This window comes from Phyllostomus hastatus, unplaced genomic scaffold (genome assembly GCF_019186645.2).
Source record: "Phyllostomus hastatus isolate PE091 unplaced genomic scaffold, TTU_PhHast_1.1 phas_contig_40, whole genome shotgun sequence".
In the NCBI taxonomy this organism is placed as follows: domain Eukaryota; kingdom Metazoa; phylum Chordata; class Mammalia; order Chiroptera; family Phyllostomidae; genus Phyllostomus; species Phyllostomus hastatus.
The window spans coordinates 7,867,973-7,934,755 of record NW_025333872.1 but is presented as its reverse complement, the minus strand read 5'-3'; the positions used below and the strand labels follow the sequence as shown (position 1 = coordinate 7,934,755).

At 52.5% G+C, this 66,783-nt stretch overlaps 6 protein-coding genes and 1 pseudogene across 11 annotated transcripts in view; 4 read left to right on the top strand and 3 right to left on the bottom strand.

Moving 5' to 3' along the window:
* The window catches only part of AARS2 (alanyl-tRNA synthetase 2, mitochondrial), a 12,045-nt gene extending 2,025 nt beyond the window's left edge, over window positions 1-10,020 (top strand). The window contains exons 4-22 of one of the 2 annotated variants that reach the window (XM_045844146.1): window positions 129-296; window positions 1,141-1,285; window positions 2,716-2,861; window positions 3,080-3,188; window positions 3,568-3,606; window positions 3,695-3,806; window positions 4,287-4,420; window positions 4,871-5,015; window positions 5,278-5,450; window positions 5,574-5,687; window positions 5,792-5,932; window positions 6,690-6,827; window positions 6,908-7,017; window positions 7,167-7,275; window positions 7,556-7,678; window positions 7,919-8,029; window positions 8,596-8,679; window positions 8,791-8,901; window positions 9,337-10,020. In XM_045844146.1, coding sequence (XP_045700102.1) covers window positions 129-296; window positions 1,141-1,285; window positions 2,716-2,861; window positions 3,080-3,188; window positions 3,568-3,606; window positions 3,695-3,806; window positions 4,287-4,420; window positions 4,871-5,015; window positions 5,278-5,450; window positions 5,574-5,687; window positions 5,792-5,932; window positions 6,690-6,827; window positions 6,908-7,017; window positions 7,167-7,275; window positions 7,556-7,678; window positions 7,919-8,029; window positions 8,596-8,679; window positions 8,791-8,901; window positions 9,337-9,501 — 2,377 coding nt within the window. In that variant the 3' untranslated portion in view covers window positions 9,502-10,020. Of the gene's footprint in view, window positions 1-128; window positions 297-1,140; window positions 1,286-2,715; window positions 2,862-3,079; window positions 3,189-3,567; window positions 3,607-3,694; window positions 3,807-4,286; window positions 4,421-4,870; window positions 5,016-5,277; window positions 5,451-5,573; window positions 5,688-5,791; window positions 5,933-6,689; window positions 6,828-6,907; window positions 7,018-7,166; window positions 7,276-7,555; window positions 7,679-7,918; window positions 8,030-8,595; window positions 8,680-8,790; window positions 8,902-9,336 lie in introns of those variants that run through there. The other variant, XM_045844145.1, reaches the window with a different exon arrangement.
* A 12,990-nt stretch (window positions 10,021-23,010) lies between these two features.
* TCTE1 (t-complex-associated-testis-expressed 1) lies at window positions 23,011-29,027 on the top strand. Its single transcript, XM_045842822.1, has 4 exons — window positions 23,011-23,302; window positions 24,294-24,862; window positions 26,941-27,390; window positions 28,818-29,027. Exons 1-4 carry the CDS (start codon window positions 23,011-23,013, stop codon window positions 29,025-29,027), a joined length of 1,521 nt encoding a protein of 506 aa, XP_045698778.1.
* A 685-nt stretch (window positions 29,028-29,712) lies between these two features.
* Window positions 29,713-37,622, bottom strand: TMEM151B (transmembrane protein 151B). Its single transcript, XM_045842533.1, has 3 exons — window positions 37,485-37,622; window positions 34,907-35,347; window positions 29,713-33,665 (listed from the first exon to the last, which is right to left on the bottom strand). The coding sequence occupies exons 1-3, from the start codon at window positions 37,605-37,607 to the stop codon at window positions 32,538-32,540; spliced, it is 1,692 nt and encodes a 563-aa protein (XP_045698489.1). The 5' UTR covers window positions 37,608-37,622; the 3' UTR covers window positions 29,713-32,537.
* A 4,784-nt stretch (window positions 37,623-42,406) lies between these two features.
* NFKBIE (NFKB inhibitor epsilon) lies at window positions 42,407-49,665 on the top strand. Its single transcript, XM_045843185.1, has 6 exons — window positions 42,407-43,033; window positions 45,317-45,419; window positions 46,141-46,363; window positions 47,366-47,454; window positions 47,587-47,853; window positions 48,619-49,665. Exons 1-6 carry the CDS (start codon window positions 42,663-42,665, stop codon window positions 48,682-48,684), a joined length of 1,119 nt encoding a protein of 372 aa, XP_045699141.1. The 5' UTR covers window positions 42,407-42,662; the 3' UTR covers window positions 48,685-49,665.
* Window positions 49,666-50,295: 630 nt separating this feature from the next.
* SLC35B2 (solute carrier family 35 member B2) lies at window positions 50,296-53,732 on the top strand. 5 transcript variants are annotated; one of them, XM_045842704.1, is made up of 4 exons: window positions 50,296-50,448; window positions 50,956-51,149; window positions 51,354-51,508; window positions 52,237-53,732. In XM_045842704.1, the coding sequence occupies exons 1-4, from the start codon at window positions 50,438-50,440 to the stop codon at window positions 53,173-53,175; spliced, it is 1,299 nt and encodes a 432-aa protein (XP_045698660.1). In that variant the 5' UTR covers window positions 50,296-50,437; the 3' UTR covers window positions 53,176-53,732. The 5 variants fall into 5 exon arrangements, with proteins under 5 accessions (XP_045698660.1, XP_045698663.1, XP_045698662.1 ...); XM_045842707.1 differs by having other exon boundaries at window positions 50,338-50,519; XM_045842706.1 differs by having other exon boundaries at window positions 50,338-50,528.
* Window positions 53,733-53,932: 200 nt separating this feature from the next.
* On the bottom strand, window positions 53,933-59,828 carry HSP90AB1 (heat shock protein 90 alpha family class B member 1). Its single transcript, XM_045842703.1, has 12 exons — window positions 59,682-59,828; window positions 58,143-58,289; window positions 57,656-57,862; window positions 57,398-57,557; window positions 57,095-57,228; window positions 56,655-56,963; window positions 56,075-56,240; window positions 55,673-55,863; window positions 55,381-55,528; window positions 54,986-55,254; window positions 54,380-54,713; window positions 53,933-54,272 (listed from the first exon to the last, which is right to left on the bottom strand). Exons 2-12 carry the CDS (start codon window positions 58,287-58,289, stop codon window positions 54,163-54,165), a joined length of 2,175 nt encoding a protein of 724 aa, XP_045698659.1. The 5' UTR covers window positions 59,682-59,828; the 3' UTR covers window positions 53,933-54,162.
* Window positions 59,829-64,433: 4,605 nt separating this feature from the next.
* Window positions 64,434-65,140, bottom strand: LOC123822045 (annotated as a pseudogene).
* Between the last annotated feature and the right edge of the window lie 1,643 nt (window positions 65,141-66,783).

The following is a 66,783-nucleotide window of genomic DNA, read 5'->3' as shown; positions in this document are numbered from 1 at the left end:
CATATCCCAGGAGACCGTGGGGCTAGTCCTGTTCCTCCTTTTGCTGAGCTTGATGGGGAGGCTCTCATAGCAGAGAGAGTCCAGCTTCTGGGTTTGTCTCCCCACGACCTGCCTTGCTTTCTTTCTAGGGTGCCTGCCAGTCATGTGCTTTCCTTCGGACCACAAGAGAACTTCTGGGAGATGGGGGATACTGGCCCTTGTGGGCCCTGTACGGAGATCCACTATGATCTGGCTGCTGGGGTAGGAGCCCCCCAGCTGGTGGAGCTTTGGAATCTGGTCTTCATGCAGTACAACAGGTAATGGGGTGCTGAATCAGGAGGAAAATGTCTGGCTGGAAATTAAAGAGGTAGCAGTCAGGAGACTTTAATCCATTTCTTAATAAAAACAAACAAGCCCTGACTGTTGTGGCTCAGTTGGTTGGGCATCGTCCCGCATAGTGAAAGGTCACCAGTTTGATTCCTAGTCATGGTACATGCCTGGGTTGCACATGCCTGGGTTGCACATGTCTGGGTTGCAGGTTCGGTCCTGGTTGGGGCACATTCAGGAGGCATCCAATTGATATTTCTTTCTCACATCGATGTTTCTCTGCTTTTCTTTCTCCTTCCCTTTCCCCCTCTCTAAAAATAAATAAAATCTTTAAAAAAAATAAACACTTAAATGGTACTTACTATGTGCCAGGCATATTTCTAAACACTTTTCAGATAATAACTGATTTCAGATAATAACTGATTTGATTTAACTGATCCTAGTCTTTGCCCATAACAGTTTAAACTAGTCACCACTGCTCCTTGGCCTCTGCTTTCTTATCAAATGATAGAGTTGAACTTGATGATCTCTTAAGATTTTCTTCCGGCCTTGACATGCCTCTTTCTAAGGGGAAAGAATTCTGTCCCAGAAAGGGGCTCTCTGGTTCCAAGCAAAGGCCCAAGGCAGGTGAGGGGAGATATCACCCTTTATGAGAAAGGACAGGACCCACGGCCATCACTGTCTGTTTGAGAGGAGGTGGGGGTTATACTGCCCTCTGGTTCCTCCCTCTGTCAGCCTCCTTGAACCCTTCCTCATTCCTCTACTCCATTTGAGCATCTGCCTCACACCTGTAATCCTGTGCGGGGCCTCACCTCGCACACCTTCCCTGGCCAGAGAGGCGGATGGAAGTCTGCAACCCCTGCCCCAGCGGCACGTGGACACGGGAATGGGCCTGGAAAGGCTGGTAGCTGTGCTGCAAGGCAGATGCTCCACCTACGACACTGACCTCTTTTCCCCGCTGCTCAACGCTATACACCAGGTGAGCCTGCCTCTTCCCTTCCGGAAGCCTCTCTGGCCTACTCATCACCAGTGCTTTTGGAATCTGGTCTTCATGCGACACAACACGTAATGGGGTGCCGAGGCAGGAGGAAAATCCCTGGCTGAAGGTGAAAAAAGGTAGCAGTCAGGAGAGTGGTGGCAGCTCTACTTCTAGGAGTTGGCTGGCTGTCATTTTGGGGCAGTGGGGGTGACCAGGCCATGTGTCTGTCATCCTCCAGAAGGCTAGCTTGGACTTCTTCACATCCCAGCTCAGCAAGGTTACAAGGAGAGCAGAAACACACAAGGCCTCCTGAGGCCTAAGCTCAGAACAGTGTCATTTCTACCGCATTCTGTTGACCAAAGCAAGTCACAGGCTAGCTGAGATTCAAAACATGCTTTCCTTGATGGAAAACAACTGTAAAGTCACACTGCAAAGTGGCATGTGCACAGAAAAGGGAAGGATTGTGGCCACTTTTGCAAACAATCTACCACAGAGAGGAAGGCTAGAGTCTAGTCTTGTGGGATCTAGAAGTCCCAAGTGGGGCTTTAAATTCTACGTGCAGTGAGTGGGGCTCTGAGTGGAGAGGAGCATGATCTGACTGACACTTTAAAAGGCCGCTCCTTTTGTTGTGTGGAACATGGTCTGGAGGGAGATGAGTAGAAGCCGAGAAACCAACTGGGTGGCTATTTCATAGTCCAGGGAAGAAACAGTAGGGTGTAGTTTAGGCTGGTAGTAGTGGAAGTAGAGAAAAGTAGATTGATTTGAGAGATCCCATGGGGGTAGAAGCAAAGGCTGCACTAGTGGATTGGATGGGGAGGGGAAGGAAAAGACTGGTTCCCAAGTGTCTGACTTGAGCAATGAGCTGAATGGCAGGACTGTTTATTGAGCGGGGGCAGCTTGAGGAAGAGACAGGTCTGGAGCTGCATGAATCTAGCACTCTGCAATGGAGATCACACACGTACACACAGCTTACATGAACCTCCCTGCCCCCATAAAGCCTGCAGAGGCAAGTGTGGGCAGCGAAGAGCACTGGAGTCGGACAAGCCTGGTTCAGATCTCAGATCCGCTCCTGAGTTATGTGTGGCCTTGCGGCACTTAGATCCTCTGAGCTTGTTTCCTCTTACAGTGAGGATAGTAATATCTCCCAGAAGACGATATCGTCCCAGAAGACGATATTTTAGGGGTTAGATGACATGTTGTCCAAACACCCACACAGTTCTATAGTAGAAGTCTAGTGAATGATCACACCTGTGATGATCGGTAGCAGGAATGTGGGTCCTTGAGGGCAGTGTCTGACTCCCATTCATCTCTGAAACTTCTCTAGCCAGGTCATTCCAGATGTGGTCAACTTTAAGGGTGCTGAATACCATCCCACCTAGGCCAGGTCAGGCAGGGCCAGCAGCTGTGTCTTTTTCTCTCCTGCTTTCCAGGGCTGCGGGGCACCCCCTTACTTGGGCCGGGTAGGGGCAGCCGACGAAGGCCGCACAGACATGGCATACCGCGTAGTGGCTGATCACATTCGCACACTCAGTGTCTGCATCGCTGATGGTGTCTCCACTGGAATGTCAGGCGCCCCGTGAGTCTGGAAGGACTACAGAGAGGGGAAGGTGCAGCTGGGGCTTGCAGGGGAGAGGGGGGAACAAATGAGAGGTGTGTTGGGTTGAGGTGGCATGAGGAGCCAGGGAATGGAGAGGGCTTTGGGGTAGGAGCATATATGGGACCTTGCCTCCCCAAGCCCCATGCTGCTGACCAGGGGCTACTGGAGAGTCATATCTGGGTTCTGAACCCCTCTAGGCTGGTTCTTCGTCGCATCCTCCGTCGAGCAGTGCGGTTCTCTACAGAGGTGTTGCGGGCACCACCTGGCTTCCTGGGCAGCCTTGTACCTGTAGTGGTGGAGACACTGGTAAGGGCAGAGCCTCCTCACTCCTCTGGGCCTCCCTGGGCAGTTGGGGCGTCTGCTGCTGAGCCCATGCCATGCCCCCAGCCTGGGCTCGCCACCCTAAATGTCCACCCCAGTCAGCAGGCTGAGAAAGCTGGCACTGCTTACAAAAAGCAGGGAGCCTTCAGGATGCCTCCTTGCCCAGCTGCTGAACCTTTGACCTTGGGACCCCCTCAGCCTGTGTCCCCACCCCACGTGGAAATTGATTTTCCATTTGGGTCCCTCCCCATGTCCATCAGCCCATCTGAGCCTCCAGGACAGCTGTCATCAGGGCAGCTCAGGGGGCAGAGGTAGAGGGCAGAGTGGTTGCCTTTCACACCTCAGCCCTCTCTGCCTCCTCCAGGGAGACGCTTATCCGGAACTACAGAAGAACTCAGCCCAGGTACTGGATTTGGATACGGGAGGGACGGGCTGACAAGAGAGTGGTAGAGAGAGGCTCTCCCTCCAGTCCTGTCCCGCCTCCGGTTCAGATAGCCAACCTGGTGTCGGAGGATGAGGCAGCCTTCCTGGCCTCCCTGCAGCGGGGTCGTCGGATCATTGACCGGACCCTGAGGCGTCTGGGACCTTCTGAAGTCTTCCCTGGTAAGTGGAGTGCCTCGTGGGGCATGAGAGCCTCACTTCAGCAAGCCAGGGCAGGCCAAGGAGGAAGCTCTGGGCCAGGGCTGTGCCTCATATCCACCCCCTCTTCCTCCTACGTCCTTCTTCCTATACTCTTTCCAACACCAGGACCTCTCTGTTGTGGGAACACCACCCTGCTTCTCCCCATTTCCCCACTTCCTCTCTGCCCAGCTGGCCCTGCCTCAGTCTCTGCTTTCCAGGGCTGGCTTTATGCCTAGAATGAGCCTCTCTCCTCCTCTGAAATGATGATTGCCACCTGTCAGCTCTGGCCTTTGAGCACGAAGCCTGAAGATGACCCCTGTCCTGGGCCAATCCAGTGTGGGGAGAGGGCACTTGTGTTTGGCATCTGGTGTGGTTAGAAAAGCCCTGGCCCTTCTCTCTTACACCTCCCCCCACCCACCCTGCTTCTCCCCACTCAAAACCCCTTGTCTTCCTTCCAAAAAGCCGAAGTGGCCTGGTCCTTGTCAATGTCTGGGGACCTGGGGCTCCCCCTGGACCTGGTAGAGCTGATGCTGGAGGAGAAGGGAGTGCAGCTGGACTCGGCTGGGCTGGCACGGCTGGCACAGGAGGAAGCCCAGGTATAAGCTGGGTGCCCCGCCAGGGTTCTGTTGGGACAATCAGCCCACTCCCCAGCCCTGAGTTCCTGGGGGAGGAGCTACAGCTATTGAGGGAAATAGGTCTGAGGTGGGTCCTGTCCTTCACACAGCCCGTAGAGAGGAACATTCATGCAGTGGGCTAAACAGAGGAGCAGAAGGGAAGGGGCCCGTACGGCATCCTAGGACACATCTCCAGGGGCAGAATTGGGTGAGGGAGGCCTGATCCTGAGACCCTTTGCGATGGGTGGCTCACCAGCCAACCCAGATCTCTAGCAGCCAGCCAAGCCCTGGGCACTTACTCCAGAGGGGATGCAGGGTCCACAGGGCAGTGTGTCAGGGACGGGGCTCTGCAGAGGCCTCAGTTCCGTTGCACTCTCCACGCACTCTTTCCATACACACGTGCACACACACATACATACGCCCATCCTGCAGCACCGGGCCCAGCAGGCTGAGGCAGTTGAGGAGCAGAGACTGAGGCTTGACATCCATGCATTGGGGGAGCTGCAGCGCCGAGGTGTGCCTCCAACCGATGACAGCCCCAAGTACAACTACCGCCTTCTCCCCAGCGGGGGTTACGGTGAGAGCCTGGACTGAGGCAGGTGGCCACAAGCTTGCCTGGCTGTGGTTGGAACAGTCAGATGGTTGCCCCATGCATTCCCCAGGGTAGCCACCAGGGGTCTCTGTGGCCCTCAGCTGGACTTGAGGGTGTGCACCGCCCCCCCCCCCCCCACACCCCTCTCACCACCAGGTGCCTTTTGGCTTCAAGTAAAGCATAGACCCACATGTATGTACATCTTTAACCCCTGCCTACCACTGATAGCCATTCTTCGCCCTGGCAGAGTTTGGCCCCTGCGAGGCCCAGGTGCTCCAGCTGTACACAGAAGACGGGAGAGCTGTGGCCTCCGTGGGGGAAGGCCAGCACTGTGGCCTCCTCTTAGACAAGACCAATTTCTACGCTGAACAAGGGGGTCAGGCTTCAGACCGAGGCTACCTGGTGCGGCTGGAGCAGCAGGTGAGTCCCTCTGCATACAGAGGCTAAGTTCTGCAGGAGGCAGACCTGAGCCAGAAAGGTAGCCAAGGGGAGGGAAAGACTACAGGCAGTCACTCCAGCACCTTGGCCCCTGACCTCCCCTAGGATGTGCTGTTCCCTGTGGCCCGGGCCCAGGTCTGTGGAGGCTTCATCCTCCATGAGGCTGTGGCCCCTGAGTGCTTGAAGGTGGGGGACCAGGTGCAGTTGCACGTGGATAAGGTAAGGAAGAATTCCCACCCCTGCTGTTCTTGACACCTCGTAGCCCTTTTACTCTCTCCATGCCCTACTGTCACCCAGGGCGCTTGGTGACACAAGCATTTCAGGCCTGGCGTCTGGGCTGCATGGAGAAGCACACGGCCACTCACCTGCTAAACTGGGCACTGCGGCGATCTCTGGGCCCTGGCACAGAGCAGCGAGGCTCCCATCTGAGTCCCGAGCGGCTGCGCTTTGACGTGGCCACCCAGGTGAGCACAGCACAGAAAGACAGGCTTCAAGTGAGGCAGCAGGCTCAGAGCGAGAGAGTCTGGTGGCGTGTGGAGTCCGGCCAGTCCAAGGGCCTGGTCTCACTGCTACTCAGTCCCGAGGGAACCTGGGTGGGTGTCTTCCCACCAGGAAGGCATTGGCTAGACAGTGCTGGAGCCCTCGCTTCACCTCCAGCCACCCATCTTCCTTGTTCCTGCTGTTACCCGAGCTGAGCCGTTGTTGCTCCAAGGGGGTTGTCCTCTCCCTTCCCTGCCACACCCTTTCCCTCCTCTTCTTGTTCATCTGCTCAGTACTCTCCCCAGGAAGCACTCACTGACTGAGCCCCATTCCACCTGACTACTTGTCCCCGCATCCCCCCTCCGTACTCTCTTCCCTTGGGCTGCCCTGTGGTAAGCCACCCGAGTACAGAGCCTCCATTTTTTATTTTTCTACCGACTTTTAATGCCTGACGAAAGTACTACAGCTTCCAGTAGGCCCACTTCCAGGTAGCTTTGTAAGGAAGAGAATTGTTTGCTCCACAAATATTCGTTGAGCACCTGTTTGTTATATGCTAGCCACTGTTGTAGAACCCTGGGGTAGTTCAGTGAACGGTGACTGCTTTTTTTTTTCTTTTTTTGTATTTTTTCCATTACCAATTATCCCCCTTATACCTTCTTCAGTGACTGCCTCTTTATGCATCATTTGCAGGCATGGGGCTGACTGCCTGTCGGTCTGTCCTTTTCCCTCCCACCCCATCAGGCTCCACTGACCCCAGAGCAGCTCCAGGCAGTGGAGAGTGCTGTGCAGGAGGCTGTGAGGCAGGATGAGGCCGTGTACACAGAGGAGGTAGCCCTGGCACACACCGCACATGTCCCTGGCCTGCGCTGTCTGGATGAGGTGAGTTGAGGGAGCCCCCTTCGTGGAGATCACCTTCCCCCCACAGGCCAGGTAACAGACTTGTGCCCTCTCACCCACAGGTCTACCCAGACCCGGTGCGGGTGGTGTCAGTGGGGGTGCCTGTGGCCCGTGCACTGGACCCAGCCTCTCAAGCTGCACTGCAGACTTCAGTGGAACTGTGCTGTGGGACGTGAGTCTCTCCTTCTGCCTGCCCTGGCCTGGGGCTGAACCCTCACCCTGCCTTGGTCTTTGGAGCCACCAGCACCTGGTATGGAGCTCAAGCTGCTCTTTCCCCTCCCATAACCCCCCGGACTTCCTACTCTCTCCCTGTGCCCACAGGCACCTGCTGCGCACGGGGGCTGTAGGGGACCTGGTCATCATCGGGGAGCGCCAACTCGCCAAGGGCACCACCCGCCTGCTGGCCGTCACTGGGGAGCAGGCCCAGCAGGTTGGCATGCCAGCAGGGCCCGGGAGGCTCTGAGTGGATGAGGGGCATGGGACGCACACAGCTGATACTCGGCTGTATGCTGAGTATCTCAGGCTGGGGGACGCCCGGCTGCAGAATCAGTGTTTCTACACGTGCACTGCAGGCAGCTGGCATTGTTGTGATTATTTGGTGCCTTCATGGGTCCTGATTGTTAATTATATCTAATTTGGCCCTGAGCAGCAATGGGTAAGAGCCTTGAAATAAGCCGAGCAGCCCTGACCATCCCGTTCCTTCCCTGCAGGCACGAGAAGTGGGCCAGAGCCTGGCCCAGGAGGTAGAAGCAGCCACAGAGCGGCTGAGTCGGGGCAGCCGGGATGTGGTGGAGGCTCAGCGGCTGTCCAAGGACATGGGACGACTCACTGATGTGAGGGCTGTGTACACACACACACACCCTTGTCCTTATACTGTGCCCTTCCCCATGCCTCCCTGGACCCTTCCAGTCTCTCCCAGCTTTCCTGTTGGGCTCCAGCTGGCCTAGACGTTTTGTTGTTTGTCTGCAGGGTGGGATGTGGTAGGTGTGGTCTCTTCTCTGGTCCTGCTGGACCCTGCCTCAGGGACTGTGGCTCAGGGAGGGGTGAGGATGATATACTGCTTTTGGCCGTAGGCTGTGGACACTGCTGTGATGCCCCAGTGGCAGCGGCGGGAGCTGCAGGCCGCACTGAAGGTGCTGCAACGGCGTGCCAACACTGCTGTCCGGAAGCTGGAAATGAGGCAGGTAGGAGGGGGTGGCCGCACCCAGGGGGGCAGATCCCAGGCACACCAGACAAGGGTCAGAGACGCTCTAGAGTGAGCACAGAGAAGCCTCAAGGCCTAGTGTGTGTGTGTTGGGGGGGTGGTATCAGCTCCCTCTCCTGCCAGCTGGGCACCGTCACCAGGCCCCCCCTTCTCTCTGCCAAACCACATCTCCCCAGCACCCAAGTTTGGTTCAGACTCTCCCTCCAGGAAGCTAACTGATCATTCCATTCAGTCCTAATTACTCCTTGACTTCATTCTCCTTCCTCCTGCCCCCTCTCCTCCATCTGTACTCCAGCCTTAGTCCTTCCACCTTCACTGACCTATTTGCCAGGGCCTGGAGCTAAGATGAAAGGGAGGAGGTGAGGGAGGGGAGGAAGGACCAGGTGGGACTCAAAAAAAAGGCCATTCTAGGTAGAGCCCCTGGCCCTTCTGCTCAAAGCTAAAGACTTTTGCTGGGGGAGGGGATTTCTGGACTGGGGTTCAGTTCAGAAGTGAGGGCCAGTTTTCTTCCATCTTGACCCCTGTGCTGTCCTTCCTGCCCCACAGGCTGCACAGAAAACGCAGGAGCTGCTGCAGCGGCACTCAGAGGGGCCCCTGATTGTGGACACAGTTTCCACTGAGTCCCTCTCAGTGAGTATCGGGGTTGGGGGTGGCCCCAGGGTCTGGGGAGGGGGAAGTCCGGATGGGAGGTACCTGGGAGTCTAGGGGCTCTGGGGCTACCATCTGCCCTCCCTTGCCCAGGTGCTGGTAAAGGTGGTCCGGCAGCTGTGTGAGCAAGTGCCCAGCACATCCGTGCTACTACTCAGCCCCCAGCCCCTGGGGCATGTGCTGTGTGCCTGTCAGGTGGCCCAGGTGAGAGAAGTGGGAGAGCAGCCCCCACAGCACCCATCTCCTAGTCCAGCCCTCTAATTCCACTCCCTGTATTCCTCCCAGACGAAGGAGCCAAGACTGGGTGGAGGTGATCTCTGAGGACACCCAGGACATATATAGGGTCATCTCCTTGCCCCTAACCACCACACAACCCCACCAGAGTATACCATGAGATCCCCTAATTACCAGCCTCCCCCTGCAGGCTGCACATCCCTTGCAAACAAGTAGCAGACATTCATCACCCTCTTTACGCATTCCCAGCCCAACCCTCACCTGTCTTCCCCCAACTCGCCCCACAATGTGCCTGGCTGGGCAGGGCATGCCAGTCACCATGACTCCACCCTTGAGGGTACTTTGAGTGGATGGTGGCAGGGAGGGGCAGCTCTGCATTGCTGTCCCTTCTCTTTCTATTCCCAGAGTCCCACACCAGCTTTCACAGCAGAGGCCTGGGCGCTGGCCGTGTGCAGCCACATGGGGGGCAAGGCCTGGGGCTCTCGAGTGGTTGCCCAGGGCACCGGAAACACTGCTGACCTGGAAGCTGCCCTCAGTACAGCCCGAGCCTATGCCCTCAATCAGCTCTGACCCAGGGACTCACATAGACTGAAGAGACAGGCCAGTGACAGATACAGGTCAGTTGCTGACTATGGCGAAAACCAATCAAACAAAACTTCCTGAAGGAACCAGCAGAACCCCCCTGGAGAATGAAGGGGAGGACTAGAGGCGGGAGGCCAAGCAGCTGAGCTGAAGAGAGCCAGCCTGGGTTGGGTCCTGCCTGGACACCAGAAGATGTGGGCCGGCCAAGCCAGAAGTGGGGCCAGAGACACCCGCACTAAGTGAATGTGAAAACATGGGCTGTCCTAGCTGAGACTGTTCGTTAAAAAGTATTCCCCCACCCTGCCTGGTGTGGCTCAGTGGATTGAGTGCCAGCCTGTAAACCAAAGGGTCATGGGTTCGATTCCCAATCAGGGCTCATTCCTGGGTTCCAGGCCGGGTCCCCATTTAGGGGCATGTGAGAAGCAACCACACATTGATGCTTCTCTCCCTCTCTTTCCCCTGCCTTCCCCCTCTCTAAAAATAAATAAAGTATTTTAAAAATAAAAAGTATTTCCCAGAGGAGGAAGTTCTGAAGGTTCTTTTGCTTAAAAAGATCAGGCTTTCCCCTCCCAGCAGCCTGGTATGGGTGCTCCATCACCGGTCTGACTCCTCACCCTGGGCTGAAAGGCCACCTAAGCATCCACAGCAGAACCATCCTCACAGCCACAAATGCTCTGTCAGGCTCTCTCTGCCAGCCTGCTCTGGGCACCCACAAAGGCCTCCCTGGGCCCCAAGGTTCAGAACTGTCGTGTGAAAGTCATTATAGCAGGGCAGATCCTCTGGTGTCACTTAGTTGTCTAACAGTGACTTGTCTTATTGAAGGCTCTGGTGATTGGTTGATAAAATGAGCAACAGGTACTTGTCAGTTGCTGGGAAGGTGGTGAGAACCAGACAGAACTTCCCGTCCTTGTGGAGCTTCTAGTGGGAAGGAGGCAATAAAGAGAAAGAAGGTGTCAGCTGGAGATGAGGTCTGTGAAGAAAAAGCAGACAGGACGGGGACAGTGGGGTGGTGGTATTTCTTCCCTGAGAGGCGGCCTCTGCGGGGAGAGCTGTCCAGGCTGAGGGAACAGCCAGTGCAGAGGCGCTGAGGGGGAGGAGGGCAGGCACAGTGAGCTGGGAGAGTGGCAGGTGATGGGGTCAAAGAGCAGGAACCAGAGCAACGCTGTTCTTTAAAAACAAGCTGCACAGCACCTGCCCCATTCCGAGCTGAAGTTGAAAACCGGCGGCTCGGAGAAGGAAGGAGCGGAGGGATAGAGGGCAGCCCTTCTTCCCCACCAGAACGAGTTTATCCAGGACGTAGTCAGATGCCGTAGCTCCGCCTCTGTTCCAAAATCCCTGTTGTTATAGGAAGGAAAGGACCTCAGGGGGCCCATCTTCAAGTCAAAGGCTCCCTGGCTACCAATTTCTGGGGCTGTTTAATTAAAATTATCAGAGCAGAGCAGGCCCTCCCAGCATTTTCCCTGCATGATTCTCATTCTTTGGGGGCACCCATGATTTGTTGGTAAATCACTGTTAAGGGTTTGAAAGGGACCTGAACCCTGGTGCCCAGCCCTGACCACTTGTTCAGCTCTGTGTAGGTGCAAAGTCTGACCTCAAAATCTTGGCAACTGCAGCAGCCGGAGGGGTTGGCGCTCTCCAGAGGTCCAGCTTTTTACACATGGACGCTGAGGTGAAGCATGGTAAACTCACTTTATTGATGAGTTAATTGAGCTTCTAAGATGTTAACTTATCCATAGTAACCAACTGGTACAGTTTTTCCTTGAGGAACACGGGGGCTAGGGGTGCCAACCACCCATGCAGTGGAAACCCACCCATAACATCTGCCCCCTGCGTGTGTGCATGCGCAGCCACACATCTGATATGCACAACCATCGGCACAGCCGAAATTAAAGCTCAACTCTGCCTCCCTGTGAAAAGTCCCACCACCCTGGTTGCCTCGTTCCTCCTGAAGGACAATTTCTTTTTCTTCCTAGTGAAGTTCACCCGTGCCCCTCAGGACAGCACATCCTGTCCCTTGGGGCTGGTGGGGTGCGGGGAGCTGTGCGGGGGAGGTTGACATCAGGCTTAGAGCTGTGTGAAGGAGTGCCGTGGAGGCTGGAACCTGCCTGCCTGCTGCCAGACATCAGCCTTGTTTACATCTTAGAGAAAGGTGGAAGGTGCTGCTCTGCAGGGATGCTGCAGCCCGCAGCTCTCCCGCAGAGCCTGCCCCAGAGGAGTCCCCAGAACACCTGCAGCTGCCCTTCCCCCTCCTCATCTTCCAGAAAAGACTGCTGATGCTTCTCCCGCACCGTCCTAACACTCGTCATCCCCCCACCCCCACTTGCACACAAAAGGGTCCAAGAAGGAACAGCACTCCAGTCCAGGGACCCTGCCCGGGGCCCCCACTGCTCACCTTCCCCCACAAAAGCCCACCCGTTCCTAAACATGTCCCCCAGAAGCACAAAGTGTGCCCCACGGTCACAGAGTTCCCCCTGCCTGTACAGCAGCCGAACACAGCACATTAGCCAGAAACTTCCTTGCGTCAACCCCGTGCCAAAGCACGTAATGACAGCCATCGAAGGACAGCCTTGCGCCAGCCAGGCATCCGGTAGAGACTTGGTGCGCAGGCGGGCCGACAGGCACTCGTGCACGCCCCCTGGAGACGTGGGGCGTCCCTAACAACCGGCGCGGACCTTCAGAGAGCCTGCTGAAAGGCGAGCCTGGGGACCAGGAACCGGTGAGGCAACCTCTGGGAGAGAGAACACAACTCCCGGTCTCCCCTGTGGGGCTGAACTCTCCCAGCCCCTCCCCCATTCCTGCCCTCAAGATGCCCTCAACCCACCCAGGCCCAAAGCCTGCAGGCAGCCCCAGCCTTGGCTCCCACTTTTTGAGTGGCGGGGAAGGGCTGGTCTGTAACTTCAGGAGACTCCCCCACCCCCACCCATTTGAGGTGGGACCCCTGCCTCCTCCCCCGCCACTGTCTGCAACCTGGCCTAAGGCTTAGGGTTTGCGGGCAAGGGAAGCGGGGGTACCATGAGAAGGAAGAAGCGGGCAGTGGGCACTGGATAGGTAGCAGATGAGAGCAGTTATACCAGGCCGGTCTTCTCAGAAAGGCTGACCCCCACCCCAGTTCCCGCGGGCTGCGATCCCTCCTGCGGGGCCAGAAGCCAACACACCTCGCTCCCACGGCAGGGCTGGTTTCCCTTGGTTACCTAGGAAAAGCAAGGGCCGCATCCCCCTAGGCAGTTGGGGGAGGGCCTGTCTGACCTTTGGCGCTGAGATTCCCCGCGGGGAGCGGGGAGTCTGAGCCGTGTTGGGAGGGATGAGCGGTAGGGAGTGAAGCCACTGGAGCCCTTTTTAAGGCTACAGGCCTAAGGAGGCAGGAGTGGCAGCAGGGTCAGGCCCAGGGGCATGGGAAGTGCAGTGTTTCACTCACCATGGACCAAGTGGGCTGGGCCTGGGCTCTGTCAGACAAACTTTTTTGCCTCTCTTTTGTGATTCCACTAATTAGATTTTGGGAGTGAGCTGGCCTGAGGCAAGGTGTGATGTAGTGGTGTTTGGTGTGAAAAAGTTAGGGAAATGTAGACAAAAGCCCAGGGCCCTGAGGACAGATGCCTGGGGTGAAAGAGGGGCTGAGTTTTTAAGGCACAGGAAGCACCAGAGAAGGGAGCGGAGCACTGGGGGCCCAGTGGGTGCTGCCTCAGGTGGCCCATCAGAGTGTCAAGGGCACAGAGGTGCTCGTGGGCCTCCAGAGGGCCAGGGGCTTCGGCTTCTCAGTTCAGAGGAAGGCAGGTGAGGACAGCTGAGGACAAGCAGGAAGGGGTGATGGCTTCCTCCAGCATCTTCAACTTTTCCATTTGGGCAGGCGGGAGAAGCCTCTGCCCAAAGTGATTCCATTTAACTGGGGACTTCAGAGGGTGGAGAAGGTCTGAGTCTTCCTCTGTGAGGAGGACATGTGCTAGAGATTCATGCTCTGAATCCTAGGTCTGTGAAGAATGTCGAGGGCAGTGTGAGCTGTGGGGAAGGAGAGCAGAGTTTTGCAGGATTCTTACAGGTCCCCGTGGAGCATTAGGCTGAGGGATACAAGCAACGGTTCAGTTCTGTGGAAAGACCCCGTGCCTGGCAGTGATGTAGGTGTTGAGGGAACCTGGGCTGTTCAGGTCAGCACCAAAAGGGCACCACCACCCTCCACGCTGGTGACAAGACGAGAGAGCTCACCAGACAGTGGGAGGTCCACTGGAAAAATGCTGTGAGCGACCAGTCTGGGGCATTTAGAAAGCAACCCCAACACCTTATTACTGGTTATGATTTTATTCATGAAAATAAGAGAGAGCCTCAGACAGATATCAACTCAAACCTTAACTTCTCCACCTACTCACCGTATGAAGCTTAGCAAGTTACTTAACCTTTCTAAGAGTCCTTTTCCTCATTTGTGAAATGGGGATAATGATGTTATAACAACAATAATAATCCTCAATAATAAATCTGAAAACTTAATAAACTTGGGTAAGCCATCTAACATCTTCATCGTAATATCTAACACATCTTGAGTGCTGGCTGTGAACCCAGCACTCCAAGTATACAAAGGTCTCACACACATTCACTCCTTAATCCTCTGGCTAATCCTATGAAGTTACCATTAAGTACATCCCCATTTATAGAGAAAGAAATGGAGGCTTAGTGAGGTAAAATGACTTGCCCAAGGTCTCTCTGACTCTAGGGGGCAGAGTGGAGATTTGACCTTAGACAGTACAACCCCTGAACCCTTAATCAGCTGCTACATGCTGCCTGCACTGCACATGCTATTATTGAGAGCTTAGAAGCCAACAAATAGTAAGCAACTCTGTATACACAAGGACATGGTTCCCAGAACACTTGTGCCCCAGACGCAAGCCTTCAGAACTAAGGACAACACTGACCAAATGGGGTCATCTCATCACTTACATTACCTGTGCTTGGGCCTGTCGAAAGCAGGCCTTCATACCTAACGCTTTGAGTTATGTCCTGCACGTGGTTACAGGACCCTGGACCCTGGTTGAGGACACAGTGTGGGGACCTGGGAGGAGCAGATGTGGCCTTTCTCCAGGACTATGGCCCTGGGCTGGGTGGGACTGATGCTGGAGGCACAGCCTGTGAAGCCCAGCAGGCCCGTGACACAGGCTCCAGGAGATGAAAGGCCAACGGGCACGTCCCCACTTTCTCCAGCCCTTAGATGAGGAGGCCAGGTGGTGGCACAAGAGGCACTCAGGTCTGTGGCCCCAACCTTCTCTCTGGAATATCAGAGAGAATTCCTGCCCCGGAGGAGGACCAGAGTCTTGACCACACTTCCAGTCTACAAACTCTGAGACTCTCCAACTGCCCTGTGGGTTCTCCAGACAGTAAGGTGACTGCCCTGTCACTTCTGGGGCTATCCTCCATGGGCCCTTGGGGGCTGTCTGGAAGTCCCTTGGCCCTGGCTACTACATGTCTACCCATCCCTGCAGGTTTCCAGGGAGAATAGTGCCACCTACTACCACTCTCAACTGAACACTGGTAAGGCCCAGGCCAGATTAGGGCCGCCATGTGAAGTAGGCGGAGCTATCTCAGGGGTCCTGCCTGCTCCTTCTCCCGTGAGCCCTCCCCCCTCCTCCAGACTCCGCGTTAAGTACACTTTTCTGCCCCACCCCCTAACTTGGTTTTTGGATCTGAAACACTCACACCAAGGCATGGATGACTGATAAGAGGATATATAAATTCCGTACACTTAAACTGTCAGCATAATGTGTCAAAGGACTTCTACATTTTCTAGTTTGCAGCATTAGTGTCAGTACATATATCATACTTCACTATGTTTGACCTAAAATGATGAGATGCATTTTTAAAAAGCAGTTCAAGGTTAATATATAAGAACATACCCATGTGTGTAATATTAAGATTTTATTTCATTGAGGGGGGAAGACCATTTTACTTTTTTAAGGTTTTATTTACTTTTAAAGAGAGGGGAAGGGAGAAAGAAAGAGATGGAGAGAAACATCGATCAGTTGCCTCTCGCACACCCACAACAGGTCCCTGGCCCACAACCCAGGCATGTGCCCTGACCAGGGAATTGAACCAGCAACCTTTCAGTTTACAGGACGAAGCCTAACCCACTGACCTACACCAGTAAGGGCAGGGAGTACATTTTAATGTAACAGGATGAAAGCCTTATGTTAGGGGCCTGAAATTCCCACAGCGAGGTGCCAAGGCCTCATTGCTCTCCCTGGGTGGGAGGCCCTCCCCAACAGGTCCTGTCTGTGTGAAGATAGGACTCCTACCTCCCAGTGGACGTGCTTTCTTCTTTGAGTGGAGAGTAGGGAAGTGTGGGGAAGGGGACACACCAAGTGACTGCAAAGAGCAGTGCATTGAGCTTAAGGCAGCAGCCTGCCCTCAGACCCCCGCCCACCGGCCTCCGCCCGGCCCTGGCCCTCCCAGGTATCTTAGGGACAGTCGTTTCCTGCTCTGGTCCTCAGTCTCTTCACTGGTAGAAGGGGGCTACAAAGCCTGCCCGGCCTCCACTGTAGAGTGTCTGTAAGACTCAAATGAGAGATGAGTGCTGAAAGGCTCTCGTAACTGTTACATGCTGAGCAGATCTTAGCTGTGGATAATGTGGTCCTGTGGCTGGAGAGATGGGAGGTAAGACAGGAGGCTCGGGATTTTCAGGAGAAAAAGAGGCCACTGAAGATAGATGTCAGGCCCTATGGACAATAACCCGGGAGCCTTTGGTCCTTTTCAGCCATCCCACTGAGCTATTCTACCTGCTGATTTAGGATTTTCCCCATCATTTAATTCACCAAACAGTGGGCCTATCAAAATGGTCAAGACCCTTTGTTCAGAAAGGGGTAGTAACCCAACTCTTGGCTTGAGCAAAAGGGACTCATTAGAAGATGCCAAGTTAGGTCTCAGAACTGAAGGAACTGCTGAGGAATCCAGCAGTTCTGGGGCCTCAGGGACTGGGACTGGGGACTGAAGGTAGCCAGGTGCTCTCTGTTCACTTCTCATTCCCGCTGGCCTCACCTGGCTTCTCTCCCCTACTGCAGACAGGTCTTTCCATGGGAGGGGAAACAGCTGCCTGCCGTAGGGGATCCGTATCCTTCAGGGACACATGTCCTTCTCTCTACCTCTACTTGGACAAACCCCAAGCAGCGCTCTGATTGGCTTGCAGCAGGTGGCCACCCTAAACCAATCACTCTGACCCAACAGAGGGTACTCCTATTGGCCAGAATCTGTGATCAGTAAGGGGGTGGAGCACCCCAAAACAGCAGCTACCCCACCTAATGCAGACTGGACACTGGCTATGGACCAGAGACCAAAATGAGTGGCAAACAGTCCCTGCACCCTCAGGGGCTCACAGTCCAGTGTGGCTGTGGGGAGAGTAGTCAGTCACATCACTGAAGTGACACAAGCACTGGGAGTCCGATACAGGGAGGGACTATTTAGGGGGTGGGGGACAAGAAAGGCTGTAAGTCTTCAGAAATGAAGTGGTACTTGAGCTCAGTCTCCAAAGGATCCCTGCTTCCTGAGCTGAGATGGCAGGAAAGGCATTCCAAGTGGAGGGAACCGTATAAACAAAGCGGGGGCAGCTCGAACTTGCCTGACATGTTCCAGATGCAAAGAGAGTGTCCTGTCACAGGGTGCTTTCTATTCAGAAGCGAGGAACTGAACTGTACCCAGTGAACAGTGGTGAACCACCAGGGGCCTGCCGTGGCAGCTGTGGGAAGGCTATATGTGAGAGGACCACACTGGATGACAGACCCAGGTGCTGGGCACCCGAAGCTATGATCCAGGCAGACCGTGAGGTCCTGAGTTAAGGCAGCAGCAGGAGGGAGACTGTGGGTGCTGAGGTGGGAAGCAGAAGCAAAGGGCTCCAACAGTGAGTAGATGTTGGGGCTGGAAGGAGAGCATGGATGCCCAGCTTCTGATTCAGGCATCTGGATGGACCATGGTGCCCCTGGCCAAGGTAGGGAGCCAGGAGGAGGAGCAGCTGGGGGGAGGCACTGAGTTCTCTTGCAGGGCAGCTGAGTTTTAGGGAGCTGGAAGGCAGGCCAGCAGACCTGAGTCTGGAGCCCAGAGCAGAGCGAGAGCTGGGAACCAGCATCAGGAGTGAGGCAGGGTGACTGCGCAGAACCCTGAGGAACCACAACGCGCTAGGAGTGGGCAGAGTGCAAGGAGCCTGTGCTGGACACTTTGAGAAAGAACCATAAGAGAGGTGGGAGGGGAGCCAAAGGGTGGCAACCTGGTGGTGGTTAAGAGGGTGAAGGTCAGGGTCACGACCTACCAGGGAGGGGGCCACACCATATCATCTTTATAACATTAATAACAAGGAGACAAAAAGTTTGTTCATATCCTTTTAAATATACTTTGTTTTATATTTTATTAGTTTTCAATAATAGATTTTTTAAAATATGGAACTAAAATGCTCCTTAGAAGAATCCTCTGTGCCCTGGCCAGTATGGCTTGTTAGTTGGAGCATGGACCCATAAACCAAAAGCTTGCATGTTCGATTCCCAGTCAGGGCATGTACCTAGGTTGTGGCTTCAGTCCCCAGTTGGGGTGTGTACCGGAGACAACCATTTGCTGTTTCTCTCTCACATCAATGTATCTCTCTCTCTCTCACCCTCCCTCCCCTTCTTTAAAATCAATAAGCATGTTCTAGGGTGAGGATAAAAAAAAGAAGAATCCTCTGTGTCAGGTAATAAGTTGCTTGCCAAAAAAATATTTTGTAATATCTTCTTTGAGAAAATCTGGAGTTATTAAGTGGAAACAATCAACCCTGACCTTATTATGAGGTTAATGGTCTCAGTATTTGCCTTACAAATGACAGCAGACCTGCTGATATATGGAGGTGTCTGTAAACATCACAGGACAAAGGTAGGGTGGTTTTTCTATACCAGCCGTGCACACGGAGCCCATGGAGGGATGCTCTGCCTTTTTCTTCCCTGGAAGTGGCTCCAGACTCTGGGGCCCACCCTGGGTCTCGTCCTGCAGTGTCTTGCCCAGAGGAGTCTGCAGGGTCTAAACAGTAGCAAGAGAGATTACAACCATCTCAGAAAGAAATGAAGGTCCTGAGACAGTGAGGCATTAGTCAGGGAGGCTGGCCCCACCCATTTCCTAGGCCCAGGTGGGGCTGCCCAACATGTGGCCTCCCAGGATGGTGAGGCCTGATGGTATTGTGAGTAATACCTGGGGAGTGGTGGGCACCAGGGCAACATCCACCAGTCACCTGGGGCTTCCCCTGCCCAGCTGGGTCTCGCTTCCTTGGATGTGCTCACAGGGTATCTTGGGATGCATTGGGAAAGGGGAATACAGGAATGTTTCAGGCCAGGACTTTGGAGGGAGCCCTGATGCAGAGCTAGCAGGAACAGGGCTGGCCTGCTGTCTATTCTCTTCTCTTGCGCAGATGGCCATCCTTTCATCCAGCCCCAAACACAGCCACAGCCACCTTGCTTCCCTGAAGATAGGAGAGGGCCTCACTTAAAGATACCATCTCAGGTTAGCAGTCGAGAAGCTGGTGTCCAGGGTATACTCCCCCCAGCCTAGGACCCCTGTCCATCACAGTGCCTTCATCTTCCATACACACCCTCCAGTACTCTTTGCAAATAATAGCAATAGTATTCAAATATTATTTTAGAGCAATCCCCACAATGCTTGCATAGGAAGATACTGTTATCCCATTTTACAGACAAGGAAACTGAACTCAGATAGGTTAAGTGACTTGTCCAAAGGTCACATGGCAAGTCACTGGCAAAGCCAGAAATGCAGAGTTGCAGCCAAGATGGAGGCATAGGTAGGAAGGTTTCACTTCCTTGCACAACCAAAAGAAGGACAACCAATTTAAAAACAAACAAACAAAAAACAACCAGGACTGACAGAAAATTAAACTGTATGGAAGTCTGACAACCAAGGAGTTAACGAAGAAACATTCATCCAGACTTGTAGGAGGGTGGAGACCAGCAGCTGGGGGCCAGAGAGGACATGTGGCAAGACTGCAGCTGGTGGATCAGGCGGTCCCACATTTGCATGGGGATAAGCCAGGAGGAACAACTGGGCAGAGAGACAGATCATGCAACCCAAGGTTCCAGCACAGGAAACTAAAGCCTCAAAACCTCTGGCTATAAAAACCTGTGGGGGTTGAGGTGGCAGGAGAAATTGGCAGTCTTACAGGAGAGTCTGTTGGAGGGACCCACAGGGTCTAGAATATACACAAACCCACCCACTCAGGAATTAGCACCAGGGCAGCGCACCTCAAAGGACTCAATTCACTTGTGGATAGCAAGGGAAGTGACTGAAAGTGAAGTGAGAACTGAGCAAGTGGCACTGTTCTGACCCCTCTCCCACATACAGTGCCATAACACCAAGACGACAGGGTTGTCCTACCCTGATGAATACCTAAGGCTCCACCCCTAATGATATAACAGGTGCCCGGAGACAAAAGAATATGGCCCAAATGAAAGAACAGATGAAAGCTCAAAAAATACAACTAACTGATGAAGAGATAGCCAACCTATCAGATGCAGAATTCAAAACACTGGTAATCAGGATGCTCACAGAAATTACTGAGTATGGTCACAAAATAAAGGCTATGCAAAAGTGAAGTAAAGAAATATATACAGGGATCCAACAGTTAAGGGAAGGAAACTGGGTCTCAAGTCAATGATTTGGAGCAGAAAGAAGAAATAAACAATCAGCTGGAACAAAATGAGGAAACAAGAACTCAAACAAATGAGAAGAGGCTTAGGAACCTCCAGGACAACTTTAAATGTTCCAACATCTGAATCATAGGAGTGCTAGAAGGAGAAGAGGAAGAACAAGGAACTGAAAACTTATTTGAAAAATAATGAAGGGAAACTTCTCCAGTCTAGTGAAGGACATAGACATGCAAGTCCAGGAAGCTCAGAGAGTCCCAAAGAAGCTGGGTCCAAGGAGGAACACACCAAGGCACATCATAATTACATTACCCAAGATTAAAAATGAAGAGAAAACCTTTTTAAAAAAGATTTTGTTTATTTATTTTTAGACAGAGGGGAAAGGAGGGAGAAAAGGGGGGAGAGAAACATCATGTGGTTACCTCTCACACACCCCCTACTAGGGACCTGGCCTGCAACCCAGACATGTGCCCTGACTGGGAATGGAACCAGTGACCCTTTGGTTTGCAGGCCAGCACCCAATCTACTGAGCCACACCAGCCAGGACAAAGAAAAGGGGAGAGTTACCTACAAAGGAGTTCCCATAGATGATCAGTTGATTTTTCAAAAGAAACCTTGCAGGGAAGAAGGGGCCAGAGGGAAGTATTCAAAGTCATGAAAAGCAAGGACCTACGTCCAAGGTTGCCCAGCAAAGCTCTCATTTAGAATGGAATGGCAGATAAAGTGCTTCCCAGATAAGGTCAAGTTAAAGGAGTTCATCATCAACAAGCCCTCATTATATGAAATGTTAAAGGGACTTATCTAAGAAAAAGAAGATCAAAGCTATGAACAGTAAAATGACAACAAACTCACAACTATCAACAACTGAATCTAAAAAAAAAAACAAAAGTAAACTAAGCAAACAACTAGAACAGGAACAGAATCACAGAAATGGAGATCACATGGAGGGTTATCAGCGGGGAGGAGGAGGAGGGAAGGAAAAGGTACAGGGAATAAGTAGCATAAATGGGGGGTACAAAATAGACAGGGGGAAATTAAGATAGTATGGGAAATGGAGAAGCCAAAGAACTCATGCATATGACCCATGGACATGAACTAAGTGCTGGAGGGAGGGGGGATACAGGGTGGAGGGGGATAAAGGGGAGGAAAAAAATGGGACAACTGTAATAGCATAATCAGTAAAATATTCTTTTTTAAAAGCCAGAAATGTAAAGTCATCTGCTGTCTCTAAGCAGCATCCCCTCCTGGCCACACCCTCTGAGGGGCCATTAATCAGAAAGTATAAGCTGTTTATGCCACAATTCTGGACAAAATCTGTTAACTTCCATTTGATTTGCATAAGGGTGTCACAAATACACATATATCTTCCCTACAACCCCCGCCCCATCTTTCTCTCTCCTCTTTTTCTCTGTCTCACTCATATATATGCTCAGAGCCAGGCTGTCCTCCTCGAGATTCTTGGAGGCCTGGGGAGCACCATCTGGTCTCCTCCATCTGCCAAGGACACCTGTGCTGGTTCACAATGTTCCTTCCCACCGGTCACTACACAGGGCCTTGTATCAGAAAGCAAATCTGAGGAGAAGCTGACCGGAGGAATTGCTGCATGCTGGGAAGCCCCATTTCAGCCTACAGTCTCAGGGCAGGGTCTCCAGCCCCAGACACCTCCTCTGTCTTCTGTCTTCAGCCCCATATTTAGCTGCCTTCCCACCTCCCACGACTTCCTGCTGCCGTCTGGAATGCTGGGAGGCTGGAGAAGTAGAAGGAAGACTGGGCTGGGGAGATTGAAGGGAGGGACCCAGAGCTGCAGCTCTCAGAGGGGAGGAGGAGGAGAAGGTGCTGGCGCCCTGGACAGGGAGTGGGTCCAGCCCCCTCTCCCCTCACTCTCAGCTGCACTGTCTGAGACAGGGTCTGCCGGCTACTTTCGATATTAAAGGCTTCTTATGAAAAAATAAATAGAAAATACCTCAGTAATTTTTATATTGATGTGCTATTTAAATGATAATGTTTTGCTCATATTGGGTTAAATGTAAAATTAACGTCACCTGTTTCCCTTTATTTTTTTTTAACGTGGCTCCTAGAGAATCTACAGTAGTGTGCATGGCTTGCCTTGTGTTTCTGTTGGCCAACGCTGTTCCCAGCCCACCCTCCGGGCCAGGAAGTTGCTATTCTGTAAAATACTTACTGCAGGGAACTGTTTTGAACTAAACAGTTCTTTCTTATACCTTGGTCTTTGGCAATACACACCCTTACCCCACACCCTCAGAGGGGCAGTGCAATGTGGAGGTCAGAATGTGAACTTGATAGACTGAGTTAAGTCCATGCTTGTTATCTGGAAGCTATGTGACATAGGGCAAGTCTGGTAATCTCCCTGTACTTAGTTTCACATCAGAAAAAATGGGAATAATACAAGTGCCCATCTCAAAAAGTCTTTTGCAAAGATTAAATGAGTTAATATGCATACTGAAAAGAGTGTCCAGCTTACAGTAATTGCTTGTAATTGCCATGTAGTTATCATTATCTAAAATATGGGGCTGTTCCTTGCTGCAGTTTCATGTGTAGCAATGTACTGTGCCTCTTTGGATACATTCACCCTCCCAGTCATCTTATTCTGTTATTCTCATTCACAGAGGAGGCATCTGAAACTCAGAGAGGTTCAGTAACTTGTCCAAGGCCACACAGCTAGTCAGAGGGATTTGCACCTGAATCTGCTCTACCCCAGACTGAACCTTAAGAACCACTCTGTGCTACCTCTATTGATACATGCCTACCAAGACCCTCCATAGTAACAACTCTATCCCCTCCTCTGGCTCCAGATTCTCACCAGCATCAAGGACCTACCAAGGGGTCACCTGTCACTATGTTGCCAGTCACTAGCACGCAGGAACCCGTAGCAGCGACAACCTCGTCTCGCAGCCGGTCCTTTCTCTCCACCCAGGACCGGTCCACCACTGCAGGCCAAGCTTTGAGCTCAGGCCCAAAGGTCTCAAAGGCCTCAACCATCCCACCCCCTGTGAAGTCCAAGGGCCCGAATTCTGGAGCCCTTGTACGTCAGATGCGCAGGATCATCGCCGAGGATGCTGAGTGGTCACTGGCCACCGTGCCCCTGCTCACAGAGCTCTGCATTCAGCACATTGTCAAGAACTTCAAGAGTGAGTCTGTTCCTGCTGGTGGCAGGAGGGAGAAGGCCAGAGGCAGGGCAGAGTGGGTGGGGACTGCCTGGAGGAGAGGCCTCAGAGGCTGGGTCCTAGGGCAGCAGCCCCTGCCCTCCCACACAGAGTCCTGGTCCCTACTCAACACTTCCCTTCGGCCCCTGGAGCCCACAGTTTCTCCTGCTGTCTCCACTTCCAAGCCCCACTAGACTCTTACCCACAGTGTGTCTCCATGACTGTGCCCTCTCTTCACCTTTCCTACTCTCTCCAACAAAACCCCACCCAAACCCTACCTACCTCCTCACCTAGGAAGCGCTCGCTGGTTGACTGGCCTTTACTCTCTCGGAGTTTCCTGTGGTGTGTATATTTTCTTGGTTTCTTCTTTGCAATGTGTGCTGCTGATGCTCATCCTTTTCAAAGACAAGTTGCCAGCCTCTCCTACTGGATGGGAGCTCTCCCAGGACAGGGCCATGATTCTGTCTGCAGCGTCTGTCACCACCTAACCTATGTGTTTGACTTGGGCATTGTCTGACTCCCCTCACGGGAGGAAGCAGCTGCCTCTGTTCCATTCACTCTTATGCCCTCAGCACTTAGAACCATGTCTGGCAAATAGCAGGTGCTAAAAAATTTTTTTGTTCGTTTCAAAATGAATGAATCAAATAAAATTGGGAGCCTCTGAAGTCAGGGATTGTCCCCTCCATCAGACAAAGTGATGATTGGGGGCTGGACCTAAGATTGTTTCCTTATTCCCTGAGACCAGAGGCTAAGATGTCAACTTTCAGGCAAGGAAAACCCCAAAGCCAGAGGCTATGTCTTCCCTGTCAGACTGAGACTCCCTGAGAGCAAAGTCTGCCTCCCCCTCCAACTGGGGCTCCCTGAGGCAGGGGAGGGTTTTCCCTTTCCTCAGTGCCCCAGGCAGGCCCAGCCTGGGACACCGTGCGGTGGTTTCCCCAGCACTGTGACTTCTGCTTTCCTTCTTCTGTCCCCACAGACAACCCTATCCTGAAGAAGCTGCCTCCACAGCACCAGCAGAAGGTACTGAACCACCTGTCCCCTGACCTGCCACTGGCTGTGACTGCCAACCTGATCGATGATGAGAACTACTGGCACCGCTGCTGTGTGCAGCGCTGGCCTGTGTGCCACTTGGACTTCCACGGCAGCAGCTGGAAACGCGTGTTCTTCGAGCGGCACCTGGAGAATCTGATAAAGCACTTCATCCCAGGCACCACGGACCCCGCCGTGATCCTCGACCTATTGCCGCTCTGCAGAACCTACGTGCGTAGGATCCGTGTGGATCAGTTCCTTCCACCGGTGCAGCTACCACCTCAGCCATACAGTGGGGAACAGTCCGACTCCGGCAGCGAGGGAGAGATGGATGAGCCCACCATGGACCACTACCAACTGGGTGACCTGGTGGCTGGCCTGAACCAGCTGGAGGAGCTGGACCTGGTGTATGGTGTCAAGGACTGCGGCATGAACTTCGAGTGGAACCTGTTTCTCTTCACCTACCGTGACTGCCACTCCTTGGCCGAGACCCTTAAGGCGTGCCACACCCTCAAGGTACTGTTGGTCCCCACCCCCTAACCTTCCCCCATTCCCATTTTCTGCATCTCTCTGATTCCCTCTCACCTCTTCTTCCTCTTCCTCAGCTATCGTCGTTTTCCTCCTCTCATTTCCTTACTCACTGACCGACTGTCCCTTCATGCACCCTGCACCCAGCTGGGTTCTGGGGACGCAGAGATGAACAAGGCACTGCCCTCCCCATTCAGCTATTTATTCATTCAACAAACATCTGTGCTCTGGGCTCTGTCCTAGGTGCTGAAGATTCAGCATGGAGCAAAATTATACCATTTGTGCCCTCTGGAGCTAACTGTCTAGTGCAATAAAAGACACTAATCAGCAATCATGTGAATATAAAACTGCAACTAGGGTATCTGCCAGATTTAGCACACACACAAAAAAACCAGAGCGTCCAGTTAAATTTGAATTCCAGATATACATTGAATGATTTTTTAGTATAAATAAGTCCCAAATGTTCTGATTGGTAGAGAGAGAGCCTGCCAGGAAACCGGAAAGGAAGGAAAGGGGACATGGCATTGTGTCACCAAGCCAAGGGAGGGTGCGTTTCAAGAAGAGGAGGTGAGCAGCAATGGGGTGGGTGGAGCTGGGGGCTGGGCTTAGCAAACATGAAGGTTATTTGGTTGAGGGGAGGAAGGAGCTATGTCAGTGGGGTGCCAGGAGCAAGGCCAGAGCCCAGATTGCAGTGGTTTATGGAGAGAGTGGGAAGTGAGGAAACTGGATGTCTGCGATCAACTTTTTCAAGAACTTGGCTGTGAAAGGGGAGAAAGGTAGGATAGAAATAGATGAGGGTTCGGGGTTTTCTTAAGGAGAAACTTGCATGAGTGTAAAACCAATGTAGATTTTCATCCAGTTGCAGGAAATGAGTTGAGTCCAGAACAGAGGCACAGGCAGGTCCATTGACCACGAAGGGTTCCTGAGAAAGCAGGAGGGCGGGATCCAGGACTGAGGTGGGGCGGTCAGCCCTGGACAGAAGGGAGAGTGGAGGAAAATCAGGAGTTCCCATTCACTGGCTGCGGAGGCAGGAGGAGATTCACCTGCTGCAAGGAAGCTTTAGGGTGGTCCCTGAAGTCCAAGGAGGCCGTGGAATGTTGGGATTGATGTAGATTATGAGAGGACATGTTGGCCAGAGAAACAGAACTGAATCAGCACACAGCCTTGAGGAGCGATCAGTGGCTCCAGCGAGACCAGCAAGTTCTGTCACGTAACATTTCCCATCATGTCAGTTGCTCGGGCACAGAAAATAGACAGTGGGCTGGATCCAGGGTGGCAGCTTTGCCAGAAGGACGCAATGAAAAGGTGAGAAAGACAGTGGACTCTAAGCTGGCTAAGAGTGGTTTAAAGAAAGGAGAAGACTGAAGGATAGGGAGAGAGTAGACAGGCCAGCCACTCTGAGGTCTCAAGGAAGAGAAAGGAGTGGAATAAGTCAGTGAGAAGAAAAGAGACAGGGGTTCCCATCTCTCATATTCATAATGCTATCCTACACCTTTTCCTGTATCTGTTTACTTCATCCCATCCATGTCCTGATTCTCACCCTTCCCACTTTCTCCCTGGTTCTTACCCTGGCAATCTCCTTTGAAAAGTCCTCTCCTTGCCATGGTGGATCCCAGCCAGCCGAAGAGGCGGCAGCGAGGGACTGCTGGGTCAAACGGACCTGGATTCAAAACTTGCCCCCACACCTTAACCACAGTGTGACTCTGGGCACATGATGTGTCTGCCCTAAGCCTCCATTTTCTGTCTATAAAATGGAGATAACTTGTTCCACCTCACTGGGATGCTGAGGGTGAGAGACAGTGGCTGTGAAATGTTCTAGCAGCATGTCCAGAACATAGTAATTTCTCAAGAAATTGTAGCCTTTTCCCCCTACTACCTGCCACCAATTCTGCACCACTCTGCCATGCTGGGTACACCTGTCCTGCTCAAGAGCCAACCAGGTGGCCAACGCAAGGTGAGCAGAACCTCAGGCCTCCCTTTGGCTCCCTCCTCTACCTGCAGAAGGGAGGTAGGCAGGCAGGTTACCCCTGGCTACCAAGTGCTATGCACGCTTTACTTGCCCACAGATCTTTAGGCTGACCCGAAGCAAGGTGGACGATGACAAGGCACGCATCCTAATTCGTAGCCTGCTGGACCACCCAGCCCTCGAGGAGCTGGACCTGTCACACAACCTCATTGGGGACCGTGGCGCACGTGCTGCCGCCAAGCTGCTGAGCCACAGCCGCCTGCGTGTGCTCAGCCTGGCCAACAACCAGGTGCGTGCGCCTGGCGCCCAGTCGCTGGCTCACGCTCTGGCACACAACACCAACCTCCTTTCCCTCAACCTGCGCCTCAACTGCATCGAGGATGAGGGCGGCCAGGCACTCGCCCACGCCTTGCAGACCAACAAGTGCCTCACCACACTGCACCTCGGCGGCAACGAGCTTTCCGAGCCTACAGCCACTCTCATCTCCCAGGTGCTCTCTGTCAACACCACGCTCATCAGCATCAACCTGTCCTGCAACCACATAGGACCGGTGAGCCACAGCTTCTGGGGCAGGCAGGGCCACGGAGAGGCCCTGGGGCCTTGAGGGTGCAGGTGGAATCCAGCGGTCACAGGGCACTTACCAGGCAACTGTTAAGATCACAGACTATATCTGCATCCAATGCCAAGTCTGCCATTTAGCACCTCAGTTAAGTTACTTAATGTTTCTCGGCCTCCGTTTTCTCATCTGTAAAATGGGGATAATAATGCCATCTACTTCGAAATGTAGTTACTGGGAGGATTAAATGAGTTGTACTTGTAAAACAGTTAACCATTGCAGGCACGGTCTAGGTCCTCGGTAAGTGCTAGCTGTTGCTACCACTCAGGGTTATATGAGTATGCTGTGCTCAGTACCCAATATCCATTAGTTTTCCTTTAATCCTCACAATTATCTAGTAAAATGTATATTCTTAACCCCACTTTACAGATGGAAAATTGTCTCAGAGACATCAGTGATGTGCCCGAGAGCATCCAATCAGTAGGAAGTGGCAGAGCTGTGATTAAACCCAGGGCTGATTGAAAGCTGGGGTCCTTTCCAGTAGACAAGGTTTCTCAAACTGTCTTGATCAAGTCTCACAGTAAGAAATGCAATTTACATGAATACCTAGTGAACATATACATGAATGTAACCTAATTGAAATTTACTTTTACTGCTTGATATGTCTGCTAATGTTTTCCTTTATAGTCTATTTTTTTTAAAATAAATGCTTCTGTATTACGTTGACTTTGCAACACACAATTGGGACACAACCACAGAGCAGCAGCTCTGCCTCCCAACATGAAATTCCTTCCCATTGGGCCGAGCCCACCTGACCCACACGGGGCTGAAACTGTGAGGCGGCCCCTCTAGGTGCTTCAGTGAAGACCCTGTTCCTTCTACTGAACCTCCCCAGAGAGCAGCCTTGCTCACACTCACACTGTCTTCAAAGGGGGTGCTCTTGGAATTGGCTTAAACAAGGGGAATATTCCCTATGGGCCATTATCAGAAGCCCCAAGGTAGGGGGTTCTGGGGTTGGAAAATACCTTGGCTCTCTGGCGCTCCTCATGGGGTCCCAAGATAGCTACTGCAGCTCACATAGAACAGAATAGAATGAAAATGTCAGGGTGCTGCACAATTATGTCAAGTACTATTTTGTTCCAGACACATGTCCATGGAAAAAAAATGACCCTTCCCACCCTGGCTGGTATGGCTCAGCAGATTGAGCACCAGCCTATGAACCGAGGGGTCACTGGTTTCATTCCCAGTAGGGGTGCATGCCTCTGGTTGCAGGCCAGTGTGTGTGTGTGGGGGGTGGGTGGTGAGAGGCAGCCACGCATTGATGATTCTCTCCCTCTTTCTCTCTCCCTCCCCCCTCTCTAAAAATAAATAAAATATATTTTTTAAAAAATGACGCTTCCCTTGCACACCCCCCCTCCCAGGACGGTGGGAAGCAGCTCCTGGAAGGCATGTCCGACAATAAGACCCTCCTGCAGTTCGACTTGCGCCTGTCAGACGTGACCCAGGAGAGCGAGTACCTCATTGGCCAGGCCCTCTGTGCCAACCGTGAAGAGGCCCGCCAGCGCACCCTGAACGTCAGCCACTTCCTGTCACCACTCACTGCCAAGGGCCCTGAGAACCCTGCAGGATAAGATAGGGGACAGGGCTGGGGCAGTGAGACCTGGGTCACTGCCCCACTGCCACCCCTCATTTCACGCTTCCCCCACGCCTGCTGCAGAGTGCCACACTGGTTCCCTGGGAGGGAGGGAGGGGGGACCATGAAGATCATCGGAGTGTAATCAAGGGTCATGTGCATAAAGGTGTGAGGAAGGGAGGGGGCCTAGGATAGGGTGAGAAGGGGTGTAAATTGGGACCCAGCCCCGTAGCCAGAGAGAATATATTACCCCTGAAAATAAGTGATTTCTTCCAGGTATAGGGAGAGACAGAGAGAACTCTGAAGGGCTGCCTGCCCAGAGTCTCCCACAGGGCCACCCACGACCCTGATCACCGCCATCTTCCTCTTTACTGAACAGATCCTTGACCTCCTTCAAACACACACACACACACACACACACACACACACACCCTCTCTCTCTCTCTCTCTCTCTCTCTCCCTGCCCTGGTCCTGCTACAGCAGAACTTTGCCTGGCTCTTCCACCCTCACCCCTGCAGATGCCTCCTCCCTATTACTTGACTCTGCTTGAGTAACCCAGTTCTACAGGCCACGGCATCCCCTAATCCTTCCCCACAACCTGGGGAGGAGGAAACAGAGGTGATGGCTTCTCATGGGAGGGGAAGATGGTGGGGGAGGTGTCACGCTGGGGAGGGAAGTCAGTGAGTCATCCAAAACTTTATTATCCACCAGTTTGAATTGTACAATCTTTGCGCTTGGAAATCCACGACAGAAAGGCCACAGTGTGATGCACCCAATTGACAGAGACCTGTCTTCTCCCAACCAGGCCCAGCCCACCCCACAAGCCCTTGTCCCCAGGACACACGGAGCCTTCCAGGCCCCCTCCACAAGTCCCCAACACTCTGTGGCTGCCCACCCTGGAGCCACACCCACAGAAATCACATCAACCCACGGCCATGAGAGGACCTGACTGATGGATTCAGGCTGAGTCCCATCTCCCCTCCTCCTCAGACTGAGGGCCCCACAACCTGCAGATCGGTTTTCAAAGGGTGGGCCGCAGGCTGAAACCACAGCCTAGCGGTGCCTGCTCTCTGGGGGCTCCTCCCAACAAGCAGGCGCTGAGCAGAGCACCAAAGGGGGCTTGGGAGTGACTGCAATGTGTGCCTGTCCAGGCAACCCCGAGTCTGTCTGTGCCTGACACCCTCTGACAGTTCCAGAGTGCAAATGTGTAGGTGTGAGGGTGAGTGTGTGCGTACATAGCCACAGCTGCTAGCAGAGGTTCTAATTAGAGAAACAAGAACATTCAGCGTAAAGTTTAATTGTAGACTAATTTTCTGGTTTTCCTTTTCCTTGACAATCAATAAAGCCACCAAGGAAAAAGATCAAAGAACTGGTTTCTAAGTCTGTGCATGTGTGGGAGATGAGGCTGTCTGTGTGAGAAACCTAGGCAGGAACAGTCAGTACAGGCAAAAGTAGTAATAGGGACCCCCTTTACCTTCTCCCAGCTCAGGGTTTACCTCAGAACCAATCTTGAGGGAGGAGCTGAGTTCCTCCCTCCTTGAAGCCAGGAGGTGGCCAGGCTGCCCCCACACAAGGGCAAGACGTTCAGGTGCCAGCTGGCCAAGAACTGGGGCCTGAGGCCACAGCTCACCATCTGTACCTCACAGACGTCCACTCAGAGGAAAGAGGGGTGCTCCAACTGCCAGGCCCCCGAGGAGCACAGACTCGGGGTCCAGGCGGGTTCAGTGCTAGCAGGCAGATGGGCACTGCTGTCAGGGAATCGTAATGGGCAGCTGTACCCTCCTGCCTAAGCCTCCCCTTCTCTGGCCTTCAGCCATCTCCACAGGAAAACAAAGCTCAACCGCCACAGGCCACAGACTGTCTCTACAACCTGTGCCTCCCGACCCCCCCAGGGGGAGGGGGGCAGGGGAGCCAGAGATGTTGCATAGGTAGAGGCCATGCCCTTGGCGGGTGCGGGCCTAGCTTGGCTGACGGAAGATGGGGGGTGTTGCAGGAGGGGAAGAAGGAGCTCTGATAGCTCAGGCAAAGTGAGAAGCATCAGGGGTGAGCAATGTTAGGCAGCCAAGGGTTATCCTCTTCAACTTGAAATATAGCTCAATCTCTAGGCACTAAGTCTGCTGGGAAAACTTTAGCAGGGGGAGCTGGGAGGGAGGGGTGGAGGGTGGTTGTACACAGACATGCACACTGAAGCACACCAGAGTGGGAGCGGTGAGGGGTGAAGGGGACGTCAGAGCTTTGGGGGAACAGGATGTGGGGCAGGGCCCTGTGGTGGTGGCGGGATGCCCCTCTGAAGTCCCCGGGACACAGAGCAGGGCTTCGTCAGCTCATGGGATGGGGGAGGATGGAGGAATTGGGCAAGATTTAGAGAATCTGACTCTGACCCTGCCACTGGAATTGAGTATTTCTTCAGCTGGGGCTTGTGACAAGACCCTCAGCCCTGCAGAGGCGACCTGTGGGCTGCTCCCCAAAGATACGCCCTCCTTTGGAGGTCCTTTTACTCCATCCTTCACTGCCCTCTCCTCTGACTCCCGTCACGCTTCCAAAGGTCCCCACTGTCACTCAGGTCTATCCCCAAGCTCCCCAGTCAGTCATTCACTCTGACCAGCTTTATGGAATGCTGCATGGGTGGGATCTCACCCTCTTGGAAGGGAGTGCCCTCCTAGAACCCAGGGAGAAGGCCACTCCCAGAGGACTGAGAAAGCACTGAGGTGCACTGCCCTGCCCTGCCCCCCTGGCAACAGCTCTTCAGAGCCAGGGAGCAGGAGGGAAGGGAGGAGAGTGACGTCTGTGTCTCTCCAGGACCCAGACTCCAGGGGCCCAGTGAAATAAACAATAGTGGTGGGAGTAGCAGAGAGGAACCCCACCCCCATCTTTGTGCGATGTTCCAAGGAGAGGATAACAACATTTCCACCGTTTTAAGATGGGGTTGACCCCTGGCCCCGGCGCAGACCCACTGAATTCGTTAGCTAGGTGGTTAGAAGCTAGCCCTGCTGTTCACCAAACCAGGGCCCCCTCGGTAGAGACACAGGCCCTGGGAAGCCAGGCAGCAGAAGAAGGAAAGCCACAATTTCCCTTCTCCAGGCTCCGAACCTCCCCCGCTGCACAGCAAGGGCCTTTCCCTTGAGACGAGGCCCAACGCGGGTCCCACAGCACAGTCGCCACGTAGCAGTCAGAAGATCCATTGAAAGGCTGGACGGGAAATCCAGTGTGTGTCTAGGAAGGGGAGGGGTACCCTCAGGAACTCTGGGGCGGGGATGAAAGAGACGGCTCTGCCCCGATGGGATTCTATAGGAACTGCGACCCCTTCCCACCCATCTGTCTGTTTATGTACAGGGAAGGCGGGGGTCTCATCCCCATGGAGTCTGTCCCGCTCACCCTTGCCTCCCCCAAACATCCTCCGTGCCCAGCACAGACTCAGCATCATCGTGACTCCCCCTGCTACAGGCAGGGGGGGCACAGTCCGGCGAGGGGCAGGAGGGAGAACAGCGGGCTTATCGCGGGCCTTTGGTCACAGTGAGGTCTCCACGCAGGAGCCATGGCGGTGCAGCGGCCGGTGGCTGTGGCCCAGACACCCCTCTTGCCGGTGCACGATGAGCACCGGAAAGTAGAGGGCGTCGTGGTAGGGCGGCGGCGGCCCGGCCTCCTCCTCGTCGTCGTCCTCGTCGTCCCCCATGCTGGCCTGGCTCGACAACCGCGTCTGCTCCGTGGGACAGCTCGCCTCGTTGACGCTTCCGCTCCGGCTGCGCCACAGGCAGCTGCGCCTCGAGCCGTAGAGGCGGCCGAGCGAGAAGCGGCTGCCCCCGCAGCCAGGCCCTCCGCCGGGCCCCGGGCCGACCCGCGGGCTGGCGCAGATGCTTAGGGCGCTGCGCGAGAAGATGGACGAGCTGCTGACCGCGCGCTGACAGTGCTCGCAGCTGCGCCGGTACGGGGCCACGCCCGCCGCGCCCGGGCCGCCCACCCCGCCGTAGCGGCACATGGGCGCGTAGCCACCGGCCGCGTCCCCCGCGCCGCGCGCCCCCAGCCCGGCCAGGTCCATGAGCACGGCCTCCGAGTAGCTGGGCACCAGCTGCTGGTTGGAGCGGATGTGCCACTCGAGCTCCGTGCTGTCCACCGTGTTAACCCGCGGCAGGCGGTGGGTGAGCGGGGGCAGCAGCTCGTCGCTGGGGCTCAGGCCGCCGCCCGCGCTGCTGGCGGAGCCCGGGCCCTCCAGACCGAAGAGCTTCTCCACGTGGTAGTGCGCATAGGCCGTGCGGTACTCAGCCAGCACGCGCAGCGGCCACGACAGCGTCAGCAGCGCCGCAGCCCAGAAGGCCGACGAGCAGGCGTACCACGGCGGCCTGGCCGGGTCGGGGAAGGCCACCATGAACTCGCGGAAGTCCACATTCTTGAGGTGCATGCCCTCGCGCGCCTCCATGTAGTCGTCCAGGCCCTCGTTCTCAGCGAAGAAGCGCGCCCGCTGGCACAGATACGCGTTCTCGGCCTCCACACTGGCGAAGCTGAAGCACTTGGTGAAGCGCAGCCGCGTGGCCGGCGCGCCCTCCAGCCCCACCAGTGCCTTGGACACGTCGCGAACGCCACAGCGCGCGTAGTCGAACTCAGCCTCTGCCACGTGTGTGTTGACACGCTCATGATACACCTGCGGCGTTGGGGAAGGAAGCGTCTCTTATGTCTGCTCACCCTCATCCGCCTGCCCCATCGCTGCTCTTGTACGATCTGGTCAGAACCTAAGCCTATCCTGTTTCTGATCCCTGTTGGATCTTCTCATCTGGTTTATGGAGACACTGAGGCCCTCAGCTTAATCAGTGAGTTAGAGATGAGGGCAGGGATCCACCTCATCCCTACTGTGTGCTTTCTCATTTTAATTAAGCTCTGCTTCATCTGTAGGTCAAGCCCTGGCCATGAATTCCTCTGTGGGCCTGCCTGACCCTTTTGCCACTGTTTCCATTGTCCTGCACTGCCCCCTCACCACTAAAGCCTGCCTGTCTTCCCTTTCACAGTGTGTTTCTAAATGGGCCCTCCAGAGGAGCTTCTTCTTGAGGGCCTTTGTCTCTGGTCTCTCTATTCCCCCCTGAGCGATTGCCGTGCCTCCCTCCTGATTCTCAAGGCCCCAGGCTTCTGTTTACCCATCCCAGTACTGGGAGGAAAGTCACCCTCATGTTGGGAAATCTCTTCCTGCTACTCTTCCTCCAGGGCTCTTAACACATCTAATCCTGGAGGGACCAGGAAGCGCTGATGGACAATCCCCACCACTACCACTTTCCATGTGTCCTTCCACACCTACCTCCACCTGTTTGCCAGCTGACTCTCACCTCTGGGAGCCCTGAGCTTGGGATCCAGGGCTCTGGGTTTGAGTCTAGCACTACCACTTGGAAGCTGCCGATCTTGGGCAAGTCCTTGAGCTAAGGTCTTCTTGTGAAAGAGGACTTTGTAACAGCCACCTCACTGAGCAGGTGAGAGCATGCTATAAGACTGTACATGTGAAGCAGCCTCCAACCATTAAGCACTAAACAGTATAGACCCTGGAGCAGGTTGCCTGGGTTCAAATCCCAGCTCCCTCACATACTAGCTGTTTGAATTTGGGCAAGTTACTTAACCCCTCCAAGCCTCAGTTTCTTCATCTGTAAAATGGGATAACAGTTAGCTACTCATCAGGTTGTTATGAGGGTTAAATAAATAACTTGATATTTGTAAATTACTTGGAGCAGGCTATCTGCTGGTGTTTGCTGTTATTATTATGATTGTCGTTACCGCCCCTCCACTGCAGTGCCTACACGAGCTTGGCTTGCCTCTGCTCCTACCCCTGGAGACAGGCAGGGTGGACCAGATGTGCACCCCTCTCCCATCTGGACTGGCCTGTGCTCCCCTCCAGCCCCTCACCTGGGTAGTGGTGTAGGCATCTCCGTTGCGGTATCGGGTGACCTGGCGGGTGCGTCGGACATAGTGGTAGCTGATAGCCTTCCACCAGATGCAGGGTGTGGCCTGCTGCATTCGGCCTACGCGCTCCCGAACACTGCTCACATCGACACGGTGCTGCAGCTCATGGCGGGCTTGGCAGTGCCAGCACTCCACCAGATAGACAGCATACAGCATGAGCAGGAAGGCCAGGGGGATGTAGACGTAGCCATTGGAGCAGGGACTGTCATGGTACATGAGGCTGTTGCCCTGGTAAGCGCTGCTGAAGGTGAGGCGGGTCACCGTGGTGACGTGGCACCAGGCCACGGCCCCCAGGCAGCCGTACATGAGCAGGGAGAGCAGCAGGCACTTCCAGTGGGACTCACGGCAGAGGGACTTGGTGAAAGAGGGCTGGATGGGACGCTGCTACTCAGAGGGGCAGGAAGAGGGGCCGAGATGAGAGGGAAGTGAGACAGTGGCAGGATCCGGGACAAAGACAGATGCAGGGACAGAGAAGCAGAGGCCAGCACCAGAGATGACAGTCAGAGACAGGGATGTGGAGAGAACATGTAAGACGGAGAGGGGAGCCAAGGACCAGAGATAAACACAGAAGAGACCCAGAGTGAGTCATGGGGACAGGAAAGGGATCAGAGTGCCAATATAAGGAAGTTCAAACAGACACCCCAAGAAGCAAAAAGAGATCAGCACCAGAGATGGAGAGAGGGGGCCCAGGTGGCAAAGACATAGATGGATAGGATAACACCCAGAGAAACAGAGTCCAAGGGCAGACACAAAGATAGCAATGAAACACGAGAAGGTGTGGACGGGGAAGAGAAGGGAGGACAGACAGGCATCAGCAAAGGCAGGTCCCCAGCCCAGACTTCTTCCAGGTGTTCCACTGACATCACCTTCCCACTTAACAAGTGGATTCTCTCTTCCAGAATCTTTCAGTCCTACATTCTGGAAGAGCCGTTCCTCTGACCCATCCACCTCCATGTCCCTCACAGACAAATGGCCTCATACCTCCGTTGGAAGGGAGCCCCCAGGAAACCCCAGGTCCTATCTCTTTCCTCACATTCTGCACTCCAGGCTCCCTGTGAATCTCCCTCCTGCACCCTAAGACTCTTCCCCTGTTCTAAGATGGGAGGGGGCTGGTGTCCCTGAAGGAGGTCCCAGAAGAGATATCTAGAAGGGCAGAGGCATGTGGCAAGGGAGAGGGGATGTGGGATGGGTGTTGAGGGGTAGGCAGGAAGATGTTTGCAGCCCAGGCATCTGTCAAGAGAGAACGATTTTTGGTGCTCTCCCGGGGCCTGTTAGCTTTTTAAAGCACTTGGCGGGTTCTGTCACACATTCGCCCCGGTGAGTTGTTTACATGTCTGGCTCTGCTACTAGACTGGGTGTTCCTGTGGGCAGGGCCCCATTTGTTTGCATCTTGGCTGTCTACCATGGTGCTGGCACCCAATAGCCACTTATTAGATGGGTATTGAGCTGGATTTCTGGTGGTGCCTGGGCTTTCCCACTCTTCCTTCCTGCTGTCCAACTTTAGAAACCGTGCACACTCCCGCTGAGATTCTGACTTATTCTTCCAGTCCCCAGAGCCTAGCCTGGAGGCCAGCCAGGGAAAGGGAGAAAAGGATGGAAAAGAAGGGGACAGTAACAGGCAGTGGGCCTGGTGTGAAATCAAAGGAAAGATCTGAAAATGTAGAGAGGTAGCTGGGCTAGGAAATAGCACACAGTATAAACAAACCAGTGTAGGGTCCAAGAGCCTTTTAAGGAGCCTTGTCCTTGGGGAGTGTGCATATGTGCAGCAGCCTGGTGCACACTTGTCCCAATGAGAGCAAAGGGGCCCTACCTGCAGGCCTGTCTGCCTGTGTGCTTCTGCCCTAGTGCGGTGTCCATGTGTGTGCGAGAGTGTACATAGGAGATGGGGGTGCTCCTGGTACTTTCCTCAGTCTCTTTGTCTCCAGGTTCAGAGCACTGAAGAGTAAGGCCCCCAAGTAGGGATGTGCTTATGACCAGCACTATGAGGGATTCGTGGGCTCAGGCCCCCTGGGCGAGGGGCCTAGGGGTGGGGGGCTGCACACACATTCCCAGTGATAGGGTTGAGGGGAGGTATGCAGGGTTAGGTGGATGTCGCCTCTACACATTTGACCTTCTTAAGACCCTCGCTCAGATAATATCACTATTTTTCCCTTGCATTCTCCTGCCTCTGTAGCCCCTACAAGTTGCCCTTCCTGGTCTTCAAGATAGCATCCCCTCCGTGATATAGGATTCCGGCCACTATCCCCACCCGGATCTGGCCGGGGTCTGCGAGGCTCCGCCCCTAGGCCCCTCCCCCTGCCCAGGACCCCCGAGCCCCGCCCCTGACGCGGCCCCTACCCCTGCCACAGCGGACAGCTCCCGCCGCTGGGTGGGGACAGTGGCGCGGGACTGCGGCTGCAGCGGCCGGCTCGGGGTGCGGGGCGCCGGCCTTGCTGCGGCGGAACCGGTGGGGGCCGCGCGCAGAGGGGGATGGGGGGCCATGCTGCGGCCGCGCCCGGGGAAGGGGCTCCTCGGCTCTCACCTCCTCTCGGGCGGGGCCCTCGTCCGCCGCCGCCACTGCTGTGGGCTCCTCCGGGACCCCGGGGCCGCCACCGCCTCCGCCGCCGCCGGCGCTCTCTCCCGCGGCCGAGCCAGGGGGGGACATGGCGTAGAGGGGGTGCGTCGAGCTCAGGGCCTCCCGGGGGGCTGCCGGGGGCCGGGGGCATCCTGCGCGGGGCCCTGGGGAGAGGACGGGAGGGGGCGGGGCCCCTTCTGCTCCCCACCCCCCCGCACGGGGGGAGGGGACCTATAAAGGGCACAGGGGGAAAGGGGCTCGGGTGGGGAGGCGGGCTGGGGGGCCGGGCTGGGGGGGCCGGGGCCGGGGGCGGGTGTCACCTTGAGGCCCGCGCGGCGCCGCTCCGCCTCCCGCCCGCTCCCGCCGCCGCCTTTTGTCTGAGCCGAGCTGAAGCCAGCGCGCCCCCCTTCTTCCTCCCAGCGCAGGAGCCCCGCCCCCAGCCCCCCAAACTCCGCCTTCCTCAAGCCTACCTAATAACCACCCCCCAAAGAAGAGAAGCAACAGGGGGCTCTGAGCACCCATTCCGCACTCCTAGCCTTGCTAACCGCATGCATGACACACACACCACACCACCACCACCATCCTAGGGCGATTTATGAAATTGAGTCTTGGAACCCTAGGAAGATCCTTATTCCCAGTTGGGTGGTAAAGGGTTAAGGCAGGAGTCAGACTTAAGAGGCCAGACCCAACTGAACCTGGATGGAATAGGACGAAAGGGAAAGGATTGGAGCTATATGTGAGAAAGGACTCACAGAGGGCGGAGGAGAGGGCATTGGAACCATCCTTCACTAGAAGTACAGCCCCAGAGGAGCCAAGAAGTGTATACTTTGCTCTATGCTGGAGATCAGGAAATCAGAGTTCTAATTCTTAATCCTGGCTCTCCCATTAACAAGTTGTGTGACCTTGGACAAATGCCTTCCTTTTTCTGAGCCTTGGTTTCCTCATCTGTGCAGTAAGGAAGCTGACTGGAAAATCTCTAAGACTGACCTTCTCTGGGTGTAGGAGCCAAAATCACAGACCATAGGCCAGGCCGAGTAATTACAGGTAGCCTACCCCTTCACACCATCCACCCACACTGCTTTTCCCTGCTACACTTAGGACAGTAAGAAAGGAAACTGACATTCATTCATTCCTGGGTGCAGCCATTCAATAAACAGGCATTAGGTACCTATTGTGTGCCCTGTTCAGAAATGAAACACACAATGTCCTACTCTCAAGGAGCACAGTCAAATGGGAAGAAGGGACATGGAAACCAATCACTATGATAGAATAGGATAAAGGCTATGCTTGATCAATATCTGTGCACAATAAACTGTGGAGTCCTACTGTGTGTAGTGTGCTATGTTGGAGTCTTGAACATACAGTAACTGTTTCCCCACTTACCCTTTATGAAGTGAGGAGGAGGGAGGGTGAGTGACTTACTCAAGGTCACCTGCTAGTACTCACAGAGATAGTCCTAGAATCCAGATCTTCCCCATTCAAAAGCCCATGGGGATATTTGGGAGAAGGAAGTTAGCTTGAGGCAAAGCCTGGATATCTGATCTTTGCGGGTGGGGGACAAGCACACTGATCTGCTGGGATAGTCCTCCCCCTCATTAGGGCAGAAAGGCCACTGCCTCCACTCTCCATACACTCACTCCCGAATCCTGATCCTGCCTCCATTTTTCTGCTCTTCCCTTACCAGGCGAGGTGAAGGCAACTCTGTCCACCAATTGCTTCAGCACTATTCAACCTGCATAGTCCTCCCCAGATCAGTGAATCCATCCTCCCTGCCTACATGGAGGAAGGGTGTGATCTTGAAGAGGCAAGGGTTCTCTTTCACTCCCGTGGGAGAGGAGTGGCTCATTCCAATATCTCCCACCCTTGCTTTCTGGAAAATCCTGCCTCACAGCTAACTCTGATCCTTCTACTTCTGGTTTCATCCTCTTCCACCTAGTTCAGTCCCCGCTGCAGACAGAGAGCAGAGGTCCTACCTTGCCGTTTCCTAACCCAGATAAAATCCTCACACTCCCCACTTAGTTGTTATAATCTTCCTCCTGTTTCCACCCCCACAGCCTTCCCTTTCTCACTTCAGGGAGAAAGATAGCCCAATTGCTTTTGGCCAACTCCAGAGCTCCCAAGATATACAAGAACACCCCTCACCAACCCATTCACATACAGTACCCCTCCTTGAAAACCCAGGGAAAAGAGGGGTGAAGGGAAGGGTCTTCGAAGTAGCCAGCTGACCAACTTGTCGCCATGGCAACTGGGCCTGCTTCCAAAAGATGAGCCTGGCTGGGGTGGGTGGAAGCTGGGAGTGGGAGAACAACTAAGAGAACTAGAAAACACCGGGAGAGAGAGACAGAGACAGAGAGAGAGACAGAGAGGGAGGAGATGGGAGGGGCCCAGCCTCGAAGAAGACTGGGGCTGAGGAAACAAAGTCAGGGTCCTGACCACACTGTGGCCTCAGCCAAAGTCTCAGGCCATTGTCTTTCCAAATGATACTGCATGATCCCTCTATTCCTGAAGTTTCCCCAGAAGGGCTTCCTGTCAGAGTGTAGGTTATGTGCTGAAACCAGTGGGTGACTCAATCCTGACCTCATGTGGCCAGAAAAGGGGCTGCCACACACCTCTTAACTGTTCAGAGCCAGACAGGGATGGATGGGGGTATGTTTTTCTTTAAGTTCAACCTGTGTATGAATGAGAAGTGTGGTCACTGAACATGCCCGAGTTCTTGTGTCCTTGAAAAGGGCTCAGATGCCCCAACCCTTAGGCCTTCATAAAGGAAAAACATTTGCTGAAAAAAAGTTTTGGATAAGGGACAGGAGAACCTGGCCCTACACTTTGTTTGACCTTAGGAAAGGCCAACTCACCTCTCTGAGCCTCAGCTTCACAGTTTTAAAATGGAGAGAGTGCCAGAGTTTGAACCCAAGTGGTCTGGATCTGAGTTTATGACTGTACTTTTGCTCCAGCTTTTGAGAATAGGAGAGAAACATGTCAGAGGAGGAAGCTGAAAACCTGAAATCACATGACCCCAAGGGGAGAAGATGCCTCAGTTTCCTTGGGCTTTTCCCTAATGACTTCTTACTGCCTCGTGCTCAACACGTCCTCCCTCTCTGGTCCTCCAGGGAGATGGAGAGCAAGCAGTGGGTCATCTCCTCCTGTCTGCTCTCCCCTCTCTCCTCTCTCTTTACTAACCTCCTCCTCCCAAAGACTGGGTACTTTTCTTCTCCCCAGACCTCGTCCCTTCCCATTTCCAGTTCAAATGGAGACTTTCTTGCCCTTCACTCTACTGAGTAGTTGGTCCCACTGTGCGGTCCCACTGTGTGCCCCCACAGCAGCCTGTTCTGTCTCCTGTCTTAGCACAATCACTGTGTTGTCATTGCCAAGGAGCTTTTTGAAGGTTGAGGCCGTGGGGCATTTTTGGTTGGTGGTGGGGATGGTGGTTGGTGGGGTTGGTGTTTGGTGGATATTATTGTCACTGTGATGCTTGGTTTTGCTTCCAAGAGAGACAACAATGTCATACGTGTAGGAGAAGGTCCATACATGTTTGTCAAATGGATGAATAAAATGAGGTTGTATGGAGGAGGGCAGTAGGGAAGCTGGTTAGCAGCTGTCTACACTTACCCCAGTGTTCTTCCCCCAGTGCCAGAAATAGGAAAGGATGTTCTCTTGGGAATGACCTTCTAAAGGCATTGCTGGCCCATGGTCAATGGCACTTGGGGTGGGGGGTAAATCATGGGGCACTAGTTTGGGGCTCACCATGTGGATGAAGTTTGCCGATGGCCTCCCTGGGCCCAGGGAAAGCAGGGATAGGGAAAAAGGAACCATGTGTTGGTGCTGGTGCTGGGGTCAGGGCAGTCACCTCAGCAGAGTGTGGCCCAGCATGTCTGGGGCCTTCCAATCCTGTCTCTATCCAGAGGAACTGGGGATGGGGGTAATCAAATATTGTAACCACTGAGACCAGTGTTTCACCCCTGTGAGGAATGACCACCCTGCTTTTTTAGACAACAAAAAATCATAACCATCTTCCTTCTTTTAGACAACAGTCTGCCTGAGAAAATCCATTTCTGAAAAACACATCCTTGTGTCCAATTCTCTGTGATCTGGGAAGTTGAAACAGGAAACCCTCTATCCAGGACCCACAGGGAGAACCTGTTCTTTAAGGAATTTTTTTTTATTTTTTTTTATTTTATTATTTTAAGATTTTTTTAAAATTTATTTATTTTTAGGGAGGGAAGGGAGGGAGAGAGAGAGAGAGAGAGAGAAACATCAATGTGCGGTTGCTGGGGGTTATGGCCTGCAACCCAGGAATGTACCCTGGCTGGGAATCGAACCTGGGACACTTTGGTTCCCAGCCCGCGCTCAATGAGAACCTGTTCTTTAAAGACAACGTGTGTCCCCTTTCTCTACCCAAAGTCCTGAGAATTGGTAGATGAGAAACCAAGAGAAACGGAAATAGGTAGGAGATAGGAAGCAATGCTTTCCGTTCCCACCAGCCACGTGCCCGCCCCCAACAAGATGCCTTATTTGTACAATTAATAAATATTTATTTAACAATAAATGAATGAATGCAAACAACGAATGAAGAAATGGAGGAAGTGAAGGAAGGAAAGATTGATTAGAATTATGAATGGAGTGAAGAAGGAAGGGGGAACAGTAAATGAATAAATGTACCGAGGGATGAATGAGTGGAGGGAGGGAGGGAGGGAGGGAGAGAAAAAGGGGAGGACAGATGGACGGACAAATGGATGGATGGATGGATGGATGATGAATGATGAATGGGTGAATTAACGCATGGGTGAGTCAGAACGGGGTAACCCCTGACTCCGAGAGAACGCAGAGGGCGGGGTACGGGGGATTCCGGAGGGCGGGGTTTCTGTCCGGAAGCGCCTGTCGGGGGCGGGGCCTGAGGGGCGGGTGGAGGGAGTGCGTCAGACTCGGCATCCCGGCTTCCCTGAGTATCCTCTGCGGTGGACCCCACCAGCGCTCCGAGCCACCCCAGCTCTACTCTCTGGCTCCTCGGACCCCGGCAGCCCGGTAAGGAGGTCACTCCAGGCCAGGTGCCCCTTCCTCAAGGCAGACCTGCAACCCGGAAAGGCGGTGCGGCGGAGCCCGGAGCCGGATCCTGCTTGGACAGGGCCCCCGCGGGCTGGTGCCGCGGGCATGTCGGAAGCGCGCAAGGGGACTGACGAGCAGGATGAGAGCCAGTATGATTCTGGCATCGAGTGCCTGCGTTCTCTGCGCTCCCTGCCCGAGTCCACCACGGCCCCAGCCTCGGGGCCCTCGGAGGGCGGAGCCCCCCAGGCCTGGACCCATCATCCTCTGGGAACAGCCAAAGAGCCACAGGAGAAGGAAGACACAGATGCGGAGAGGGCTGACTCCATCTATGGTTCCTCGTCGCTCACCGAGTCTTTGACCTTTTGGGGAGGCCCTGAGAATGAAAACCCATCCCCAGGCTCGCCGGCACCCCCAGTTGGGGCGCTGAGCCCTCAGCAGCTGGAAGCACTCACTTACATCTCTGAGGACGGAGACACGTGAGTATGGGGGCTAGGCTGGGACCGCTTCCCTCCTTCCCGATGCTAACTCGGAGCCTCCCAGGAGCAGCACCAGGCCGTTACCCCCTCTATGATAGTCCCTCAAGGCACCTGCCGTGGAAGGGGCAGCCTCCACTCTCTGTTCCAAACTCCAGACTTAACTCTCAGTCTACTTTTGAGCTCTAGCCAGGCCCGGAGCAGAGGACCTGGAATCGTCTCTCTGCCCTCCCTTTTGGAAGTGGGCAGAGCTGGCAGGGCCCTTACCAGGGACCTGGAACCCCAGCTAGAATCTTCGAAACCTACCCGTAACCCACCACTAGGAAGAGAAAATTCCCCTGACCAGTCCAGTTGTCTTGCTGGGGGAGAGGGCACCCTTGCTTGTGCAATATCTGGAATTCCCGGCCCCTGACCTCAGAATGCCCTGTCTTAGGGAACAAGAGGTGCCAGTTACAGGTTGCCCATGGAGGCCAGGAAACTAGGGGTGAGTGTATTGCCAGGGTGAAGAGCCGACGCCAGCCCTGAGGAGGGGAGGGGTGGTGAGCCAGGTTGGGGCACTCTGGCCCCAGCAGACTGATAGGCAGCTGGCTGCCCCAGCTTACTTCCTTCTCTGCTGAGAAAGGGGAAGTGAGGGTTGGAGTCAGTCTTACCAGCAACCTTCTATCTCCTGAGCGCCCCCCCCGCAAGTTCCCCTCACTGTCCTGTCTGACCCCCTTGCTTTACCAGGCGGAGCTTGGTGGGGACTGAGCTAGGAGACAGTTGAAGTAAGAAACAATAGTGGGGGAAGTCCGGTCAGTTGAGGATTTGCCCCTTAAGAAGAAAAAAAACAGGAGAGGGAGTGGCTGGGATTTTGGGGTGAAAAACAGAGTGGAGGGGTCTGGGGTCCCAGATCTGGGATGTTGAATAGATGTTGAGGGGCTATAAAGGGGCAGGAAGTGTCTGTCCTGAGCTGCTTTTTGGAAATGCACGGGTCCTAATCCTGGGACCTTTGACAAAGATAGCCTAGAGACGCAGTGGGCAGGAGAGGAGTGACCCTAGGCCTTTTGTGTTCTGTGCTTAGATTGCCAGCCCTCAGACCCAGAACCAAGGTTTTGGAGGCTCCTGTGAAATACCCATGGCTGACCTTTGACCCAGGGAGTGGGGAATTCTGGTGCTGCCCTCCTTTGTCAGCCTCTCAGCCCAGCCTTTACCGCCTCTAGTTACAGGCAGGTGTTGTGTCTAGACTGGGCAGGGGGAGGTGTCAAGACTCCCCAGGGGGTCCCTTCCCTCGGAAGTGTCTGGGGTGCGGGACATATGGAAGTGGGAAGAGGAAGTGGGAGGAGGGGAGACTGAGGGAGAGAGGGAGGTGGCTGCAGGAATGTGACCCAGAGAGCTGGTCCTGGCCGAGGGGATTTCCAGAGTGGTTCCTCCCTCCCTCCGTCACTCTCTCTTGGGCCTCTCCTGCTGCCGCCTGCCCCCAGGCCTGCCCTGCTGCTGCCTGAGCAGCCCCCTCCCCAGGCCAAGCAGGCCTTTTAGCCAAACTACCCCAGTCACTAATGCCTCAAGGCAGCTGTCCTGGCCTAGACCCTCCAGCTCTGGCTTTCATTTTCCCCACCTGATGTGGGGAAACCCCAGCACTGGAACTTCCCCTCCCAGCTGCCCTCCCGCCCCTAGGTTAAGGCTCTTTGTCCCCCAACAAACACATTGTCTGCACTGCACAGACCTCCCCATGGAGGTGCACAGAGTGGAGGGCTCTGGCCAGACCCACCAGTCTGTGCTGTCTGAACAGCAGCCCTCTCGACTCACTCCCCTATGGAGGGCAGCAGGACAGGATGTTGCATTTCTCCTTGCTCCTCATCCAGAAGCTTCTGTTTTCTCTCCCTTGGCATGTGCAACATTGAGTTCCTGGGGTGGGGGTGACCCCACTCCTTCCCTCTCCTCCCTATTAGGATGGGGGTAAGTGGGGAGCTCAGCCCTCCACACCACCTCTGTACTACCCCAGCAGCTTGTAGTTTGGCTTTGGGGCTGCAGTGGGGCAGGGTCTTGGTGCCAGAGGGGAGTAGAGTCCACACCCTGCCCACACTCTCACTGAGCCAAGGCTCTCCTTGAAGGCCAGAGATAGGGACTTGGAGTCTTCACCCCCAGGATCCTGCCTTTCTGAGCCAACCTTCACTTCTTGGCCCAAACTCTCACTTCCTGCACCTACCCTATGAGTGGCCTCTTAGGGATGTGTTCCTTTTAACCCCAGGACCCCAGGCCACTCTCTTTGGCCTGGGCCCTGACACGAAACCCTGCCCCGCCCTCCAGGCTGATCCACCTGTCCGTAATTCACGAGGCCCCAGCTGTGCTGCACTGTTGCCTGGCTTTTCTGCCCCAGGAGGTCCTGGACATTCAGAACAACCTTTACCAGGTGGGAAAGGGTGGGCTGTGCCCAGATCCCCATATCTGCCCTGGCAGCCATGCCGAGCAGCCACACGAGTGACCTGAGGTTGCTTACTCAGGAAACCATATGCCAGACACTGAGCTAGAAGCTGAGGATACAAACATGAATAAGGTGCAGCCTCTGCCCACAAGGTGCTTGAGCCTGGTCTAGGGGACTGTGTCTACAACTAATTATACAGCATGGTGACAAGAGTTGCGATGGAGACACATACCAGCTGCTGTGGCATCCAGTGTCTGTGCAGAGCAGCCAGGGGGAGGTTGATATGAGTGGTGATATCTGCATGGAGCCTTAAAGAGGAGTGTGCTAGGTGGAAACTGCCTAGTGACTCTCTTTCCTCTCCCCAGCCCCTCTTTGTCACCTAGCCCTTGGGGATAACAGAGGTCTCCCTAGAGGATGAGAAGGTAGACCCTGCCTTTATGTGTCCTTTCTCCTGGGGCTAAGAGAACCTACAGGGAGAGCAGGGGGCTACTTTCCTCACCCTGCCTCCAGAATAGGGATCCCAAGAGCTTGGTGGGGGGTGGCAAAGGGAAGGGCTTGGTAATGTGGCCTTGGAAGACCAGGGCCATAACCTCTATAAGCTGCCCTTAAGGAAGGTGTGGGCAGTTGTCAATTCCTGTGCTCACCCAAGCATGTTCCCAAAGCTGGGAGCATGCTGCAGTGGCCCCGTGACCTCTGTTTGTGCCTACAGACAGCACTCCACCTGGCTGTGCACCTGAACCAGCCAGATACAGTTCAGGCCCTTGTGCAGAAGGGGGCCAGCCGCATGCTACAGGACCGGCATGGTGACACAGCCCTGCATGTGGCCTGCCAGCGCCAGCACCTAGACTGTGCCCACTGCCTGCTGAAGGGACAGCCAGAACCAGGCAGAGGACCATCTCACTCCCTGGACCTCCAATTGCAAAACTGGCAAGGTATAGGCAGCCACAGGGCCCATAGGATGAAGAGGGGACAGGGGACAGGCACCCCACTCTCAGGGGAGGAGGGTGGTAGCTTGTCCATCAGTGCACCTCCAATTCTGAGAGCACAGATAACTTAGTACCTATTTGCTGAATGAATGAATTTGACTTAGAATTTACTTGGAACATGCTATGTGCTAAACAGAGAGCTAAACCTTGCCCTCGAGATATATATTCTGTTTAGTAGAGATCATTTATTCAACAAAAATGGACTGAGGGCCTCTATGTGCCAGACAGTATTCTAGGAGCTGGGCCTATAGCTGTGAACAAAACAGAGAGTGATTGAGACAGACAATAAATATAAGAAATGGGTTCTCCAGTAGGTTAAGAGGCAGTAAGTGCTGAGGGAAAGTAGAACGGAGTGATAAGAACTGGAATTGGGGGAATGGGGCTGTGTGGTTATGTGTGATTAAACAGGTTGGTCAGGGAGAGTCTCACGAAGCAGGGACATTTGAGCATAGACTTGAGGGAGGCATAGCATGTGCATCTGAATCTAGTCTCTAAGCAGAGGGGAGTCCAGGCCAGAAAGGAGATGGCAAAGGGATTAGGGGAGTACACAGGAGGAAGTGGCCCTGGGGAGCGGCTGGGGGCATGAGGATCCCAGAGACCTCTGAAGAAGATGGCTTTGGACAGGGCTTAAAGGCAGGCAGAGTTAGGGTTAGAGAGGATGGGGAAGGGAACATTTGGGGGGAGGGTATGTGTATGGGGGTGTCACTCAGCAACATGACTCCTGAAGCATGAAAGTTTCAATAACATGACTGAAACAGTGGAAACTTTGCATTCCTTTCCCCTCAGATTTTTGAGGGGGTTTTTGGGTTTGTGTTTTAACAGCCCTGTGATCAGAGTTATTGAGTGGGCAGTGGGTCCCTTGGGACTGAGGGGTAGGGAGGTACCTGAAGAGTAGGGGAGAGAGTTGGTGCATGCAGATCAGCAGCCCCTATATTCACCCCATTCCAGGTCTGACCTGTCTCCACATTGCCACCCTGCAGAGGAACCAGTCACTCATGAAACTGCTTCTTGAAAATGGAGCTGACATTGACGTGCAGGTGAGGTGGCCACCTGGTCTAGCCCCCAGGTCTGCTCCCAGTGTCAGAAGCAGTGGCACTCACCTTCCCCGGGGCCCAGGTCCAACATGCTTCCTCCAGAGGGCCTTGGCTGATATCCTTATTCCCCTCCAGGAGGGCACGAGTGGGAAGACGGCGCTGCACCTGGCCGTGGAGACCCAGGAGCGGGGTCTGGTACACTTCCTGCTCCAGGCTGGGGCCCGGGTAGATGCCCGTATGCTCAACGGGTGCACACCCCTGCACCTCGCTGCAGGCCGAGGCCTCAAGAGCATCTCGTCCACTCTGCGTGAGGCAGGTGCTGACTCCCTGCTGCGAAACGTGGAGGATGAGACGCCCCAGGACCTGGCTGAGGATGTGACACCCCAGGACCTGGCCGAGGATGTAAGAGGCGTACACTCTGCTCTGCTCTCCAGTCTCTCCCACACCCATAGCAGAGACAGGCGCTGTAATGGCTGAAAGAGCCAAGGACTTAGGATCCTGGGGTGCAATCCACGACTCTTCCACTCACCAGCTGTAGGACTAAGGCAAGCTTCTGCCCCTCTCTCAGCCTGTTTTCTTAGTTGGCTCAGGCTGAGGGGGCCTAAACTTGGACTCCTACAGGAGCCCTGCAGCTAAAGTGGATCGGTGAAGCAGGCCAGATGTCAGACAGCAGGGTGCTGGGGCTGGTGACACCAGTCTCTCCCCTAAGGTCAGGCCATTCAGCTTCAGCACATAGTTGCAGAGGAGGAATATGGGCCCAGTATTTCCAGCTCTTGGGGATGTTTTGAGAAATGAAAGCTAGATTTTCTCTATAGTCACCCATTTTTTTTAATGTTTGATATAAAAAATATTCAAAATGTTTTGTGATTACCCTTCCCCCATCACCACCCCCCAGAAAACCAGACCCTTGGACTGGATTACCTCCTTGATCCTTCTTATCTGTGATATTCAGGGATTTTCCTAGAGAGTGAGGGCTTGCCTAAGGCCTCAGGGCTCTTGCTAGTCTAGAGGGGCCACCATTTAGATTAGTAGGGGGATTTGTTCCCTGATGTCCAACTGTCAGTTGATGGGAAGAAAATGGCCCAATAGGTCTCCCCAGCTCTCTTCCCCCACCACTGCCTTTTTCCTCTGGGCCCTGACCTTGCTTCTCTCCATTCTCTTTCTCAGCCCTTTGCTCTTTTGCCCTTTGATGACCTAAAGATCTCTGGAAAGCCATTGATGTGTGCCGACTGAAGCCAGGGCATGGTCTGGGGCCCTGGAGGCTTCACCTCTTCCCGTCTGGAAGCTGGAGCCACAGTTGCTGCAGTTTGGGCCCAGGCAATGTGCCCTCCGGAGTCCTGGGGACTGCTGGGACCGGCACAGTCCTGAGCTGAGAGGAGGGATCACAAGTGAGGGAGAGCCAGCCTGGAAGGAAGAGCTTCCCAGGTGGACGGAAATTCTTGGAAGAAACCCCCCACCCCCACCCCTGCCAAAGCCCCAGGTATCCTGGGCGAAGCCTGTTTACCTCTCTGGAAGATGACAGGAACACTTGCTTCTACCCATGTTGGGTCACCCTGAAACTGCCAGCCAGTAGGAAAACAGCCAGTAGGACTCTCCTGAGTGAGGAGAGAAACTGAAATAAGAGTGAGCAGGGCTCTGAGGGCTTCCATCGCACTGCTGTTGATGACTGTTAAACACTGTTGTTTAAAGACTGGACACCAAAGGCCCCAGACTGAACTTTGGGGAAGGGGAAATTTCAATAACATGACACTAAAATGGCAGAGACTTTTCAAAAGTTCCCCCCTATAGTTGTTTTGTGCAAATGTATGTCTCTGTGCATTGGGGATTTTTAGACACGCCTGCCGTGCGATCTTGTGGTAGAGGAAGAAGGAGGAAATTGTCACCTGAGCAGGACAGGACCTTGCTAGGTAGGGTAGGAGGGCTAACAGTCCTCAGGCCTCTCTGTCCAGCACAGACCTTTGCCCTCTCTGTGGAAGCGCAGAGGGATGGAGGACATGAGAAATAAAGACACACAGGTGGGAGGCCTCACCACTGCCTTGGAGATTGCCCTCTGGAGGAGCCTGGGGAGAAGGGCCAGCCTAAGGGAGGGTGACACAAGGGAGCTATGGCTTTTTATGTTTTTTTCTCATATTCCACACATGTTTAGGGGCCCTGTTCGGTCAGACCTATGTTGGGATAAAGAATATGGGAATAAACCAACACAGTCTCTAGCCACTTGGAGTATATAGTTTAGTGAGTGAGGCAGCCATTAAAATCATAAACGTGTATTTCTATATAATATATAAATATGTAATTACAAGTTGCAATGGATGCTGTGAAGGAAAAAGAAGCAGCAGGAAGAACAATGGGGTGGGTGGAGGGCCATACTTTGGGTGGTCAGGAGAGGCCTCTGAGTGTCGTTTCAACTTGAACATAAGGATGAGTAAGGGATGGGGAGAGGCGAATTAGGGGAACTGAGAACAGGCCAGTGGGGTTCTACAGATGATGGGTGAGTGGGTGAGGAAGACTAGGGTCAGATCACGCAAGAGCCTTGAAGGTCATGGTGAATGGGGGTACAGAATTGCTGTCCAAGCCAAAAAAGGGAGACATCTTTCCGTCCGAAAACAAGGGGAAGTGCTTGGGTCCGAACCTCAATGTCCCTGCCCCTAAGATGGCAGTACCTCCCCGTCAGACCTATTGGCGTTGAGAAGCAGTGGGTGGCGTGGGGCTTGGGGCTCCCCAACTCCGCGCCCAGGGCAGCAAACCCCCGGGTAGCGAGCCGCGTCTCCCTCCGGGCCGCGCGGGGGCGCTGCGGCCCGGGGCGCTGCGTGGTCGAGGCGAGGGGTGGAGGGGCGGCCGCGGGCAGGGAGGGAGGCGGGAAGATCGCGGCACTTCCGCTAGCCGCTGGCTCGCTGGCAGCTTCTGGAGGCGACGGCGGGAGCGGAGGGAACGCGCGGCCCGGGGTCTCGCATTCCCCGGCCCCCCTCCGCCCCACGCAGCCCGGACCATGGTTGCCAGGTGGGGGGCTCCGGGGTGGCGAGTCCACGTGACCGAGCTCAGCCACCACGTGACTGCCGCTCCTCAGCCGGGTGGGCCAGGTTGGGTCCCAGCTGCTGAGTGGTGGGCCCACCGAGCACTACGCGGAGCTGGCAGGGCAGGCGGAGGCGGGAGCGCGGCGTGGATTTGTGCTTTTCGGGGCACTTAATGTCCGGCGGAGGAGTTGGGGAACCCCGGCGCCCCAAGAACCTGGAGGGCGGGGGGAAGGAAGGGGCACCGCCTCTGGCCGGAGCAGCCGGCGGGCGCTAGAGGGAACAGAGGAAACCTGTGTGGCCGGAGGGGCGGGTCTGTCCCCGGGGAGGGAGGAAGCCTGGCATGGAGGCGCCGGCCCCCCAAGGAGAGAGAGGCTCTTTGTCCCGGCTGGGCTGCAGCAGAGGGGGGTGGGGAGGTGACTCCGGGCCTTTCTTTAGTGTGGTCACCTCTGCAGGACCCAGTGGATGATGAACCTTATGTCCGCTGTCCCCGCAGGTGGTGGGCAGTGGTGGTGCTGGTTGCGCTCCCCTCCCTGGGCGCAGGTGGGGATACCCCCGAAGCCCCTCCGGAGTCATGGACCCAACTATGGTTCTTCCGCTTTTTGGTGAATGCTGCTGGCTATGCCAGCTTTATGGTACCTGGCTACTTGCTGGTGCAGTACTTCAAGAGGAGGAACTACCTGGAGACAGGTGTGTGGGGAAAGGGTGGGGAAGTGTGCTAGGTCCGTATTAGGTGTTGGCCAGCCGTCCAAACGGGGATGTGGCTTGGAAAGAGAGGGAGGGAGGGAGGGCGGCAGGGCAGCAGGCCCAACCACAGGGCAAGCTGGCTGCTCTGGAAAAGATGATGAGGTGCTAGGAAGAAGACTGGGGCTTGACCTTGTGTGCCTTCTTCAGGCAGGGGTCTCTGCTTCCCTCTGGTGAAAGCTTGTGTGTTTGGCAATGAGCCCAAGGCCTCCGATGAGGTCCCCCTGGCTTCCCGGACAGAGCCAGCAGAGACCACTCCCACTTGGCAGGCCCTGAAGCTGCTCTTCTGTGCGGTGGGACTCCAGGTAGGTAGGCAGGCAGGCAGGCAGGCTCTGCTCCTGTTCTTGGGCTGGGTCCGGGTCCGCTTGACTGTCAAGGTGCTGGTTGGTGTGTTTTGTGTCCAGACTGTACCTCCATCTTCTTAGAAGTGGCTGGAGGAAAAATCATTTTTCTTCCTTTCTCTCCTTTTTTGTGTTTTCTACTGTGCTGTATTACACTGTTCCCTGCAATGATGTGTGTCATACACTGTGAACCCACTGAAAAAAGTTTGGGGAAGCCATTCAGGCTTCCCCCACACTGTACGTGAGAGGGGACAAATATGTTGACCTCATGGCATTTTTGAGTAGACGCTACTAGGTCTACCACATAGAACATGTTAAACTGAGAGGTGTCCGATCTTCTCTAAGTACTCTTGCCTATGTGGCCAGCTCTTCATCTTCTACACCATTGGACTGAATTGGTTGGGAATAGATAGAAAAATACTTGGGATGCAGTCAGCCCTGACCAGCCCTACTGTGGGGACAGATGGGGTCTGGGCGGTTCTAAGGCACTTGCGTTTCACATCACACACACTTGATTCCCTACAAGATGAATCCAGGCTTGAGAGGGAATGGGAAACTTTTGGTTACTACAGAGAAACCAAAACATGTATGCTGTCATTTAAACAGCATTCTGGGAGAGGGAGGTTGTTGAGATCCTTTCTTGCCAGCCTTTTCCTTTTATCTTCTCTGTTTCTACCCTCCCCCCCACCCAGGCATCTTACCTGACTTGGGGAGTGCTTCAGGAAAGAGTGATGACCCGGAGCTATGGAGCTACAGCCACGTGGGCAGGTGAGCGCTTCACGGACTCTCAGTTCCTGGTGCTAATGAACCGAGTGCTGGCCCTGATCGTGGCTGGCCTCTACTGCCTTCTCTGCAAACAGCCCCGACATGGGGCACCCATGTATCGATACTCCTTCGCCAGCCTGTCAAATGTACTTAGCAGCTGGTGCCAGTATGAAGCTCTCAAGTTTGTCAGCTTCCCCACCCAGGTGCTGGCCAAGGCCTCTAAGGTGATCCCTGTCATGCTGATGGGAAAGTTGGTGTCTCGGCGCAGCTATGAACACTGGGAATACCTGACAGCTGGCCTCATCTCCATTGGGGTCAGCATGTTTCTGCTGTCCAGTGGACCAGAGCCCCGAAGCTCCCCAGCCACCACACTCTCAGGCCTGATACTGTTGGCAGGCTACATTGCCTTTGACAGCTTCACCTCAAACTGGCAGGATGCCCTGTTCGCCTATAAGATGTCCTCAGTGCAGATGATGTTTGGGGTCAACTTCTTCTCCTGCCTCTTCACAGTGGGCTCCCTGCTAGAGCAGGGGGCCCTCCTGGAGGGGACCCGCTTTATGGGGAGACACAGCGAGTTTGCTGCACATGCCCTGCTGCTCTCCATCTGCTCTGCATGTGGCCAGCTCTTCATCTTCTACACCATTGGACAGTTTGGGGCTGCAGTCTTCACCATCATCATGACCCTCCGCCAAGCCTTTGCCATTCTTCTTTCCTGCCTCCTCTATGGCCACACCATCACTGTAGTGGGTGGGCTGGGGGTGGCTGTGGTCTTTGCTGCCCTCCTGCTCAGAGTCTATGCCCGGGGCCGTTTAAAGCAACGGGGAAAGAAGGCTGTGCCCATCGAGTCCCCTGTGCAGAAGGTTTGAGGGATCTGAGGGGCAAAGTGAAGTAGGACCCTTTAATTGTACTTTACCATACCGTTTTTCCACTTCTGCCGTAACTTATCAGAGGCAGCCAGTGCAGGTATTTCCTCTGTATCGCAAACCAGCTCTGCAGTTAAGGATACAGAGACCAGGAAGCAGTCTTCCCTTTTGCCTTAAGTCACCAGTCTTCTCTAGTAGGCAGGATTCTTGAACCCCAGGGTAGAGGTATCTTCAGCATTACCCCCCTGAAGTTCCCTGGTCTTGCCCCTGTTGGCACTGCTACCAAACTCATCTGTGCTTGTTCTCTGCCCTAAATACCCACCCTTTTAGACTTCCCTCCCAGACCTGCATTACTTTGGTGGCTGTAGGCAGTATGCTGCTTTCCTAGGATAAATGAAAGATGGTGCTGTGCTAGGGGAAAGGGATGGGAGAGCCCTACCCAGCAAACACCTGTGCTCCTGGATCCCCAGGCTCTGCTCCATGAGCCAGTTGCAGGTTTTGGTACTTTGGAAATGTAACTTTGTGCTCATAATTTTATTTTATTAAATTGCTACAATAGGCTTGGGTCCTGTGCTTTGGTTGACAAGTACATGCTTTATAGAAACTGAAATGGTGTCAACACGGTAGTTCTCTAGTCAGTGTTGTATGATTTCAACTGCTACTGATGTGCTGTCTCTGGTGAGACTGCTGAGTATCTAAGGGGACTCTAAAGGCAGAATTCTACCCACCTTGTGAGAGCAAAACTATATAAAACTACATCTTTATTTTGCATACTTTAATTTCAGAATAAAATAAAAATACACAACAGCATTCAAACCCAATGTCAAATGAGAAGGGAAGGCTTGAGGCCCTCCTAACCTGCTTTAGGCAAAGACAGGAGGAAAAAAACCCACTAAACAGAGGAAACCAGATGGGCTCAGGCCACTCAGGGCTGCTGGGGAAGCCATGAAGACACTACACAGAGAACACAAGGTCTGCAGGTAGAAACCCCTAATCAACTTCTTCCATGCGAGAGGCATCCTCATCACCCTCAAGGGGGGGGATCTCATCAGGAACAGCAGCACTGGGTTCTTCTGTTGTCACTTCATCTTCATCAATTCCTAAAAGTGGAAAAAAGTATCACGAGAGGTTTGACCCAAGTCATACCCATCCCCACAAGACCAGTTCCCCAACCCCTTGCAGCACTCGGGTTGGCAAGGGTGCTCACCTAGGCCCAGCTTGATCATGCGATAGATGCGGTTGGAGTGGGTCTGGGGATCCTCGAGTGAGAAGCCAGAAGACAGCAGCGCAGTTTCAAACAGCAACACCACAAGGTCCTTAACAGCCTTGTCATTCCTATCTGCCTCTGCCTTCTGCCGCAGAGTCTCCACAATGGGGTGGTCAGGGTTGATCTCCAGGTGCTTTTTGGCCATCATGTAGCCCATTGTAGAGTTATCACGAAGTGCCTGGGCTTTCATGATACGCTCCATATTAGCCGTCCAGCCGTAAGTGCTAGTCACAATACAGCAGGGTGAAGACACGAGCCTATTGGAGATTGTCACCTGTAGACAATCACAAAAACCTTAAGTTTGTATTAAACCAGCTTGCCACTTGAAGGTAAAAGGGTATTTTAAGTTCTGTTCTCAAAATAATTGCCTAACCTTTGCCAAATTTTAGATATAGCAACCTTAAACTTGCCTGCTTAAGAGAGCAAGAGGTCAATTAGATCTTAAATTAGGTTGCTTAAAATTACTTTGTGTAACAACACCAGGTTCTAAGGGGAACAGTCCTGGAGGCATCTGTTACAAAACAGATCATTCTAAGAATTGCTTACCTTCTCCACCTTCTTATCCAAGATCTCTTTCATGAGTTTGCAGAGATTCTCAAACTTGGCCTTGCTCTCTTCCATCTTCTTCTTCTCCTCTTCATCCTCAGGTAGCTCCAGGCCCTCCTTGGTAACTGAGACCAAGCTCTTCCCATCAAACTCCTTGAGCTGCTGTACACAGTACTCATCGATGGGCTCCGTCATATACACTACCTCAAAGCCCCGTTTCCGCACTCGCTCCACAAAAGCAGAGTTGGCAACTTGCTCTTTGCTCTCACCTGTAGGATTATTACTGAATTCAGACCAAAAAGCTTCATACCACCAGTTCCCAGGCATCCCTGAATGTCCCTCCAATCCTTACACCTCTAAGGAGAGGCTTTAATCAGACCCAGGCTCCAACGCACCAGTGATGTAATAGATGGACTTCTGGGTCTCCTTCATGCGAGAGACATATTCTGAAAGAGAAGTCATTTCATCCCCAGACTGGGAGGTGTGATAGCGCAGAAGCTCAGAAAGGCGTCGCCGATTAGTCGAGTCCTCATGGATTCCAAGCTTTAAGGGTGGGGGAAAAAAAACCAATCTCACTTAGAAATAACCTCTTACCCTCTATTGTGAATAATTAATAATAATAATAATAATAATAATAATTAAAAAACCATCGTAATCATAAAGAAAGTGCATTTGCTGCCTCCTTACCTTTAGGTTTTTAGAAAATGCCTCATAGAATTTCTTATAGTTCTCCTTGTCTTCCGCCAGCTCAGAGAAGAGCTCAAGGCACTTCTTCACAATATTTTTGCGGATGACCTTCAGGATTTTGCTCTGCTGGAGCATCTCTCGGGAGATGTTCAGGGGCAGGTCCTCAGAGTCAACCACACCACGGATGAAGTCTGCAGTCACACACGGAAGAAAGCTCAGTTAAAACAACAGGTAGATGAGGTGGTTCATCTAGATTCAGCAAAATAATTTTTTCCACTGAATCTTCACTGGCTATGTTGCAGAGAATCCTTATGTAAGAAACGACTTCAGTTCCCCTGAGAATGCTTAAAGCCTCACAAACCTTTACCCAGCTAAGTAACATTAGGCCAAGAGAATACTCACTGAGGTACTCGGGTATCAATTCATCACAGCTGTCCATGATGAACACACGGCGGACGTACAGTTTGATGTTGTTCTTCTTCTTCTTGTTCTCAAAGAGGTCAAAAGGAGCTCGACGAGGAATGAATAGCAATGCCCTGAATTCCAACTGCCCTTCTACAGAGAAATGCTGAAATTCAAGAGAAGCCAACAACACACGTCAAGGTTATGCATAACTTCTGGACCCATCACCAAATTATTAAACTGTTTGAAACAAAGATCCTCCCTAAGCACCACAGAATGAGCACTGTATAGGGCAGCTGTTGAGAAAATTAATCCCTAATATCCAGAATGATCTAGAATGCTACAGACTGTATATAACCCTTGGGCCAATGAGAATAGTCAAGTCTGAACCCAGCATGAGGTAGGCTACCATACACACAAAGTGAGGTCACTGGGAAGGATGTTATTTCTCCACCCTTAAACTCATGTGGCTACATAGCTCTCACAGTTCCCAGCTACCAACCAGTTGTGCAAGTTGCATCTAATACCATCAACGCCCTTCCACCTGCTCCTCATTGAGCCACCATACAGGCTTTCTCACCTTGACTGCCAAGTGGTCTTCCCAGTCATTGGTAAGGCTCTTATAGAACTCTCCATATTCCTCCTGGGTGATGTCATCAGGGTTTCTGGTCCAAATAGGCTTAGTCTTGTTCAGTTCTTCATGATCGATATATTTCTCCTTAATCTTCTTTGTTTTCTTTTTCTTATCCTTAGCACTATCATCCTCCTCATCTGAGCCTACATCTTCAATCTTGGGTTTCTCCTCATCATCTTTATCTTCCTCTTCTTTCTCCCCCTTCTCTTCCTCTGCTTCATCATCACTGATTTCTTTCTCCCGTTCCTTCTCCAACTGAAAGTACCAAAGACAACAGTTTCAGAGTACAGAACACCAGGGAAAAGGAAAAAAAAAAAAAACAAGAACCATGCAATTCTCCAGAGAAGCAGATACCATTCATGTGAGGGTTTCCAGTCCATACTCACATAAAGGGTAATGGGATAACCAATGAACTGTGAGTGCTTCTTCACCACTTCTTTGACCCGCCTTTCCTCTAAGTACTCTGTCTGGTCTTCTTTAAGGTGAAGGATCACTTTGGTGCCTCGGCCAATGGGCTCACCTAATAAATAAATGAATAAATAAAGGCACTCACAACGTAGTGTAAGGAAATGAAACTAAAGCAGAGCTGTAGTGAAAGGTAACTGGTTTACAGATAAACTACTCAAGATATCTATTTCAGGTTTCCCCAGAATTCAAACCCCGACACCTTTACAGGAAAGCCAGCCTACCATGGTCAGCTCGCACAGTGAAGGAACCCCCAGCAGAAGACTCCCAGGCATACTGCTCATCATCATTGTGCTTTGTGATCACTACTACTTTCTCTGCCACCAGGTAGGCAGAATAAAAGCCAACACCAAACTGTCCAATCATGGAGATGTCTGCACCAGCCTGCCACACACACACATACAAAAAAAGGTCAAAGTTCTGAAAAAATAGAAAGTCAAAGAACATGGATAAATGGTGTGCCTAGCTGAAAGACCATTTACCTGAAGAGCCTCCATAAATGCTTTTGTACCAGACTTAGCAATGGTTCCCAAATTATTTACGAGATCAGCTTTGGTCATGCCAATGCCTGTGTCTACCAGAGTCAAAGTGCGTTCCTGGGGATTGGGGATGATGTCAATCTTCAGTTCTTTACCACTGTCCAACTTGGAAGGGTCAGTCAGGCTCTCATAGCGTATCTTGTCCAAGGCCTAAAAACACAAATTATCATTTGTACAATTCTTTCTTAAAGCCCAACTCTTCACCCAAAGAAAACTTTTTTTGCTATTTACTCCCAAACAGCCTCAAATCTGATAACCCCTTAACTCAAGGTTTAAGAACCATATACAACTGCCCACAATATTCTATCTATCCACACAGGCCAAGACAAGCTTTTTTTAAATGCCAGGTTTATCCCCCTTCAATAGTTGACCCCACAAAATCCAAAATAAAGCAAACACCACCACCCATGAAGATCCGCAGAATACTCACATCAGAAGCATTACTGATCAACTCCCGAAGGAAAATTTCCTTGTTAGAGTAGAAGGTATTGATGATGAGAGACATGAGTTGGGCAATTTCTGCCTGGAAGGCAAAAGTCTCCACCTCCTCCTCTCCATGGTGCACTTCCTCAGGCATCTAAAATAAGAACAGTGAAACAAGATGGCCTGAATTTAAGACTACTCAAGTTCACTGCAATCATAATGAAGACATGAAAAAGTTTAGTTCGAACTGCTTTGAGCTGAATACTACCCATTTCGAAGAGACTAAAGAGCCCTTTCTTCAAAGATTTCAAGCTGTAGGCTTGAAACCAATTGGAAACCAATTGAGTGGGCAGAAAGGCAACATGGCCTTCAACAAAATACAAGGTCAGGGTTTTTGGAGGCCAAACTAAGCGGTCCATGGACCAAAAGCTTCAGCATCTCCTAGCAGCTTCTTAGAAATGCGAAATAGTAGCCCCAACCTATGTTATCTCAAATAACAATCCCACGTAATCCACAGATATTTAAAGTGAGAAATCACTGACTACACTTATGTTACCTGTTTTGGTACCAAGTGAAGGGAAAAAAACCCAAGATCAATAGTTTCACGTTACATGTCAATAATCTGAAACTGCTCCCTCATTAGGCAGGTGCTGCCTGACCTGGTAAGGGAGGATAACCTCTGAGGTATCTGTGGGATACCAGTCTGGGTGTCCATTAAAACAAAAAGACCAATGAAACCAAAAGCTCAATCGTGATCCCTCAGCACACGTGACTATAAAGTATAGGGCCAAACCAAACACAACTAAGATGGTGGCCTTGGTCCAACAGGCCGACCCTCCTCTCACAGCAGGACAACGGTCAGCCAGAAACACGCGAGGAGGGGGCGCCACCGCGCAGCCTCCCTGCGTCCCAGCATCCGGGCACCTGGGCGGGGCGCGCTGGGCTCCAGAAGCTTCCAGAACAATCTCAGCTCTCGGGAAGAGAGTGGGGGAAGGAAGGAAACCAAAATTAACATTCCCGTGCCTGCCCCCTCCTCTCCTCCTCCAAACAGATGAAAGGAAGATCTACATGCATGATGGGCCAGTGGAGATCTAAAGCTTTCCTAGCCGCGGCCCCTCATATTTGAAAGATGCGTCCCATAAAGAAATGTGGCAAAGCCAGGCCATACCAGGCTGTGCTGAGTCACTCCGAGTAGCACACCTACCACCCACCACTCCTGCGGATCCTCCAGCCACCCGTAGCCGCGTCCGGAAATGAAGGGGCAAAGATGGCAGCGTTCCAGGCCGGCGCTGCCACCACGTGCAACGCCCACTACTAGCCCAAGTCCACTCCACGGCCCACCTCGGCCAAGATTAGTCGCTTGGAGAAACCCGTGCCGCCTAAACACATTACTAAAAGCGAGCTACAATCTAGAGCCCACTCCCCCCTCCCCGCCCGGCCCAAGAAAGGCCATCTGGCCCAACAAAATCTGGGCTTTGAAAAGAAACGAAAGCGACTCGAAAGGACACTCAAGACAAAAGCATTTAAAAAAGGGCCGTGGCCTTACCTCGAGAGTGAAGAGATGCAAGCACTAGCAAGCAGGGACTATTTTTGGCTCACACACCGCAAACCGCGTGCGTGGGGTTGACTCAAGAGAAGGATTGTGTGCACCCTGCCGTCCTATATAGGGCGAAGCACACTCAGCTGCCCGCCCACGAATCCCTCCGCCTTAAAGGAGGATGTCTGTCAGCCTCGCACCTGCCGCCGCCCGCCCACCTTGACGTAATGGCCCAAATAGATAAGGAGGTTTTGAAGAGCGGGAGGGGTCGACCTGACTCTCTACACTCCTTTAGGTGGTTCTATCGCCGCACTTCCAAGGCAAGACCCCACCCTAACTAGGAATTGGGAATGCTCAGATGACCTAGTGGTGGATCTAGAAGGGAGGATCTCGCTGATGGCTCTAGACACCTGTGAGTCAGGCGCTTCCACCCATTTGTGCCAGCCTCGACGGACACCTAAAAATGGGAAGTGGGAGGCGGCCAATCACTGTGACCTTCCCCCCCAAGCTTGACTTTCCTCCTGGAATCTGCCCTACACATTCATACTCCCCGGTAAGGGTAAGGGTTTTTGTTTTGTTTTGTTTTGTTTTCTCTGGGGACGTTGCAGAATTCCAGGTGCAACTACGGCCAACCCCCATATCCCGGCCTGGTAGGCTGGAAGAAGGGCCACCGTTTAGCCGCAGGGCGTGGCTTCAGCTGGGGGTGAGGGACAACCGGCCTAGGCTGGCGGGGTGGGGGCGGGGGTGGACTCTTTGTCTGCGTGCGGCGGAAGGAGCGATGGCGGCTGTACTGCGATTACTTCCAGCAGTTTCCAAGCCTGACACGGAGATTGCGCACCCGCCCCGCCCCGCCCCGCCCCGCCCCGCCGCGTCCGCCCCCTTCACAGAGGCTTTTCCCCGCCCGCTGCGGCGTGGGCTGCGGAGACTGCGTCTCATCACAGTTCTGCCCGGTTCCCAGCGGTGGTGACTGTGCGTCCCCAATCCTCTGTACTCTAGGAAATCGCTTGCTGGACCCTCTTCGCCACCCGCCGGGCCCAACTAGCCTGACACTGCCTCGGGAGTGGGATGGACTGTAAAGGTAACAATTGATTGACCCCTTCTTCTCTATCAATCACACAGCACCCGGGTCTGCCCGCGCCGCCTTCAACGAACCGAGAAGGGGAATGGAGTGCTACTCAAGAGACCCTCCCCAGCCTCTGCAGGTGCCCACGTGTGTGGAACGCAGACATGCAACCTATCAACATGAGCACGTAGAGCTGTTTATCAGTCTGGTTTCTTCTTTTAGCCCTCTTCTCTCTGCAGCTGCAGAGGAGGGTTGGCAGGACCTCTTGGAGGCCTCATGAAGAGGCCGGCTGTAGACTGTTGGCTTCAGGACACCAGAACCAACTTGATTTCTTCAGCTGTGGCGTGGAGGTCCCCAGGCGGTGTGCTTACCAAACGAGCTGCAAGAGGCCACGTGCCTCCAGGTTCTTCAAGCCAGGAGAGAATGCCCACTCCCTGCTCCGTAGATGTTCATCAAATTCCCTTCCCAGCCCAGTTTGTGCGATCCTGGAATGCTGAGAATGGGTTCCCCCTACCACCACCCACGGTTCTTCACTAGCCTTGGTGCCTAGTCTTCCTTTCTTCATATTTTCTTTGTTCCTGTGTTGAATTCCAGTGAACAAAGGACACTTGCTTTCCTTGTCCCACATTCCAGACCTCATCACCTCTGCCACAATCACCCCAATTTCTCCTCTCCTTACCCATGTAAGGGGAAGAGGCATGGTGCTGGTGCCAGGAAGGCCCTAACATGCTCCATTGCTGATCGAAATCTCAAACTAGGAACATCATCCCTCAGCACACCCTCTCTGTCTCTCTGGCAGAAGGGGTGTAACTAATTAAAAATCTACACCCGAGTTCACAAAGCAATCACAGTATCTCACAGCCTTCGAAGAGGTAAACACGAGTCTGTGCATTTTATGGACTGGGAAAGAAAGGCTTCAGTGATTGCCCCAGGGTGGGTCAGCTCAGAGCATTTGCTCCACTAACTCCCTTGCTTCCTGCTCCAGAGAAGTGGGAATGCCGTTCCCCTTCTCAGGTCCCAAGTCCAAAGCAGAGCAGGAATTGCTCCTGTGGATCAGCGTCAGGACCAGAGACTCCCCTGGTTTCCTAATGGAAAAATCTTACATCTTGCATCAGCACAGAAATTTAACCTTCTCTCTGGAAGCTTTCCAAGATGATTTCCAAGAAGCCTTCACACCTGGGGATGCAGAGATGCATAAGAAGGACAGGGAGCCCTGACCAGTGTGGCTCAGTTGGTGGGGTGTCATTCTGCAAAGCAAAAGGTCCTTGGTTCAATTACCCGTCAGGGCACATGTCTGGATTGTGGGTTCAATCCCCGGTTAGGGCGCATGTGAGAGGCAACAGATCAATGTTTCTCATTGCTATGTCTCTCCCTTTCTTCCTCCCCTCTGCTCTCTCTAAAATTGAATAATAAAATAAAATCTAATCTTTTTTTTTTTTGAAAGGACGGAGTCCTCAGCCCACTGAGGGCTACAGCAGGCCAAGTGTGAATCATAGCAGTGTGGGAGAAGATAGGGGATTTTCCAGCTCAGCCTGGGGAAGGGAGCAGGCTCAGGGCTGTGGCTAGCCAGGCCACGGTGTAGAAAGCATGACAAGTTGTAGCCCTGACAGAGGGACTGTAGTCCCGGAAACTTTGAGGAAAGCAGGAAGAGCTGAAAGTGACCCTTAGGGCAGGCAGGGGTCAAGTCACAGAGGGCCACAAATGCCATCCTAAGACATTCCAGCCCTAACTAAGGATGAGAGAAGCCACCGAAGATTATTAATGATGGTTTAAAACCCCTAGTTCTCCAGAAGCCTATTCCCAACAGCACTTGCAATGCCTGATGTTCCCAAGATACCTGTTATTCCCGACCTGGCCCAGCCTTTTGCCATACTGGGGGGCAGTCAGAGGAAGCAAGAGTGACTGTGGCCTGCAGCTGAAAAGCCTGTTGCTTGGTTTTGTATGGTTCATGGGTTAGAATGGGGTTTTTAATATTTTTTTAATGTTTGGGAAAAAATTTTAAAAGGTAATATTTGGCACGTAGAAAATACAAAATTTGAATTTGTGTACATGAAGTTTCACCAAAACACAGCCATACTCAAACTCACTTGTTTACGTGTCTTTGATGGCTTTCATGCTGTAATGGTGTGGTTGATAGTTGTGACAGAGACCACATAGTTTGCACAGTCTAAAATATTTAGTTTTACCTATTTCAAAAGGTTTGCAGACCCCTGATCCAGCTACAGCTAGGTGAGGTCTTGGAGGGAGCGTAGAGACTCAGCCTGGGCAGAGACCACCTGCTGCTGCTCAGACAGGGAGTTCTCTTGTGGGGGTCAGGGAGGGGGCTCTGCTCCTCCCTGTCAGCTCTGGTCCTTCCCAGTTCCGTGGGGCTTACATCTCTGGATTCTACAGGGAATACCCGGAACATTTCTTGCAAGCCAACACATAGACTTGATGTTCATATATGTTAGTTGAGCAGGTCCGCACGGCCAGCCTGGGCTTCATTTATTTGCCTCAGTTTCCACATTCGTCTAGGACATAAGTTTCTCACACAACTTTTGCTCACTTTATTGTTACTAATTTTTGATGCCATGGCAAATTGAAGGTTTCCTTCAATTTCTGTTTTGCAACGAGTTTGAAAGCGACTGATTTTATTGATCCTGCAACTTCATAAACTACCTTCTTTTTTCAGATTTTACTTAATTTTAGAAAGATGGGAAGAGAGGGAAAAAGAGAAACATCAATGGGTTACCTCTCTCAGGCCCCCAACCTGGGACCTGACCTGCAACCCCGGCATGTGCCCTGACTGGGAATTGAACCGGCGACTTTGCTTTATGGGAGAATGCTCAACTAAGCCACGCCAGTCAGGGCTTCTTAATTTGTCCATCTGTTTTTGGTGTTTTCTAGATACAACCCATCTACCATCTGAGAACAAAGACAGTTTGGTTCCTCCCTTTCTATACCTTGTATTTCTTATTTCCTGTTACACTGCACCAGCTAGAACCTGCAGAAAAATGATGAGTGGAAACAATAATTCTGGGTATCTCTGTCTCATTTCTGATCAGAAAAGGAAAGCTTCCAACACTTCGTCATTGAGCATAATATTTACTGTTTTTATTCCTAACTTGTTAAAATTTTAATCTGAATAGATATGAAAATTATTTTTCTGCATCTATTGAGAATATCATTTAAATTTTTCTTTATTTCTATGTTGAACTTGTAAATGACTTATTAATAGTGAATTGAAGCCCTGGCTGGCATAGCTCAGTGGATTGAGCGCGGGCTGAGAACCAAAGTGTCGCAGGTTCGATTCCCAGTCAGGGTACATGCCTGGGTTGCAGGCCATGACCCCCAGCAACCGCACATTGATGTTTCTCTCTCTCTCTCTCTTTCTCCCTCCCTTCCCTCTCAAAAATAAATACAAATAAAATCTTAAAAAAAATAGTGGATTGAAATAATCTATTTCTTTAAAGTTTCGTAGAACTCACCTATAAAACTGCCTGAGTCTATTGTTTTCTGTATGAAAACATTTTAACTAAGGACTCAAAATTTTTTTAGTTTAAATGCATTTTATTTTTAGGCAACCTATGTGACACGTTTTTTTTCCTTAAAAACAATGACTCTGCTCCAAATAAATCAAGGTCAAAATAAATGAAGAGTCCAAGTCCTATTGGTCCTCGTCCTAGGGGGTGGATGAAGAGCAGCAGCTGGTTATGATGACAGGTGATAGGCCCATATTGCCAAGTTTGTTAACTTTTTTCCATTTCTAAACCATGCTTAAAGAAAATCACATATGGGTCACAACATCCTCACAGTTGTCCAGCAGAGCAACCATGCCATCTGGATTCATGTTTTCACCAATAAAGAACTGGTAGTTTCTGAAATTAGTACAAATGCGCTTAATTTGTTATGCAGCCCCTGTCGTAATAGGCTTTACTCTTTCTGGTCTCTGTTTTTCAAGTTTGCCTTTGATTGATTTCATGTACCTTTGATGTACTTACAGTCTTCTTTTGTGAAGCTGGTTTCCTACAAATGATGGTTCCCAACAATGTCATTGCTGGTGATTACTGTCCCTGGGGGCCTTCAGTGGGGGCATTTCCACCAGGGAATGAGTTGTCAATGTTACCCTCTGTTGTACTGACCATCTTCCCTGCCACCTCCAGGCACAGCCCTTCTGCGACCTCCCGGGTCTTGTAGATACTAAAGAACGTCACATTGGTGGCTGACGCGGTCCAGGTAGATGATCATGACGGCGGCTGGAAGGAGACTACAGCGGAGCTGGCTTAGCAGGAGCCGTCCAGCCAGTACAGTGCAGCCAGAGCGGTGCTTGATTGGGGTGGGGGTGGCAAAGCTCACGCTTTGTGAAGTCAATTTTGTTTAATAATTTTTCTGGATGTTTCTTGAAAGCTTTAAATATTATGGCATACTATTTGACTATTTTTTTAATCTCTGTTCTATCTGAAGTATGTCTCCTTTTTTTATTCCTAAAATTGTTTTTCATGTCTTATACCTTTTTTAATGACATTTCACCAGAGATTTGTCTATTTTATTTATATTGAGCTTCATATCTTTGTCTTCTGCTTCTTTTGTACTTTTTAATTTTTTAGTTACAGTTGACATAAAATATTAGTTTCAGGTGATCAATATAGTGATTTATACATTGATACAACTTAGAAAGCTATCACCCGATAAATCTAGTACCCACCTGACACCACACATAGTTATTACAGTATTACTGACTGTGTCTGCTCTGCTGCACTTACATCCCCATGGCTCTTTTTATCGTGGTGATTTGCATGTCCAAATCCCTTCCCCTTCTCACCCATTCCCACTCCTGCCTGGCAACCATCAAAACATCCTTTGTATCTATGAATTGTTTGGGTTTTTTAAATTCTACATATAAGTGAAATCACGTTATTTATCTTTCTCTGTCTTTTTTCACTTATCATAATACCCTCTAGGTCCATCTATGTCATTGCAGATGGCAGTATTTCATTCTTTTTTATGGCTGAGTAATATTTCATTGTATATATGTACCATATCTTCTTTACCCATTCACTTGTCAATGGACGCTGAGATTGCTTCCATGATCTTAGTTACTGTAAGTAATGCTGCAGTGAGCATAGGGCTGCATGTGTCTTCTTAAATTAGTGTTTTGGGTGTCCTCAAATAAACACCCAGAAGTGCAATTGCTGAGTCCTTGTCTCTTTATAGCCTTTGTTTTAAAATCTATTTTGTCTAAGTATTGGTAACCCAGATTTTTTTCATTTCTATTTTCATGAAATATCTTTTCCATCCCTGTACCTTCAGTCCGTGTGTGTGTGTCTTTTGATCGGAGTGGGCCTCTTGGAGGCAGCATATGTAAGGGTCTTGTTTTCTTACCCGTTCAGGCACCTTTGGGTTGCAGCATCAAATCTATTTACATTTAAAGTTATTATTGATAGATACGTAGTTATCTCCATTTTATTATTTATATTTTTAAATAGTTTTTCCTCCTCTTATTTTTTTTTTTAAGATTTTATTTCCAGAGAAAGGGAAAGGGAGGGATAAAGAGAGAGAGAAATTCAGTGTGTGGTTGCCTCTCTCACTCCCCCTACTGGGGACCTGGCCCACAACCCAGGCATGTGCCCTGACTGGGAACTGAACTAGTGATCCTTTGCTTTTGCAGGCCAGCACTCAATCCACTGAGCCACACTAGCCAGGGCTCCTCTTCTTCTTAAAGAAGTTCCTTTAAGATTTCTTGTAATATTGGTTTGTTGGTGATGAACTCCTTTAGCTTATTGTTGTCTGGGAATTTAGTTTTACTTTATTTCTTTATTTTTAAAATTTCTGCTAAATTTCTGTCTCATTATCTCTACTTTCTTTGAGTCAGTCTTGTTCTTTTTCTATTTTCTTAACTTTAATACTTAGCACATTACATTACATTTCAGACTTTCCCCTTTCCCGATATAGGGAATTAAGGCTACAGTTTTCTCAAGTACTATTTTAGCTATATCCCATAAGTTTTAATATATATTGTTTTTATTATAATTCAGTTTTAAGAATCTTCTGATCCTTATGTTATCTTCT

What these genes read in the sequence shown, in the direction of transcription:
- TCTE1 (XM_045842822.1), top strand. Translation starts at nt 23,011, where the DNA reads ATGTTGCCAGTCACTAGCACGCAGGAACCCGTAGCAGCGACAACCTCG. An exon ending in AGGCGTGCCACACCCTCAAG is followed by an intron (nt 24,863 to 26,940) that starts GTACTGTTGGTC and finishes ACTTGCCCACAG; the next exon opens with ATCTTTAGGCTGACCCGAAG. An exon ending in CCTGCAACCACATAGGACCG is followed by an intron (nt 27,391 to 28,817) that starts GTGAGCCACAGC and finishes CCCCCCTCCCAG; the next exon opens with GACGGTGGGAAGCAGCTCCT.
- TMEM151B (XM_045842533.1), bottom strand. Translation starts at nt 37,607, where the DNA reads ATGTCCCCCCCTGGCTCGGCCGCGGGAGAGAGCGCCGGCGGCGGCGGA. An exon ending in AGGGCCCCGCCCGAGAGGAG is followed by an intron (nt 35,348 to 37,484) that starts GTGAGAGCCGAG and finishes CCCTCTGAGTAG; the next exon opens with CAGCGTCCCATCCAGCCCTC. An exon ending in ATGCCTACACCACTACCCAG is followed by an intron (nt 33,666 to 34,906) that starts GTGAGGGGCTGG and finishes CCAACGCCGCAG; the next exon opens with GTGTATCATGAGCGTGTCAA.
- NFKBIE (XM_045843185.1), top strand. Translation starts at nt 42,663, where the DNA reads ATGTCGGAAGCGCGCAAGGGGACTGACGAGCAGGATGAGAGCCAGTAT. An exon ending in TTCAGAACAACCTTTACCAG is followed by an intron (nt 45,420 to 46,140) that starts GTGGGAAAGGGT and finishes TTGTGCCTACAG; the next exon opens with ACAGCACTCCACCTGGCTGT. An exon ending in CCAATTGCAAAACTGGCAAG is followed by an intron (nt 46,364 to 47,365) that starts GTATAGGCAGCC and finishes ACCCCATTCCAG; the next exon opens with GTCTGACCTGTCTCCACATT.
- SLC35B2 (XM_045842704.1), top strand. An exon ending in GAGGAACTACCTGGAGACAG is followed by an intron (nt 51,150 to 51,353) that starts GTGTGTGGGGAA and finishes TGCCTTCTTCAG; the next exon opens with GCAGGGGTCTCTGCTTCCCT. An exon ending in TCTGTGCGGTGGGACTCCAG is followed by an intron (nt 51,509 to 52,236) that starts GTAGGTAGGCAG and finishes CCCCCCACCCAG; the next exon opens with GCATCTTACCTGACTTGGGG.
- HSP90AB1 (XM_045842703.1), bottom strand. Translation starts at nt 58,289, where the DNA reads ATGCCTGAGGAAGTGCACCATGGAGAGGAGGAGGTGGAGACTTTTGCC. An exon ending in AAGACCACTTGGCAGTCAAG is followed by an intron (nt 56,241 to 56,654) that starts GTGAGAAAGCCT and finishes CTTGAATTTCAG; the next exon opens with CATTTCTCTGTAGAAGGGCA. An exon ending in ATTGATACCCGAGTACCTCA is followed by an intron (nt 55,864 to 56,074) that starts GTGAGTATTCTC and finishes GTGTGACTGCAG; the next exon opens with ACTTCATCCGTGGTGTGGTT.